General features: G+C 45.5%; 16 protein-coding genes across 16 annotated transcripts; 6 read left to right on the plus strand and 10 right to left on the minus strand.

Annotated features, from left to right (window-relative positions):
• Nucleotides 1–3138: 3138 nt before the first annotated feature.
• On the plus strand, nucleotides 3139–3546 carry F5891DRAFT_1195798 (uncharacterized protein; the record flags this gene model as incomplete). The annotated part of the gene is made up of 2 exons (XM_041368188.1): nucleotides 3139–3150; nucleotides 3196–3546. The coding sequence occupies 2 exons, from the start codon at nucleotides 3139–3141 to the stop codon at nucleotides 3544–3546; spliced, it is 363 nt and encodes a 120-aa protein (XP_041219459.1).
• An 898-nt stretch (nucleotides 3547–4444) lies between these two features.
• Nucleotides 4445–7644, minus strand: F5891DRAFT_1256816 (uncharacterized protein; the record flags this gene model as incomplete). Its single annotated transcript, XM_041370034.1, has 12 exons — nucleotides 4445–4544; nucleotides 4619–5349; nucleotides 5408–5427; nucleotides 5467–5766; nucleotides 5834–6030; nucleotides 6086–6249; nucleotides 6470–6955; nucleotides 7085–7089; nucleotides 7150–7181; nucleotides 7208–7254; nucleotides 7308–7520; nucleotides 7546–7644. The coding sequence occupies 12 exons, from the start codon at nucleotides 7642–7644 to the stop codon at nucleotides 4445–4447; spliced, it is 2394 nt and encodes a 797-aa protein (XP_041219460.1).
• A 6921-nt stretch (nucleotides 7645–14565) lies between these two features.
• On the minus strand, nucleotides 14566–16051 carry F5891DRAFT_1195800 (uncharacterized protein; the record flags this gene model as incomplete). The annotated part of the gene is made up of 5 exons (XM_041368189.1): nucleotides 14566–14909; nucleotides 14973–15170; nucleotides 15226–15640; nucleotides 15695–15769; nucleotides 15839–16051. 5 exons carry the CDS (start codon nucleotides 16049–16051, stop codon nucleotides 14566–14568), a joined length of 1245 nt encoding a protein of 414 aa, XP_041219461.1.
• Nucleotides 16052–16304: 253 nt separating this feature from the next.
• F5891DRAFT_1195801 (uncharacterized protein) lies at nucleotides 16305–17390 on the minus strand (the record flags this gene model as incomplete). The annotated part of the gene is made up of 3 exons (XM_041368190.1): nucleotides 16305–16985; nucleotides 17051–17273; nucleotides 17350–17390. The coding sequence occupies 3 exons, from the start codon at nucleotides 17388–17390 to the stop codon at nucleotides 16305–16307; spliced, it is 945 nt and encodes a 314-aa protein (XP_041219462.1).
• A 386-nt stretch (nucleotides 17391–17776) lies between these two features.
• On the minus strand, nucleotides 17777–17971 carry F5891DRAFT_919398 (uncharacterized protein; the record flags this gene model as incomplete). Its single annotated transcript, XM_041373757.1, has 1 exon — nucleotides 17777–17971. A coding segment is annotated over one exon (195 nt), but the record flags the coding sequence as incomplete, so codon positions are not given.
• A 672-nt stretch (nucleotides 17972–18643) lies between these two features.
• Nucleotides 18644–19630, plus strand: F5891DRAFT_1195803 (uncharacterized protein; the record flags this gene model as incomplete). The annotated part of the gene is made up of 3 exons (XM_041368191.1): nucleotides 18644–18718; nucleotides 18773–18951; nucleotides 19009–19630. 3 exons carry the CDS (start codon nucleotides 18644–18646, stop codon nucleotides 19628–19630), a joined length of 876 nt encoding a protein of 291 aa, XP_041219464.1.
• A 458-nt stretch (nucleotides 19631–20088) lies between these two features.
• On the plus strand, nucleotides 20089–21847 carry F5891DRAFT_1195804 (uncharacterized protein; the record flags this gene model as incomplete). Its single annotated transcript, XM_041368192.1, has 9 exons — nucleotides 20089–20128; nucleotides 20181–20290; nucleotides 20346–20477; nucleotides 20530–20770; nucleotides 20819–20928; nucleotides 20978–21242; nucleotides 21300–21393; nucleotides 21448–21616; nucleotides 21677–21847. The coding sequence occupies 9 exons, from the start codon at nucleotides 20089–20091 to the stop codon at nucleotides 21845–21847; spliced, it is 1332 nt and encodes a 443-aa protein (XP_041219465.1).
• Nucleotides 21848–22284: 437 nt separating this feature from the next.
• F5891DRAFT_962301 (uncharacterized protein) lies at nucleotides 22285–22593 on the plus strand (the record flags this gene model as incomplete). The annotated part of the gene is made up of 1 exon (XM_041375891.1): nucleotides 22285–22593. A coding segment is annotated over one exon (309 nt), but the record flags the coding sequence as incomplete, so codon positions are not given.
• A 217-nt stretch (nucleotides 22594–22810) lies between these two features.
• F5891DRAFT_1256818 (uncharacterized protein) lies at nucleotides 22811–28737 on the minus strand (the record flags this gene model as incomplete). Its single annotated transcript, XM_041370035.1, has 19 exons — nucleotides 22811–22870; nucleotides 22924–22987; nucleotides 23044–23219; nucleotides 23279–23319; nucleotides 23758–23941; nucleotides 23993–24136; nucleotides 24188–24376; nucleotides 24425–24462; nucleotides 24512–24598; nucleotides 24733–25181; nucleotides 25224–25330; nucleotides 25380–25448; nucleotides 25495–25643; nucleotides 25740–25971; nucleotides 26024–26310; nucleotides 26591–26794; nucleotides 26879–27437; nucleotides 27534–27682; nucleotides 27735–28737. 19 exons carry the CDS (start codon nucleotides 28735–28737, stop codon nucleotides 22811–22813), a joined length of 4191 nt encoding a protein of 1396 aa, XP_041219467.1.
• Nucleotides 28738–29487: 750 nt separating this feature from the next.
• F5891DRAFT_1131119 (uncharacterized protein) lies at nucleotides 29488–33372 on the minus strand (the record flags this gene model as incomplete). The annotated part of the gene is made up of 8 exons (XM_041364627.1): nucleotides 29488–29804; nucleotides 30744–31333; nucleotides 31367–32091; nucleotides 32269–32426; nucleotides 32460–32580; nucleotides 32635–32787; nucleotides 32971–33137; nucleotides 33162–33372. The coding sequence occupies 8 exons, from the start codon at nucleotides 33370–33372 to the stop codon at nucleotides 29488–29490; spliced, it is 2442 nt and encodes an 813-aa protein (XP_041219468.1).
• A 12219-nt stretch (nucleotides 33373–45591) lies between these two features.
• On the plus strand, nucleotides 45592–46278 carry F5891DRAFT_1195809 (uncharacterized protein; the record flags this gene model as incomplete). Its single annotated transcript, XM_041368193.1, has 3 exons — nucleotides 45592–45611; nucleotides 45671–45887; nucleotides 45937–46278. 3 exons carry the CDS (start codon nucleotides 45592–45594, stop codon nucleotides 46276–46278), a joined length of 579 nt encoding a protein of 192 aa, XP_041219469.1.
• A 2720-nt stretch (nucleotides 46279–48998) lies between these two features.
• Nucleotides 48999–49375, minus strand: F5891DRAFT_906279 (uncharacterized protein; the record flags this gene model as incomplete). The annotated part of the gene is made up of 2 exons (XM_041373550.1): nucleotides 48999–49156; nucleotides 49219–49375. Coding segments are annotated over 2 exons (315 nt in total), but the record flags the coding sequence as incomplete, so codon positions are not given.
• Nucleotides 49376–57672: 8297 nt separating this feature from the next.
• On the minus strand, nucleotides 57673–59042 carry F5891DRAFT_1195813 (uncharacterized protein; the record flags this gene model as incomplete). Its single annotated transcript, XM_041368194.1, has 9 exons — nucleotides 57673–57720; nucleotides 57773–57790; nucleotides 57857–57956; nucleotides 58006–58308; nucleotides 58361–58374; nucleotides 58443–58471; nucleotides 58505–58550; nucleotides 58600–58632; nucleotides 58683–59042. The coding sequence occupies 9 exons, from the start codon at nucleotides 59040–59042 to the stop codon at nucleotides 57673–57675; spliced, it is 951 nt and encodes a 316-aa protein (XP_041219471.1).
• Nucleotides 59043–60935: 1893 nt separating this feature from the next.
• F5891DRAFT_741133 (uncharacterized protein) lies at nucleotides 60936–61822 on the minus strand. The gene is made up of 5 exons (XM_041373049.1): nucleotides 61678–61822; nucleotides 61564–61623; nucleotides 61489–61516; nucleotides 61379–61436; nucleotides 60936–61325 (listed from the first exon to the last, which is right to left on the minus strand). The coding sequence occupies exons 1-5, from the start codon at nucleotides 61770–61772 to the stop codon at nucleotides 61027–61029; spliced, it is 540 nt and encodes a 179-aa protein (XP_041219472.1). The 5' UTR covers nucleotides 61773–61822; the 3' UTR covers nucleotides 60936–61026.
• A 1015-nt stretch (nucleotides 61823–62837) lies between these two features.
• On the minus strand, nucleotides 62838–63280 carry F5891DRAFT_1195816 (uncharacterized protein; the record flags this gene model as incomplete). Its single annotated transcript, XM_041368195.1, has 2 exons — nucleotides 62838–63082; nucleotides 63136–63280. 2 exons carry the CDS (start codon nucleotides 63278–63280, stop codon nucleotides 62838–62840), a joined length of 390 nt encoding a protein of 129 aa, XP_041219473.1.
• A 3041-nt stretch (nucleotides 63281–66321) lies between these two features.
• On the plus strand, nucleotides 66322–67500 carry F5891DRAFT_985441 (uncharacterized protein; the record flags this gene model as incomplete). The annotated part of the gene is made up of 6 exons (XM_041377590.1): nucleotides 66322–66487; nucleotides 66511–66662; nucleotides 66777–66848; nucleotides 67100–67208; nucleotides 67314–67390; nucleotides 67444–67500. The coding sequence occupies 6 exons, from the start codon at nucleotides 66322–66324 to the stop codon at nucleotides 67498–67500; spliced, it is 633 nt and encodes a 210-aa protein (XP_041219474.1).
• Nucleotides 67501–68676: the final 1176 nt, after the last annotated feature.

The following is a 68676-nucleotide window of genomic DNA, read 5'->3' on the forward strand; positions in this document are numbered from 1 at the left end:
CTCAAATATCACGTGCTGAGGTCCGGGTGTTGGGACTAAGTACCCCGGCACTCAGGACTCCCATATGTCAAGTCCCGAGTTCCAATTATTGAATACCGAGGCTTGCATCCAAATTATTTAGTCCCACATATCACTTGGGAAATGCTCAAAATTGAGTATTGAGGTCCGGATCACAATTGGTACATGGTATTCATTTGTTGGAATGTATATAGGTCACAATGCTTGCTCTTTGTTTGATCTTTCACACGCTGTATGGACCATCCACACTAGCCCATCCACATGATGGAACATCAGCATAAATATGAACAGCATCCCTCATATACCATGCCCAAGCAATCCGATCCCCTTCCACATCATACACTCCATGTCTCACAATCTTTCCAGAAAACACAATCATACAGCCGAAATTGTACTTGAACTCCAGCTGAAGGTTTGGCATTGTCATCCGAGCATTAGAATAGTCCCCCACGGTGGTGAGAATGTCGAAGCATTCAGCAATGGACATGTGGTCTCGATGATGGGGGGTTTCCCGATTGGAAATGATGGAGAGGGTGTTAAACACGGATGCCCAGTACTGCAGGGCCTCCGGCATCTGTGGCAGATCCTTGCTTACTGCTATATTTCCAAGGTTTGACAAGGTTCTCAACCCTGCCCAGTACTGCTCAGGATGCATGACTCTGAGTGCCGTGGACGTGATGGCTGCTGGCCTTGCAATGGCTTTGAGGATATTCTCGCAGGAAGGTCCCTTCAATGATGCAGATACCTCCGGATCGGACACATTCTTTGGGATTGGTAAGTATGACTGCCGGAATCACCATCTCATCAGATCCTACCTCGTGTCCCTGTTGAAACCATGCCGGAGATAGATTGATGCATCCGGGAGTTGCTCCAACATCTTCCGAGCCCCGGTTGAACAACCTTTGATTAGTTCGCCAATTGCCATCAGCCCTTACACTTTTTTCGAGGCTTGGAGAGAGCAAATAGGTGGCCTCCCTGATTTCCTTCTGTAGGTTCCATTAATATTCGATATCCATCGAGTAACAATGTATATTACACACCTGGGTGGTGTCTGTCAGGGCGTCTAGGAGATACCATGCAATGATGGCACCGGATGCATCAAGAATTATTGCAGGTTCATCGACCAACCTTTTGCCTTCATGGCCAGGAGGACACCTCTCAAGCAACCTCGCCTCTTTATGTTCATTATGCCCGGTGTCCTTCGGGGAGATCAATTTGCTATATCTTGCAATATCCATCTGCATCTGAACTGTCATGCAGGAATTTGAATGATAAATAGAATTTTCTGAATCTGCAGGAAGACCCACTGGGATTTTTAGATGCCTTTATGAGTACATCAGCCAAGTGATCGCATGCCATCACCAGATCAGTGTCTAGGTTGGGGGAAGGTATGACTGGGCCTCCTCCAGTCTTCTCTGCCTTGAATTTCTGTTCAGTATATTCCCCTGCTTCATAAGTCACAGTCAGGGCCCAAGTGCGCCAGATGTTTATGCTATCAGGAGGGGAAGGGGAAGAACTGTTCATGCTGGATGTCCGGACTTTGGTGTTATAGGGGGTGGAGATAGAGAGGATCAGATAAGGGAGCCATGGATAATTTTGGCTGCTGTCAAAGATGTATTATTATCCATTGCTCAATGAAATACTACCTTATTGGAAGTGTGCTGGTCATCAGATATTCATTTGTCGACTCCCGGGTCCCGGTACTCGGAAGTCGGTACGGTTGACCCATATTTGGGTGGTCGGAATTTGGCGTCTCATAGGGCAACACAAGCTTCGTACTGCCATATCAGGAGATCACCTGCTGCTCCGGGAACTCGGTAACTGTGATTTATTACCTCCTCTGAGTAAGGTTGACTCGCTGGTCATCGGATATTCATTTGTCGACTCCCGGGTCCCGGAACTCGGAGGTCGGTACGGTTGACCCATATTTGGGTGGTCGGAATTTGGAGTCTCGTAGGGCAACACAAGCTTCGCACAGCCATGTCAGGAGATCACCTGCTGCTCCGGGAACTCGGTAACTTTGATTTATTACCTCCTCTGAGTACGGTTGACTCACATTTTGGTGGTCAGAACTTGGCTTCTCGTAGGGCAACACAAGCTTCGCACCGCGGATTCCACATTCTGCAAGACAACCTAAGCACCATCAGAGGCCATGTCAAGAGAGCACCTGCTGCTCTCTTCAGAAACATCTCAACTTCGGTTGGCCATTTAACATGGAAAGTATTAACTAAATTATGTGTTGAGTTCCGGGTCCCGGAACTCGGTACAGTTGACTCCAATTCTGGTGGTCGGAACTTGGCTTCTCATAGGGCAACACAAGCTTCGCACCCCGGATTCCACATTCTGCAAGACAACCTGTGCACCATCAAAAAGTATTAACCAACTTATGTGGTGAGTTCCGGGTCCCGGAACTCGGAACTCGGTACAGTTGACTCAAATTCTGGTGGCCGGAACTTGGTGTCTTGTTGGGCAACACAAGCTTCGCACTGCCATGTCAGGAGATCACCTGATGCTCCGGGAACTTGGTAACTTTGATTTATTACCTCCTCTGATTTGGTTGATGTACAACTACCTCAGCTCCATCATGTCTACAATTATGATACACATGGGCCCACCCATCTATATTGTATACCACCCTTGGCCCACCCATCTAATACAACATCCCATACAACACCCTCGGCCCACCGGTCTAATTAATATGCGTCTGGGCCCACCCGTATAGTACAATATTTTATAATACCCTCGGCCCACCCGTCTAATTTAATATGTGTCTGGGCCCACCCGTGAATGTGATAACAAGTACCTACCCATCTATCTCATACACATCTACCTTAATACACCCATCTGCATAATATCCAGCTACCTTGGCCCACCCATCTACCTAATATTCATTTACATCGGCCCACTCATCTACTCTATATATTCCCTGCATGGGCCCACCCGCCTCCATCGGGAATAATTTGCCTCCCGGCCCATACGTCATAGTCGAGAATATTTTTATCATGGGCCCATGGTCCGCTGGCCCGTATCATACGGGATATTATGCACGTCTGTTCCCTCGTATTATACGGAGATAGGTCACTGTAGTATGTGGATGTATGGCCCGCTCGCAAACCTGATATGGCAAGACTGGTATGTATCTTTCTTGTCATGAGCTCGCATCTCATTCTTTTTTAGTTATACGATGATCTATCAACTTGGTGGTCAGACCTCAAGAAGATAGTTGTTGCCATCACTTCTTCTGTATACACTCTCATCCCGCGTACTGATCTTTCCACTCAGGAGCACGTGAATTGGGTCGAAGCAGCTGCTGCAGACTTGCTGGATAAGTCTAAATATTTGCGTGACGGGAAGGATGAATTGGGGAAGACTAAAAATTTTGCTCACCCTGGACTTCGCAAAGCTGCCATTCTTTTCTTCTACGTAGGGTCTTATCACATCACTCATAGGCGACCAGACATCTTTTGCAAGCAGATACCACTCAATTGTTTAGCTCTCGTCGCTACAGTGGTATCATCTCAATATTAACACTACTGGGAATGTGCTGACACTTTTTTAGTTCAACTGTGTCTTTGATGGTCTCAAAAAAAAAATGGGAATGGGAAGACTTACCCCAATTTTTCATTGAAGGATTACCTGTGCATATACAACAGAATGTTGAGACTACTCGAAGACATTATGAACGACCCTTATCATGGCCCAAAATTGGTGCAGTGGCTTCGTGAGTGGGCGGAAGCAGGATGGTATGGATATGAGGCTTTGCATAGTATTCGACACTAACTAGTTTATCTAGGGCCAAGTTTTGCAAACTCAATGGCACTGACACATCCAAGCACATCCACCTGCAGATAGAGCTTGATTAGAAGGAGCTCCTTGTCTATCGGTCACTAATATTAGCTATCATCGGTTTTCTTTTTCATCATTTTATGTCTCTGACTGTCATGTGATTCATTTGGTTCAATATATGATCATTGTGCGCTATTATACAAGCTCCGCGTTATCTGTGAATGTCTGTACAGCAATATATGGTTATCATTGTGGGCTATTGTACAAAGCTCCGCATTTTTAAAGTTGTCTGTGAAAGTCTGTACAGTAACAATTGGAACTTTTTAAGGGTTTCTGGGAATTGCTAGAAGTATCTGTGAGTATGTGTACAGTGATTCACAAAGTAAGATGTTGCTGTAGCGAGCTGGCAAATAGGGACCAAGCTGTAGAACTGGGACGCTGTACAGAGCCTAGTGATTTACTGATGTAGAGAAGTAGGTGTGGTAATGTACAGTATCAACAGTCCTGGCATGTGGCCTTTGCAATATGAAGTGATTCGTGGTTATAGTACTTACAAGTTACGAGCGTTTGAGTGGGCGGCAGCAGTGGTATGGTTCCGAAGTGAGAGTCTCTGTCATTTGTTGTGACAGACACGCTCTCCTCATGCAGCCCATGCCTTGTTGATGGCTGCAAGCAGTGGGGTGTGTCCCTGCTCGGCTTCTGGGTAGGCTGCAAGGAAGAGGGCTTCATCTGACTGGTAACTGAAGGTGACGAGGAAGAAAGAACAAAAGAATGTGTGAGTGCTGACATGTGGATCGCAGCCGGAAGCACTCACTGGTTGATGAACTTGCACGCAACAATGGCCCTGTTCTGGTACTGCATTGCAAGCTTCCAGTTTGGGCCTTGGTACCACTCCTGCGGCCAGTCCTTGAGTGGTGTCTTCAACCCTCTGTTGGGGTCGCCAATGAGCCAGTGCGTGATGATGTCCCTCCAGGACTCGGCCTTCGGAGTCTTCAACCCGTTCGAATGGACAAGTGGCAGCCGTGGAATGACGAGACCGTTGCTTGGGAGTTGTTGAGTTGAGGCTGTGTGCGCAGCAGCAGATGGCAGTGGTCGAGTAGTTGGAGTGATGTGTGCATGGCCATGGCTCCTGCGGACAGATGACAGAGGACGGGAGTGTGTTGCTGGTGGACAGACATGCTGAGGAGTTGAAATCTGAGGAGACTCTGCACTGGATGCGGAGAGAAGGGTGAAGCGGGGATCTTCTTCAAGCTGTGTTGGAGGTAGGTGTCCAGCAGCCTTCAGGCAACTTGAAGTGGCCTGGACCATGCTGATGAGTGACCAAAGCGAGTCATTGACTGTACTGACATCAACTTGCAAACAATTGACATCTGCGGCCACAGATGCATGAACCATGCGCAGCTCCTCAGTGGATGCTGGCCTCATGAGTGCCTGCTCGCCTGCAAGGGAGGATTCAGCTTTGTGGGAGAAAGGAGTGAGGGCATCACTGTAGTCGGTCTCATAGGTGTGTAGTTCGTCGAGAAGGTAACAAATGAGCGTGTTTCGCTGGGAATAGAATGAACGAGTGAGAGTGAGAAAAAAGTAGATCATTGAAGGCACATACCTGTTCACCATCAGCCCATCCTCCCCACCATCAAACCATGGCAAGTGACCACCGCTGACCAACTGGTGCGAACATAAACCAATACTGGGCACCTCCATGGTGGAAGCAGTGAGTTGAAAAACAGCCTAGGATGCCAGCACCTGTCATTGCCTCGTCAATCCACTTTTTCACAGTGTCATGGGAGAGAGGCTGTCCAGGCTGCATGATGCCATTGGCACCCATCGAAGGGAAGATAAAGTTGTTTGGCCCGAGTGTGCGCCCGTAATGAAAAAACTCAAGCCATTTGATCCAGAGCAACATCCAGATGAAGCTGTTGCAGGAAGGCATGTCTGGGCGGGGAAATATCTTGTAGTGGTTGGCTGGTGTGAGGCACATAAACCACTACATCAGCAGGGTGTCACTTCATGCTAATCTGAATCAACTCACACCTAAGGTCTGCCTCACAGATGCCCTTATCGACCCTTTTCTGCCATCCTTTTTGGTTCAAGAGGAATATTTCGAAATAGGTGTTGCTGTCGCTGAGTGTCAGTGGCTCGTGTGCCAGATACTTTTTCATGACAGTGTCCAGCAGGATTGTGTCGAGCGAGATGTCTTTGTGCTGCAGTTTCACGAGTTCGAAGCACCTACCAAAATGGTAAGTCAGCGAGCGCACATCAATTTCAGCAGGCAGGACAATACCTGCTCCATAAGGTCCATATGCCAGCATCGAAAGTGACCTGTTCAAGATGGCGAGTGAGCTGGGTCCTTGTGTCGAGAGTCAGTTGGACCTGTGAAGGCAGTGTGCCGCTCATCACTAGCTGGATGGCCTGCAGTGCGATCTCCAGCAGGAATGCGGCCTCATGCTATTGGAGCATGTGATCCATGAAGTCTTTGGTCATTGCCATCGAGTGAGTTCGATCTCCGCCCTCTGCACTGGCCTTGTGCTTGACAGATGCCATCACATTGTAAACTTCCGCTGAGTTGGCTGGATTTCCCTCCCAGCGCTGTCTCACCTCATTGAAACTCCACTTTCCACGAAATGTGCCGCCATCCCTGGTACAAGTCAGTACTCCCAGTCTGTACCAGTCCTGCAGGGTGTTGCTCATGCTTGCTCCCAGAGCTTTTGAATGCTGTGCGGATACTTTCAACCATGTTCTTGCTGAGGTTTTTGTGGAACCCCTTCAGGGACATGAAGAGGGCTAGCACCTTGTCAGAGCATCGGTTTGGCATGCACCCGAACACATCTTTGAAGGCAGGATCTGCATACACATCGCTGTCTGGATTGTCTCTAACAAAAGAGGGCACTGACAGTGCCACCGGCTGTACCAAAGGATCTTTGGGCACTGAGCAGTCCCACTTGTCAGCGGAGCAGCTTGGTGCATCAAAATGGCTCGCGAGCCACTCGCATCCCCGGCGTACATGGTCAGCATAGCTGCTCCTGGTCTTGTTTGCTTGGAGGTGCATTTCAATTCCAAGTTCCTTGCATTTCTGGATGTCAGCCAAAGCTGACTTCAGGATAGCTGATTCTTTCCTCCGCCTTGGCTTCTTTTGAATGACATCCGATGCCACCTTTTTTGATCGTGCCATGTGGGAGGTAAAACACAAGACAGAGGTAATTGGTGTGACAGTTCCGAAATTTCAGAGGGTATGATGTCACTCCGTATTTTAAAATTCACTTGGCTCTCAATTTTGATTGACCTGCACTGTTGTAACACATAGTAGACTACACTAGTAAAGCATCACACTGAATTTCAACTACATACTGAGCACAAGAGTGAGTACTGTAGGATACCATCTGCAAAACCAAACACTAGCACATACAGAACCATGATGCTGCTGCCGCAACCCCAAGCTTTCTTGAAGTAGTCCTGCACTCGCACTGAGAGAAGCTGTTATGGATCTGATTCGTATGAAAACCTACCTTGACCATCGTGTTCTCAAACTCAAAGTTTCCAGCATTGGCAACCAATCCTTGGATATTTTCGAGACCTGGCCGGTGGACAAGCATGACAGAAATGCCCTGCCTGAACTGTGGCGAATCTGGGCGGAGGTCCAGTGCATGAACATTGTTCTGCTTGAGAGTGGTGGTCTGAAACCAGTGGACGAGCATGACAGAAATGCCCTTGAAGGAGTTCTGGGCGGAGGTCCAGTGCACAAACATTGTTCTGCTTGAGAACAGCAAGAGTGGCGGTCTGAAACTGGTGGACGAGCGTGACAGAAATGCCCTTGAAGGAGTTCTGGGCAGAGGTCCAGTGCATGAATGTTGTTCTGCTTGAGAACAGCAAGAGCGGCGGTCTGAAACTGGTGGACGAGTGTGACAGAAACACCCTTGAAGGAGTTCTTCAACTGGTAGAACTGTGGCGAATCTGGGTGGAAGTCCAGTGCATGAATGTCGTTCTGCTTGAGAACAGCAAGAGCGGCGGTCTGAAACTGGTGGACGAGTGTGACAGAAGCACCCTTGAAGAAGTTCTTTATTGCTGGACATCCCTCCAAGAATGGGACACTGGGTCCAGCCAATGGATTCCTGCTGAAGCGGTTGAAATGAATATTAGCATTAAAAAAATAGCCCCAAGTCAGATTCAAAAAGCAAGGGACTCAGAGTATGAGTACGTCACACACTGGACATCCGGATAACCTACAAAAGGCTTGTCCGGACATGCGCAACCTACTGAGTTGGTCACATATCACAGTGACCTATCTCCGTATAATACGGGGGAACGGACGTGCATAATATCCTGTATGATATGGGCCAGCGGACCATGGGCCCATGATAAAAATATCCTCGACTATGATGGATGGGCCAGGAGGCAAATTATTCCCGATGGAGGTGGGCCCATGCAGGGAATATATAGAGTAGATGAGTGGGCCAATGTACATGAATATTAGGTAGACGGGTGGGCCGAGGTAGTTGGATATTATGCAGATGGGTGTATTAAGGTAGATGTGTATGAGATAGATGGGTAGGTACTTGTTATCACATTCATGGGTGGGCCCAGACACATATTAAATTAGACGGGTGGGCCGAGGGTATTATAAAATATTGTATCAGATGGGTGGGCCCAGACACATATTAATTAGACGGGTGGGCTGAGGATGTTGTATTAGACAGGTGGGCCAAGAGTGGTATAAAATATAGATGGGTGGGCCCATGTGTATCATAATTGTAGACATGATGGAGCTGAGGTAGTTGTACATCAACCAAATCAGAGGAGGTAATAAATCAAAGTTACCAAGTTCCCGGAGCAGCAGGTGATCTCCTGACATGGCCTTTGATGGTGCTCAGATTGTCTTGCAAATTTTGGAATCTAGGGTGCGAAGCTTGTGTTGCCCTATGAGAAGCCAAGTTCCGATTACCAACCTTTGGTTCAACCATACTCAGAGGAGGTAATAAATTAAAGTTACTGAGTTCCCGGAGCAGCAGGTGATCTCCTGACATGGCCTTTGATGGTGCACAGGTTGTCTTGCAGAATTTGGAATCTGGGGTGTGAAGCTTGTGTTGCCCTATGAGACGCCAAGTTCCAACCACCCAAATTTGGGTCAACCATACTGACTTCCGAGTTCCGGGACCCAGGAGTCAACAAATGAATATCTGATAACCAGTACACTTCCAATCAGGTAGTATGTCATTGAGCAATGGATCATCCAAGGGGTCCCTTATCAGACTCGGTAGTCAATATAGGCAAATGATAATGAAAACATGAAAGTTGTTATTGTGCTATTTTTCAAACCCAAGACCCGAAAATATGTATGCAACATGTCCATTTTTCACTTGTTGCACAAATCACTGAGTTTTGAGTGCTGAAACCTGAAACTCAAAACCTGGCATGCAACATGTTGATTTTTCATTTATATTACACAGATCATCAAGTTCTGAGTGCCGAGGGCCAAAACACAAACCTTGAGACCCGAAAAAATGTATGCAACATTTCCATTTTTCACTTGTTGCACAAATCACTGAGTTTTGAGTGCCGAAACCCAAAACTCAAAACCCGGTGTGCAACATGTTGATTTTTCATTTACATTACACAAATCATCGAGTTCCGAGTGCCGAGGGCCAAACCCCGAACCCCAAAAATATGTGCACAACATGTCCATTTTTTACTTGTTGCACAAATCACCGAGTTTTGAGTGCCGAAACCCGAAACTCAAAACCAGGTGTGCAGCATGTCCATTGTTCAATTATATTACACAAGTCATCGAGTTCCGAGGGCTGAGGGCTGAAACCCAAACCCTGAAAATATGTGCACAACATGTCCATTTTTCACTCACTGCACAAATCACTGAGTTTTGAGTGCTGAAACCCAAAACTTGAAACCCAGCATGCAACATGTTTATTTTTCATTTACATTACACAAATCATTGAGTTCCGAGTGCTTTAGGTCATGTCCATTTTTCACTCATTGCACAAATCACCAAGTGTCAAGTGTCGAAACCTGAAACCCGGTACTTCAAATGGACATGAATTGTATTTGTATGTATTATCCATTGGTGTAGGGCTCAAATAACTTGGGAATTGTATTTGTCAGTACTCAGTACTCAGTGCTTGGTACTTGGTACTTGGTACTCTGTGATTGGTACTCTGTGATTGGTGATTGGTGGTCAGTGGTCGGTACTCGAGACTCAGGTAGTCAATATAGGCAAATGATAATGAAAAATGACAGTTGTAGTCCATGTCAAGGTGAGTGTCTTGGTAGTCTTTCCTTGTCATCCGGCAAAACATCAGCAATAATGAAAAAATGAAAGTTGTTATTATGCTTAACTTCTTTACCAAAGGTTGTAGTCCGAGTCTAGGGGAGTGTATTGGTAGTCTTTTCTTGTCCATCAGTTATCATTTGACTGAGATATAAGCTAAAGAAATCTGAAACATTGGCGATAATGAAAAATGAAAGTTATTTGTAATGATATTTTCGACCTGAATCATATATAAATGTGACTTTGTATAAAAGATGTCTATTGTCACTCTCCACACATACATATGTCATTTTGCCTATCATTACATCAATCCTTCATGAATCTTTCTAAGCTTTTAAGCTATTATAATGGATGTATATGGGTGTTATTCCAGGTCTCTGATCACATCACAGGCTTGTTATGTTGTATATCTCGACATAATGTGCAAGTCTCACTATTAATATTCATTCTTTTATCTTTAGACTCACTTACTGCACACATGTATTTCATTTGTCATTATTGATGTTTTGGATTTCTTTAGCTTATATCTTGGTCACATGGTAACCAATGGACGAGAAAAGACTACAAAGAAACTCACCTAGACTCGGACTACAACCTTCATTAAGCTGACTACTGATTCCTGGATACCGAGTATCACAACCAAATACTGAGTACCAATTACCATGTGCCGAGTACTGCATAATGAGTAACAAGATAACCAATTGACAAGAAAAGACTACCACTACACTCACCTGGACTTGGACTACAACCTTCGGTAAGGAAGTTAAGTGTAATAACAACTTTCATTTTTCATTATCATTTGCCTATATTGACTACCAACCACCAACCACCAACCACCAACCACCAACCACCAACCACCAACTACTGAGTACCAAGTACCGAGCACTGACAAATACAATTCCCAAGTTATTTGAACCCTACACCAATGGATAATACATACAAATATAGAATTCATGTCCATTTGAAGTACCGGGTTTCGGCACTCGGCACTTGGTAATTTGTGCAATGAGTAGATGGGCATGTGGCATACATGTTTTTGGGCTTCGGGTTTCAGGATTTGGCCCTCAGCACTCAATGATCTGTGTAATGTAAATGAACAATGAACATGTTGCACACCTGGTTTTGAGTTTCAGGTTTCGGCACTTGAAACTCGGTGATCAGTGCAACAAGTGAAAAATGGAAATGTTGCATACATATTTTCAGGTCTTGGGCTTTCCGGTGAAATTGTGGTCCCGGATGAACCAGGCAACCTCCTGCCAGAATATGATTCTTCTGATGAGGAGATGGAGGTTGAGGTGAAGGTTGATCGTCCTGGTGAGAAGGTTGAAATGGCTACATAATTGCTCAGTGATAGATGTACATAAATCTTCTTCAATGCATGTTACCTATGCCACAATTGAATGATTCAATCATTGAGTTCCAATATCCAGAACTAGAAACTGTAGATTGAGGTAGATATTACCCAAAACCCGAACACCCTAACACCCGAATGTCAAATTTTCACAGTGCCGAACCCCGAGTGCCAGGTGCTGGGTGCCGAGTCCCAAAACCCAGAACTCAGGACTTGACATTTGAAATGAAACACATTTTTCAGACATGTTTGAATCTGCCTACATATATCCATAAACATTTTACTAACCCCTGAACCCTGACAAATATCTTTGTCCAGTCCCACATATCGAGTCCTGAGTTCCGGGACCCCCGAACCCCAAAACCCAAAACCCAGCAGTCCACAATTTCAGGGTTTGGGGGTTGGTAAAATGTGTATGGATATATGGAAGGTTGATTTAAACATTTTTGAAAGATGTTGCATATGAAATGTCAAGTCCCGAGTTTCGATTTCTGGGTTTCGGGAGTGCTGAGTCCCGAAACACGGAGTGCCAAAGCCTGGAGTCCCGAAACCCGGAATTCAAAACTCAGCACTTGACATTTGATGAGACATCTTTCAAAAATGTTTAAATCAACCTTTCATATATCCATACACATTTTACCAACTCCTGAACCCCTAAATTGTGGACTGCCGGGTTTTGGGGTTTGGGGGTCCGGAACTCGGAACTCGGTATGTAGAACAAAATATATTTCAAACATGGGTAAGTCAATGTGTTTGTCAAGAAACTCAATTGTAAATCAAATTTTATTGATCTCCCCAAATTTCCACAAGTTCAGAGTTCCGGACCCTGAAACCTGAGACCCGGCAGTCTGGGGGTCCAGAACTCAGAACTCGGTATGTAGAACAAAATATATTTCAAACATGGGTAAGTCAATGTGTTTGTCAATAAACTCGATTGTAAATCAAATTTTATTGATCTCCCCAAATTTCCACAAGTTCCGAGTTCCGGGACCCCCGAACCCCGAGACCTGGCAGTCTCGGGATTTGGGATTTGGGGGTTGGTACATCTCAGTTTGGGGTTTGGCACTGAAAATTTGACATATATATTTTTGTGAGTGTTGTGCTTCTGGTGTCCATGCTTATAAATAGGATATGTTGCACACCAGGGTTCAGGTGTGGGGTTTTTCCACTTCAGTCCTCGATTATTGGTCAATGCCACACATGGTCAATTCATGTTTTTGTGCTTAGGGGTTTAGATTTGGTGGTCGATGGTAGGTATATGCACTCATAGTGTACATGTATCCTACGTGTTTGATTCGCTGGTGGCTACATCAGCTGTATGTCTTGATGGAACATATCTAGGCTCACCCATATATGTACCCATCTATGTACAATTCCCCCACATCAGCCCACCCATCTATGCATTATCCCCCACCTCGGCCCACCCGTCTATGTAATACATCCTATGTTGGCCCACCCGTCTATATAATACATCCTATGTCAGCCCACCTGTCTATATAATTATACCCCACCTCGGCCCACCTGTCTATGTAATAAATATTTTATCGCACCCTCGGCCCACCCGTCTATTTGATATCCCTTTCGTTGGCCCACCCATATATGTAATACTTTTCACATCAGCCCACCCGTCTATGTAATATTCCCCTACCTCGGCCCACCCATATATGTAATACACCCCCGTCGGCCCGCCCATCTATATAACAATATTTGCCTTACATCTCTCTTCAGCCCAGCTGTCTATAATATCCTACTCTACATATTACCCAGATGGGCCCACCCATCTCCATGAATGATCATATTCCCCCGGCCCATCCATCAACATCAAGGATATATATATCATTGGCATACATGGGCCCACCCATCTCCATCGGAAATAATATGTGTCCTGGCCCATCCGTCATCATCAAGAATATACACAACATGGGCCCATGATCCGCTGGCCCGTCTCATACAGGATATTATGGAGGTCGGGTGGCCCGTATAATATGGAATTTGTCACTGAAGGGGCTCAGTTGGTTCACCTACAGAAGGCTGGCCAGCTTGGGAAGAGATGATGGAATGTTCCAAGTAGAACTTGAAGGAGGAACAAGTAAACAAAGACTTACATGAAAGACGACTCTGGCAATGATCCAAGGCAGCATCATCATATGATGAATAGTAGTAGTGTTTCTAGATGAGAATGTCAGTCAAAGGTATGCTGAAAAGTTTGATTGTACCTTCTAATCACACAAAACCGCAGTGTTACAGTAGCACACCATGCGGGGGGGGGGCAACATTAACGACCGTCGAGATTTGGACCATTGTAGAAACAACAATACTGTGAGGAGCAAATGATGCTCCTGACTGTATCTAAAAATGTTGTAAGGTCATGCGTTGCCTAGTCTGCATTACTTGAGGAGACAAATGCATTTGACCCTAAAGGGGAAGCGAGTGCAGCGAAGATCTAGAGGTATGCACTGTAATGCGGAGCTGAAGCACTACCAAGTAGGTATGTAGAGATATATATAAGTAAGGGTCCATGATAAAAATAAGGTGGAATAATATACAATGAGAGAAACGGAAATATACGCACTAGAGAACTTGGAGGACAGTGGATGGATAAATCTGGATGGCTGGCACTATAGGGCGCTCAAGCGCGGGAAAGCGCGCGCATATACATTGCGAAGTGCGGGAAGTGTGCGCGGGAAAGCTGCGCCTCATATAGAGATAGCTGCGGGTAGTGCACAGAGTGACACTACAAGTTTGTGCTATGTACTCCCTAGTGAAAACTATGCTGCTGAATCTGCACAAATATTATTGTGCCCCCCCAAAATAAAAAGTGTGCCCCCCCAAAATTGAATTTGTGTGACACCCCGAAAAAGGAAATTGTGTCGCCCCGAAAACTATTGTGTGTCGCCCCGAAATTAAAATTGTGATACCAATATTTGACAGAGTGTATTTTATCATCGTCATGCTCATTTCCACCCAGGCTTACACGAAACAAGTCAATTAAAAGCATTGTAGTAAGAGATAGTTACTATGTACAAGTACCAGAATATAAACAGATATAATAAAGTCAGTGTAAAAGGATTATAATCAGTGCTGTCAATCGGTGATGGGTATATTTCAAGTTGAACGATATAGGTGCCAAAAAAATCTAGAAATTGAAAAGACGATTCCCTTCCCATGGGTTGTCAATGCTGGTATCGAGAACAAAAGACCCAGAGGCCTGCAAGGTTGGGGGGTTATCAAGACTGGGATCAATAACAAAAGATACAGAGGCCTGCAGTGGAGATGATGAGACAGGCTCCAAAGGGGTGAGGTCAGCCTCCACAGGTGCCTCTGGCTCAGCAACAACATCATGATTATCTAAACTGAAAGAACCAAAAAAGTCACCAGTGTATTCGTCATCACTTGCAGTCAAGTCAACTATAGTGGCCGACTCGGATATGGTTTCAGAGTCCGATGCAGGCATAATCTCGTCATCAGTTTCTGTTGATACTGATCACAAAAGTTTAATATGAGCCTCACTCGCAATCAACAGAAAAAAACAATAAACCATACCTCGATGAGATTTGGTCTTGCGAGGGGGCTGTGATAAGCTCGACTCAGATGAGGTGGAGCTGTCTTCTGAGTCACTGGATATACTCTCAGACTCGGTACGACCATGGTATGCTGAGCTAGATGAAAGAGTGGCCTTCTCCTTCCCTTTTGATTTCGCCCACCCTTGCAACACTGACAGTGGGATGCTTTGACGAGTGACTAAGAAGGCAGGAATTGGCATAGTCTGTTTGAAGCGAACAAACTGAGGACTGACCTAGAATAACCACATTTTCACGAAATCCACCTCTCGAATTCATCCTTGCATTTCGTGCCACCGATGACCCATCAGGGAATTGGATACCAGGAGGAATTACGATCCTACGCTTCTCTTTGACACAAAGATAGTATTGGGGCAGATACTGAAAGATCTCGTCTTGGTCCTCCTCATAATCTAGATTCGTCAACTTTGGCAAGGCATCAAGATAAAGGAAGAGCCGAGGGAAAAATTTGCGAAGCTCTAGGTCAAAGAGCTCAAAAGACCAGTTCTTGCTGATGATGATACCATCGACATAATCTGTGATCGCTAGTCTCATGACCTCAAGAGTCTGGACCTCCACCAAAGTTGGTGCTTGGGGATTGCGAAGAACAGGTGTCAGAAGTGGGATGTACGAATGTGAGGTCTTCTTAGACTAAAAAGCAGTCAGCAATCCCAGCCAATCACAGTTATGATATCGACAGCTCACCTGTTTTGTTCCACAGGGAATGAAAATTATTTCGCCAGCTTTAAAGTGGAAGTTAGGAAGGCGAGCTGGCTTTGACTAATAAACAAACATTCCAACAGTCACTTGCCTGAGCAACAACTTGTTTTAAAACATGCTGACACTTACTTTAGAGACCATCTGAGCCTTTGGCCTGCTGTGAGATTGAGAAGCAGACTTTAAGCCTTGATTAGCCTCGCTATTGGCCTTTTGATAGGCAGTTGATGATCCAGCTGAATTACCGAGCAATTCCTGCAAGATGGAATTAACTGCTAGTGTCGAGGTTGACTTTCTAGCATCGTCCATTTGGCTGCTGGCCTGTCGTTTGCGCTTGGGAGCCATATGAAAAATTAAGAAGGTAGCAGAAAGATAAAGGAGTGATTGGTGACAGAAGAGACAGTAGTAATTTTTAAGTGGGCTGTAGATTGTTGTAGTATGACACTGCTCAGTCGTAGTTGAATTCAACCACATTATTCATCACATGATCTGTGGCTGTACATGCTGTATAATTGCATGGACACTTCAAACTTAATATTGTCGACTTTAAGCCAGTCTGCTTGCTTGTATATTGAGAGTCTAGGCACTATAATCGTAGTTAGCTATCAGAGCCATTGTGATGCCCAACACTATCGGTATTACTATCTGTGTCACTACTAGATCCAACATCGGTATTGGCAAGCTCCAAAAGCCTGAACATGACATCGAGTGCTTGACACCATTTTATTGCCCTAGGTCGCCAAATAAAATCAGGCAAGGGGATTCGTAATTCCTTGGTCCCCTGCCATCCTGATCGGATTATTTCATGTGAGGGATACTCATCACCATCCCATTCATGTGGAAGAACACCAAATCCTTCTGGGATGTGTCCTGCCTCTCGTACTTGAGTAAAAGCTTGATGAAAGGTGTTGTGAAGAGTAGCAGAGTTGAATGGACTGGCATGCTTTGGAACACAAACAGGCTTATGGTGGAAATGAGCATCATGATCAGCAGCAATGAGCTGGGGAAGCTCTTGTAGATCTTCTGTTTTGCCACCTGGGTCCTTGAAATCATCGATGTCTTCCCACTCCTCCTCTGATTCTTCATCATCTGATTCTCCATCAGTAGATCCAGAAGCCGAGTATACCTCATCTGAGGGGTGACCTGCTCCAGTCTGATGGGGTGCACGATGCATAGGCTTGCCTGCAGTTCCATAGTACTGTCTGATGATGTCAGGATGGATTCCTTCACAATCATTGGCATATAGCCCATGTTCGAGCTGGCCCATAAGCCTCATATCCTAATGACCACAAAAGAAAAACTTTTCTATTAAGCTGATCATGTTTAAGATATTGGACGACATACATTTGGGCTCTGATCATGTCCCTCTCCTGAGATAGGGTGTGCATTCCATTCAGCTTGAAATGAGCGACAGTCAGACTCAATCTCCCCGAGGAAAAGCTCGTGTAATAGCCAAAGATGCTGAGCATTGGACACATCTAGGTCATGAAGCCTCTCAAGTCGATAGAAAAATGCACGCCACATGCGAGCAAATTGGGTGCCGACTTCAACCCAGGACCGTTCAATCCTGCTGTTGTGAGTCGATCTAATGAGGGGCAGATTTTAACTCAACCAATGTAAGCAATGAAATTGTGTTTACTTACGATCCCCACATAAAGCTCGCATGGTTGGGCCCTCTAGTCATGATCATATAAACCGAGACCTTTTTGTTTTCCCCACCTCTATCTCCTCATATTCTTGAAGGTGTGCCATAGATAGCGACAGCATTCAAAAACACCCTAAGCACTGTGGATGCACTATTGCTTGTGCTGGGATGAATGGCAACTATCTGAAAGTCAATGAAGATCAGATGTAGGCAGCTAGTGGAGAATAATAGCCTACTGTGCGGCAATATCCATCAATGATACCATGAATTACGATGCCCCAACGAATTAGCTTATGGTGCCCATCCATGTGCCACAGAGCATTTGGTCGTGAAACCTTGTACTGCCGCCGTTGAATCATAGTGCGTTGGCGGAGGACAGTTCCCAGGGGATCGACACGGTGGATAGAGGAAATAACCCGTTGTTGCTGTATCCACAAGCCCAACTGTCGCAAATGGCCAGTAAGATAGCGAACCCCAGAATTTGGCTTCATCTGACGAAATTCTCGAACAGCTTGATCCAGGTCTGCATCTGAGATCAGGCTATACTTATAGCTAACATTGTTCTGCTTCAAGTAGGAGCGCAAGGTATTACGATGGATGCCCATGACCTGTGCTAGCTTGGTTTGTTGTAGATGACGACCAGGAGAGGCAAATTCATGCAACAACTGGACATTTGGCACCTTATGAGGTCTCCCTGGTTTGCCAGTGTGTGCGACAGTGATTGGCTGTGGGACTGAAATATTTGATGTTTCACTAGCAATAGTCTAGATATTAGAACTACTGTGGTGAATCTGATAGGCTCACCCTCCTCGTGCTGTTGTTTCAGCCTGCTGTAGCTGCCTCAGTAGCATCCCAAATTTTGCTGTAACCTGAAGGACCCAAGACATAGGGACACCCACTACTGCAGAAGAGTTCTCCAGTGCTCGTAATAGTGGTATGGCATTGTTGCTGATGGCCTCAGCATGAAAACATATGTGATGCAGTTCACTGCAAGTCTGGAGTGCCTGAGATGCATGACGGTAGATATGGAATAGAGTATCATGGGCTTGATGCAGATGATCTGGCCAGACACCTGAGCCATCAGTAGGCTGTGGTAATGGTGGCAGATCCATTGTAGCTCGAGTTAGTAGATCAACAGTGCTTTGACTGATATTTGTTATGTAAACACACAGGTGTTTATCATTGTTGATTCAATATGCGAGCCACAGCGAGTGTCAGGTATGAACACAACTTGAACTTCATTTGAGCTCTATACAAGGCCATCATATACTACTATCCAAAGCTTTCACACTATGAATGCGAATCACAGGTTGGCTCTCCAAAGGCATAGTGAGTTTTGGTTTGAAGATGGAAATATTGTCTTTCGTGTAAGTTCTACTATGAATGTCTGCCGAGCCTTGCTTGAATTTCCTCTACTATAGGCTGGCAATACCTCATTTTGTGTACATCGTGGTGTACTTGTTCGCCACTCTCCAGCTTTGGAAGGAATTTTGGCTATCCCATCAGGTTATGATACCGATGGTACAGAGCAACTTCCGATTGTCCTGCAGCAGATCTCTGAGCAGGAATTCACACATTTTCTCAACTGGGTGTACCACATGTATGTGTATCTACTAGTACAATATCACATAGGCGATGATTAAACTATATCTTCTAGCAGTTCAGTCCCTCCTCCACCTGAGGAGCAATTCCTAGTCGCTATCCTCAAGATTTCGCACCTATGGATGATAAGCAACAGCATCAAGTTTGCTATTGATGGACTCGAAAACCTCACTCTGCACCCTACCCGACGACTAGAGCTTGCACGATTATATTCCATACCCCAGTGGATCGCCCCAGCAATTCGAGAGATCATGACATCATCACTCACGAATACTACAGATAATGAGGCTACACAGATGGGGTTTAAAGTGTATACAATTATCGCCCGGGCAAAAGAGGTGATGGAGCGCGAACGCAGGGCATTAGCTGCTTATCCACCCTCACTTCTTGTTTCAGCATCCTTCAGCTGCTCAGCTCGCTCACATAGCCAGTGTAAGGAGGCATGGTCAGGATTCTGGTGGAAGAAAGTGGCCCGTGCAATTCTCCATCCAAAAAACCCACTTCCACTGACACAGACTCTCCAACTCATCCTTGAGGCTCCACTGCCTAATGGCATGAATGCTGCATGCAGGCAAGCTATGGTTGATGCGATGATAGAGTTAGATGGACTTGAGGTTGAGGAGAGGATTATTGAGGGGGTTATACGAGCAGTCACTTTGTATTTCAGCTCTCTCTAATATATCTGCTATGGGTGTAATGAGAGGCTAAGTGTGAAATGTTATGTCAAAAAAGTCAGCAGAAAATGCCCCTCCAAAAAAAAAAAAACCAACAAGAAATCTGGCAACATGAGGGAGTTGAACAGGCAGAGCTGAATATTATCACAACAACATAATGAAATTTCAACACTGGCAGGAGTTGAACTGCAGAGCAGCTTCCTAGCCAACAGTGACCAAGTTACCACTATAACCAACAACAGAATTGAAATCATAACATTGGCAAGAATTAAACAGCAGAGCAACTTCCTAGCCAAAATCCCACACAGTATCGCAACAGGGACCAGGTTACCACTACACTATCCAGCTGATAATAATGAAGGTGGTAACAGGTATATGCTATCCCAAAAGCACCAAAACTCCGAAAATGCTATAATCAAAATTTTCACCACTGCTGCCCACTGCACTTTCCAACCACCACCATGGCCCTACAACCCACAGATCAGACTCATCTGAGGCAATGTAAGTAATATATTACCGCCACTGTCTAGACTAATATATTGGTGGTGCATAGACTTCGAGCATCTTGCTGGAAATTCAACTGTTATGCATGCACTTCAGATAGGAGCAGATGTTGGGGAGGATCTTCTTGCTTTTGGAGATAAACCAGGCCTTGCAAATTCTGTGAGCATGTTTCTAATGCAGTATCTATGTTAGATCTAACTATTTATGTGTGCAGGTCAGCCATCTGAAGTCCCTAACCACCAAGAATGCTGGATTGGTGCCAGGATCTCTCTACCAAGCTTTAGAGGTATATTTCCTCCAGTGCTGCAGGAGGAAGAATGCAGCTCACTCTGAGAAAAGGACTATTGTGAGTTTTCTTCCTGCTTATCACTGGCTTAGTCTAAAACTGTACTTCATAGGCAAGGGTCCTGGGCCTTCATGCCATCCCACTATTGGCCAAGTCCCTTGCAGACACTGGTACAGTTAGGATGGTCACTCATGACCGTTCTGCTAAAACCAGCTATAAACGGGGTACACTTTTAGTGGACCGTGGCAATGAGGATCTGGTTGGTAGTGGGGATACTGCCCTTTCTGTTCCTGTGGATGATTCGTGGTATGTGATTGAACCAGATGAAAGCATCATTTTTGTCGATTCCAAGGGTATGAATAGTCTTTCTGTCTCCTACATGTGGTTAATTGGGTGTATAGGATCTGTTACACTCACTGTACTCTGCGGCAAGTGTGGCCAGCATCCTGACCTGTTGACTTATGTCAATAGTATCATCGACGAGGCTGTCAATGACCGCAAGGGGACCAGGGTGAGTTTTTCCTCCTTTCAGTTTGATATATTTCTGATGGGCTGGATAGCCTACCCATGGGGGGGAGCTGGTTCAGTTCGGCTGGAATGCTGGTCCTCGTCATGCACATGTCTTTGGTCTGGTGAACAACCTTACCAATAAGAAGAAGCTGTCCATGACTACGAGGCAGCAGAAGGACTCCCGTGCTTTAGGAATTCTGGCTTTGAGCTGGAACTTGCTCGTAGCTAGTCTCCCTGCTGAGGTCAGTACATCATGTATTGAGGCAATTGGTGAGGCAGGCCTGCCTGCCATGACAGTGAAAGGCAATGACTTGGGTGAGTGTCTCACATATGTATAATCTTCATTACTGGTAACTTACATATGATACCTAGACTTTGGGTATACCCTAGACTTACCTGGTGGTCCTCTCTGCTTTTTGACAGCTGAGTGGGCTCCATCTGAGGCATATATGTCACAGAATTATGAGTCATAAGTGGATTGCATCTAATTAGTAATGCCACTTTTTGATGTCGCATCTAGCCCCATTCACACAGACCAACTCTATGCCCCTTATGCGATGAACTGGGTTACTCTTCATGCTATCATGGATCCAGAGCAATGCCAGCTTCATGGTGGTCGTAGTTCTGGTGGAAATTATGTGGATGTCTCCCTCAAGGTAGTGGTGAAATGTGCCACTGACACAGTCATGGTATTTTTGTCTCTCGTTTGCAGCTCCACACTTTAATTCTGCTGACAACTGGTGCCACAGAGTATGCAACCCTGTTTCCAGCATGATACAACCCTTGCTCGAGATGGTGTCTGCAGACAAGGAACTGCCATCAATTTTTCGAGGCACATCAAGCAAGCCTTTGATGAGGCAATTGCAATTGAAGGTGATGTCAAGGCAATGGTTACTCGACTTGTAGAGGAAGAAGAGTGAAATTATGGATCGTATTCAGGTAGTCATCCAGTAGTATACATACTAGTCTACAATTGTCACTCAAGTTTGCCTTCAATAAAGTACTTTTCTGAATTTTTCATACTTTTTGTTTCGGCATGAGTCTTTTGTTTTCGGGGCGACACATGTTGCAGTTTTTGGGGCGACACACAATAGTTTTTGGGGCGACACAATTTCCTTTTTCGGGGTGTCACACAAATTCGATTTTGGGGAGGCACACTTTTATTTTGGGGGGGCACAATAATATTTGTGAAGATTCAGCAGCATAGAAAACTGCCATATCAGGCCATGAGAGGCATGAGTCTCTACACTGTGGTGTTGTACCCATTCTGCCTGTGACAAATAGTTTTAGATATCCTACAGGTGAAAAAATAGTCAATATTTGATGTACGCAACTTCCAATTGTGCCAGGATGGGCATTCACAGATTTCAAAGTGCAAGGAAGCTCTTTAGACCGAGTCATTGTGGATTTGACATGGGCGCATTCCCTTCAGAGTATCTATGTAATGTTATCGCGCGCACCTAAATTGAGCCACATAGCAATTCTGAGATGGTTTTCATCTAGGACACTGAATTCTGACTTACAAGGTGATGCACGAGCAGAACTGAAGCGATTGAATATTGTGGCGAGAGACACCCGGCAGAGATATCTTACATGGGGGAATCCAAAGGACAAAAGAGACAATGCCAGTGATTCTATCTCTTCGGCCAAAGTCAATTGTATGTGAGGAGGTTAGCTAGCACAGAGCACAATCCTCAGTAGGTAGAGAGTGTAGCTGGAATGACGGGACTATGGTGAGTCCTCATAACCAAACGATTTCAAAAGCATGACTCACATTTCATGGGCTCTTGTGATGTCGATCGTAGGTTTTGGTAGTCTTCGATGTCTTGTCAAGACAACACAGCAAAATGTAAGCTGAGGATGAGGGTGGAGCGAAGGAAAGTCTAATCTTGGGGTGTATTTTGAGATTGGGATGCTGATGCGGATAGTTTCTGCTCAATTTTCTATTTGATGTATTAGAATACTTCAGGGTGTTACCAAAAATACAGCATCATACTTCGATAGTGTTTTTGAACCACTGCAAATGCTCCTGCATCTCTTGCGTGACACAGGTGAAGAATCTAGCCAGCAACATGTCAACACTTCAAGTTACTTCACATCGATGATCTATACATACTCCAGAGGGAATGAAGCATGATTCTTGAGATATGCTGCGCTCTGATGCAGGTTTTTAAAGCCCTCAATGATGTTGGTTGCGACAATTGTGTCTTGAACTGCTTGTTCAGTCTTCACTTTCAGGTCCTTGGCGAAGAGAGAGTCCGACTGAATAACGGAGGATACACCAAGCAGCTCCTGAATTGATAAAGTTGGTAACCAAACATACTGGATATATGCAATAAAATGAGGCGCACCTTGTGCAATTCGCGAATATCACCTCTTCCCCCATTTTTCGCTGTTTAAGCTTGTTGCTTATTTGTATATGTCCCTGAATGTGCGAGCTATGTGAAGTAAGTCCTAGGACATGTTAGCACTTATGATTACATCAGCAAATCACTGAACCCTTGTACAAGTGACACAATTTCACAACAAAGTCCCTCCTATACAAGCTTGTCACAAAGCCTTACAGCCTGTACAAACAGTCACAATCTTGACACATTGGACATACTATACAGACTAGACACATTGCACAGTTTAGACATAGTACACACATTTAGATCCAATTCAGTAGTACTACACAGACAATACATGACAGACACAATGTGCAGGCCTAGTAAGGCGCTGCAGCCATTCTATTCAAAAAATGTGACACTGATGATCACAAAAAACTACTATAAAATGATGTTGATATCGTCGCTGCCTGCCGCACTGTCAGAATCGTCCCGAAGCTCACCCATCATCCCCACATCAGCCCATTCCTCTAGCATACTTTCCAGTTCCTGACGATGCTCAGGATTCGTCATCAGTGTGTCAACCGACTTTTGTAGGCCATCAAAGTCAGACCTGCATTTGTCAGCGGACAGGTCGGGGACTTTGTCGGTGCCAGTGTCATGGAACCCAGTTAGAATACCCTTCGCCTGTCAAACACATCAGCAATAGCATTAAGAATAATTTTTAAAAAAACACACGATCGCGCTGACGAGAATGAGCGCATTGACAGGGATCATTTTGCGGAATTCTTCGGTCAATTTGAGGGCCTTTTTGCCGTTACCGTAGTAGAAGTTGATACATGCGTCCTTGAGTACTTGCGAAACGAAATTCTTGTACTTGCCCTAAACAAATCAATGCTTCAGTAAGATGCACCGCCCCACAATGTTACTAACCGATGACGAGTCAGGCAATCGAAGATAGTCGCCAGATTTGATCAACTTCGATGCCACTTTGGTAACATGCTGTTGTATGGCGTCCTTCTGCCTCACATTGGCTTTGGGGAAGATATCGTAGAGTTGTTTCGCAATAGATATGATGATTTTCTTGAGCTCGGTGCGAAATGTGAATAAGTCGTTGCAAAGCTGGCAATGGATCAGTAAGCGTGTTCATGGTCAGTACTCAGGACTCACAAGGCATGACATCTGTGTACTGTACTGTGGGAAATAGCCTTGACAAGGGACATCAGATGACAGCAACACTTATGAATTAAAACATACCATTTTCCATTTTGATCTTCTTTGAATGGTAACTCCATAAAACTGCATCTAAGACTTCTCGCACGAGCAGTAGCGCCTGCTGATGCTCTGGGATAGGATGAGTCAAAACAGCCTGCAAGCACATTTCTAATTTGGCGGCCTGGAGAAATCCTTGCCAACTTGGCAGATAAAACCCGAGTTTTGAGGGATTAGTCTGCTTGTTCATTGGTTTGTCTTTGTACCTTGATTCAGGTGTGGGACTGCAAGTACGGGAGTGAGAATGGCTTGGAACAGGGGTATCAGAACGCAAGTGATTGGATTGAGGGGCTCGCCTGTGTGGTAGCCGCAACAAGGAATGTCCAGGAGATGATCCACTGGATGCACTCCGATGTGAAGATCTTGAGCGAGTGAAAATGGTTGTTGACTGAGTCGGGGAGAATCGCCAAGGAGACGGTCTGTGGGAAGTGTGATCACGACCCCTGCTTGAATGCAGAGACCTTGAGCGAGTAAAGACAGTCGTTGACTGAGTTGGGGAGCGTCGACGAGATGGTCCATGGGAGGTGGGATCACGACCCCTGCTTGAATGCGGAGACATTGAATGAGCAAAAACAGTTGTTGACTGAGTCGGGGAGCGTCGATGAGGAGATGGTCCGCGGGAGGTGAGATGACGACCTCTGCTTGAACGCAGAGACTTTGAGCGAGCAGAGGGAGTAAATGTCGATGTCGAACTCACCCATGGGCAGAACCAGCCTTTGCAGATGGCCCTTTTCGAGGTGCACGCTGGGGAGGCTTGAGGCGAGTGGAAGAAGTATGTGTCTCAGGGGACCGACGACGAGGCATCTGTAGCGTAGCAAATCAGAAACAAGCAAATTGAAAAGTAAGAGCTTACATGTTTGTGTGAATATTGGTGAGGAGACTTCGAACGGGCGTTACATGTCAGAGTGTGGCCGCGAGAGTTCTAGAGAAAGTTAGCAAATATGTGATTAGTTTAAGCAATGGCGCACACTTGATAAACAGGTTGGGGAAGGAGCCTTGCGACGTCCGTTCTTTGCTTGATGATGTTTAAGGACATCAGAAGGGATCGTATCTGTACGCTCATCCTTGTGTCCAGGCTGGGTTTCATCAAATTCCATCAGGTCATCACCATCACCACCTGGGAGTGAATCAGTCAAAGCTGGACCATCGTTGTACTCCCTGAAATCATCATCAGCTGCTCATCTTTCATGTTGCGTCTCGTGTTCATTGGCACTCTTCCCCCACTTGTCAAAATCATCCAAGTCTCCCAAGCCACTATGATCTTCCAAATCCTCCTCTGTGACTTCGCTACCAGCTACCTCGTGATTATGACCGATGGGATGGGTTGCCTGGGACTGGGACGGCTTGAAACCAAACCTATCTGAAGGGCGGGCTATGTGGAGATGAGCGCGTTCACTCTCTGGCCGTGAAGAATCGGGCTCAACAGAACTCTTTGGAGTGCTGGCCTAACAAATGGTTGTTAGTTGGGTACTTTTCACTGAATTTTTGAAGAACTACTGCGACTTTTTGCTTGCGTCCCTTGAGTTGCGAAAGAGCCATTGGATTTTCTTCGGAGTCGCTGATATTGAGATCGTCTGATGCCTTCTTGCGCCTTGTTGGGGCTGTTAGAGTTTTGCCAGTTTTTTGAAGTTGGGCAGCATGACCACTGATACCTCGCGTGGACCGCGAGCTTCGTCGAGTAGGATCGACATTTGCCCGTGCCACCTTGGCCCCCTTCCTCGACTTGTCGCCCGGGGAGCCTTGTCTGGCCCTTTTCCTGGGAGGCATTGAGTGAAGAAACGAAGCTGTAAGGTAGTCAGTTGAGGTAATACTTAAAATGTATTACATAAGCTAATAAGCGCTTGGACCTGTTTTTACAAAGAATGATATCGAGGTCTTAGCTCATGCAGTGATGATGGCATAAAGTATTCTTGTGTTTTGTCTAGGATAAGATAGCTAATAATGAGCCAAAGAAGCATGCCTGCCCTTCTTGCCTTCCAAATAATTGACTGCACAGTTAAACATAATGAATGTGCCGTTAATTCTGCTTCCGATTCTTCCGTTTACTAGAACGACGAGGCTTACTAGGAAGTTCCTCAGTCATGGAGCCAGCACCTGAGCCAGGAAGTTCGTTTGGGCCAACAGATGGCAATGATGGGAGTGGAGGAAGAATCATTTTGTTCTTCTGCCCGGAGTGACGAGGTTGAAGACGAGTCATAGGGCCAGAAGTGGGGGGAGGAGAAGAGGAATGAAATGATGATATCATGGAGCCAGAAGCTGAAGGAGCAACTGTACCCCGGGTAACAGATCACGTTGATGGGAGTTCAGGAGGCAGCATTTGCATTTGCCGCCCCGAACGATGGGGCCAAACACCAGCATCCTGTGTCATAGCTTCAATAGGAGGGGGTGGGAGAGAAGCAGGAGGGAGAGAAGTGGGGTGATGAGGACGCACAGGGAGAGGAAGAGAAGTAGGAGAAGGAGTGGCGACAGATGTCACTGGCAAAAATGCAATGCTTTGCAATGTTGCGGTACCTAGTGAACTTAGAATTCTCTCCAGACCCTGTTGCATAATCTTGAGGATTTCATTGTGAGACAAGTCATGTTCATTGCGTAGCACATCCTCAATTGCCTTGCGCCATTCCTCAAGGATGGGGCGACATGCTCGAAAGTATGGTGTCAGTTCGTAGGGCGGATGTTTCTCTGTGAGAAACTCTTTCTTCAATGATCCGCTAGTCCCGAGACCATCTCCATCCATCATCAGGTAAGCCTTGCGCCACCTAGGGGCATTGACAGGGTGCACTCCTTCGACCGATGCTTTACCACTGGGTCCTTCGTACGTAGTTGTGAATTCGAGGAGGATATAAAAGAGCGACTCTAGGTCGTCAGAGGCTCTGTGGTCGATCATGGATGGACGCGGAATGTCTCCCATGAGCTTGAGAAGACGGCAGGATATGTAGGGTACAGTTCCCTTCAAGGTTGACCCATATGAGATATGTATACACGAAGAATGTATTGAAATATAAATTACAGTACCACGCGAATTGACTGCTGCATTGTTTTTGAGGAATTTGGCGTGATTGAAGTCGATGAAGTAGCCCTTTCCATCATGGATGATTATATTGTTGGGACTGAGGTCGCCGTGTAGAACATTTTGCTGGGTGACTATTGCTTCGTGAGCTGGTGGCGGCTGTCATTACAAAGACCTTTAACAAACACGAAAGAAACTCACCAATGATAAGATCTCGAAAAACATTGACTAGCTCAGGTAAGGACTTGAAGGTCGTCAGCAGAAGCCCACAAGGGGTCAATAGCATGCGACGATGAACCTTATTAGAGTATATCGGTGATTCTGGAAGGTTTTCACTAATGTGTTCGCGAATCCTCTCTGTGCAGTCTGTTTGTCCAGCATACTGGACGTCCCAATATTTTTTGAGACTGACCACATTTGGAATGCCATCGACTGCGTGGAGGAGTGTCACTTCATGATCCAGGTTTTCTGCATCGACCCAACAATCTTTCAATGTGAACTCTGTTCCATGCCAATCTTGAACCCAATAACAAACGGTCCCGTGCGAAAATGGACCACGACTCTTCCATAGAAGGGCCATGATCCAGTACACCTCACTGTCGTTGTCCATTACCCAGCCTTTTGTTCCTTCTGGCATGTGATCTATACCCTCAGGAAGATCATTGTGAGGGTCAGTGGAGCAGAGGTCGGTGCAAACATGAATGGTAGGATCGAACCCAAGGGAAGGTAGGTCTGATAGTGTTATTGCATTTAAGACATCGACGAAATGCACGGCATTGGAATTAATTGGGAGGGGTTGGGAGATAATCATTCCAGAGCAGTCCATATAATGAGCATGGAGCTGGAGGTTTGCAATGCTGAACAAAACGACGAAACAGCGCCACGGCTGTTCTCGCATTATAAGATACCCCTTGGTGGTGACCCCTAGGAATATGGGAATATCTTTTCCTTGAACTAATTCTGACTTGGTGATCTCAATGTTAGTGAGAACATCCGCCCAGGTCTTTTCGCCTGATTCATTTTTTTTCAGCCTGAAGTCCATGAGGACTAAATCAGGCTTGCACGAGTCGGTGGCGTCTGGAATGGGTGTGGTGGCGAATTCGGAGGACCAGTACCGTGGTTCTGGGACGACATTGAAGGGAAGGGGGTTCAGTAAGCCTGATTGGGAGGACTCCTCATTGGCCTTGTGGATGATATTGTGCATAGCATAGTATATGCTCCGCAAGAGGTGCTCCCAACTTTTTTCTTCTGATGTCTTGACAGGATGGTTTGATCTCTTTTGTCCAGCATCGAACAATTGTTGCGATCAGCTGGCATCTGTGTCAAGTATTGAATCTTCATCCATCTCCTCCAGGTCTGTGTCAATCTCATCATTCCCCAGCTCCTGCTGCCGCCTTAACTTCTTCACAGGACCTGAAAAGGCACCATCGAGCCTCCACTGTAGACCAGTCCGCAGTTTCTGTAATAAAGATGCTCCCTGTAAGAGCGCTTGACCTTTTCTTTTGATGTATCTGATGCCTAAGATATCTTCGGTTGTGAGGCCTGATCCCGGAATAAGGATATCCAGGATGGATGATTTCCTGCCTTTTATCCCCTCCTCCCATAAGACTCGTCTGCCTCCTGCAAGTGCGCCATCCCTACCCATAGGTAAGAGTTTGTTTTTCATCAGTAAATCCATATCTTCCTTCAAACGAGGTAAAAAATTGCCACCAGCAGGGATGGAGCTCGTAACTGTCGCCAGCAGATAATGATTGGTGAAAGACAGTGTCGTTGACATGTTGTACACAGCAATGTTGTGCTCGGACCTTGCACAATGCACAATGCCAACACAATGCACAATGATCCACGCTCATTCGTGCGATAGGCTTCTAAATTTATCCCTTAATGGAGCCAAAATATTCTCGAACCAACTGAATGATTGTTCAACGAGCAAATATTGTGAGTACTAATGCTATTATCGTGAAGCATAGTAAATGGCATTGTAGATCTCTTTATCGAAGTATTTATTCAGAAAAAACGAGTGGGAGTAATGTGAAGATGTTGCTTTCGTTAATCGCGCATCCGCCACATCACCAAGTCGAGGGATAATGCTGATGAATGCATGAAGTTGATTCAATGGAATGAAATTACCAACAGAAGAGCCATCAGCATGCTTCGCGCATTTCAGTGTATGCATCTCGGTGGCTGGATCAATTGGCCCAATACTCAAACACTGTACATAGCAGAGATATTGATCTCGCCATTTAATGCGATGTAGATGAGGAATCTTGACTATATGTGAAAACACTTAAAACAAAAGGGGTGCTCAACAGCAAGACCGGGATACGAGACAACGACTCGACCCAAAGGACAACCACTGAGAGAAGTTCCTCGAAATAAAGTGGAGGGAAACTCTGTGAGCTAGGTGGGCGCTAATAGGCGCGAGAAGATAACGCGCGCGAAGGCGCGCGTGCACGAGGCGAAGGCGCGCGAGATGCGCGCGTGAGCGGGAGGTCCGAGAATGCGCGCGCGCGAAGCGAAGGCGCACCTAAAGCGTTAGAGGCAAGATCTTACTGAGGAGTGAGTGCAAAGGTGGAGGATTGACAGGAGGATATGATCAGATAACAAGTGGGGAGGTGATCTATTCACTTTCCAGTACACAAAGATAAGGGAAAAGTAAGTACCAGAACCAAAGGAAACCCTTCTGTATTTAAGAATGGAGAAGGCGCGCTTCCGAGTGCGCTCCCGAACCGAGTAACCATATCAACTCTAATTATAACTAAGTTTAAATAAACTTTCCATAAGTAGCGCGGATGTCGGACCGAAGATTTTATTAGTTCAATGGATAAGATAGAAATAACGCACCAGCGAATCAGTAAGGACATGGGACAGATGGACGGACGATAGCGCGAAGACCTATGAGGAGGCGTGCGAACGCGCGCGCGAAGCGCGCATAGCGCGTGCGTAGGTAAGGCGCGCCTAAGTGCGCGCGAGTTCAGATAAGGCGCGCGCGAGTTCGCGCGAGACTGGTCCTTAGGAGTAGAGCTTTAACATATAGGAATGTATGGTTAAAGGCCGGATATTTGTCATTGAGACGCGCGAGTCTCTACAGCGAGAACCCCGCTGAGCGATTGGACATACGATAACACATAACTCACAGATTGCGTGACCTTCGAAGGGTGCATCAATTTTGTATAGGTGAATAAATATATGCAATGAGAATGTGCTTACCTGTTAGGCCTGATTTTGGCCATTCAGCGGCTCCGTCTATATTAACCAGGACAAAATCCCATCGGCCTTTGGGCCATCCAGGGCCCGAAGGAGAGGCATGTACAGTCTGTGCTGGTAATACGATGCTAGAATCGTGAAAGGATGTTTGCTGTAGACGAACCGAATGCCAGACTTGAACGCGATCGAATGGAATGATTGGAGGATGATCAATCAACAGTCTCCTTCTTGAAGTGACCTCATGAACTATTCCTCTCCCCCTCGCGTCACGCTGCAAGAAATCTGAAAGCGCGAAGTGCAGATCCAGTATATTGTAGTCAACAGAAATGTCCCCAACTTTGACTCCGTTACAGGATGGATCATAGTTGAGATGGATAGCAGTGGTACCACCTATAAATGTTCGAGGGGGGTAAGTGAGTTGTCTGTGGCTGAGGGTATCAAATTGTGTGGCTTTGCTAAAATAATTTGTAGTAATGCGTGTTTGATTCATCTCCTCGAGGAGGGCAGTCTGTGGATCAGATAGCTCCCATTCATCATGATCAATATTGTCTTCTTCCCCTTCATTCTCCTCAGCAACGTCTACAGGATTGTAGCTTTTGAGAGTTGTAGCGATCGTGAAACGTCACAGTTTCTCCTGACGATCCAGATAGCAACATATCTGTGGGTCATAATTGTTATTGTTTGTGTGTCGCACAGGGTCCTTAATTTCAGACACATGGGCATGTTCAGTTGCGTCTGCAGACCACTGGATGAGGGCGCCAACTTTGCGTGTACTGGACGTGATGCTCTGCAGGAGCTCCAACTTAGGGATGAACCAATTGTTGATCGGCTTCTTTGCTCCCATCCGTGCACCTAATGTCATGATAACATTCTTGTTTTCATGAAACGTCAAAAGGGATTGGTCGATAGACGACAGTAAGTTGTTGTCAGGTGCAGGGCACTGTGCCAAGTACCGGACATCCATGAGGGCGCGTATTGCAATCATGAAGCGACAAGGAGCTACACCAGATATCAGGCCAACAATGTAGTGCTGAATGTTGCGATGAACTCTGCCTGTGACCTGCTTGAGTTTTGAAATTCCACCCACAAAGTGGCGATATCCTGTGATGGGCTGTAATATAGAGAACCTGAAATCTAGCTCCTGGGCGCCAACAACCTTGAGACACCACTGAAGGTCGTGGTCATAAAATTCCTTGTGCCAGTGATGTAGTGGTTCTGGCATCAGGAAGATGGAGGGATCAGCGTGGGGGTAGCCCTTCCAGAAAGGTGCATGAACACCATTTAGCTGGTGTTCAGCGCATGCCTCAAAATATGCCTCGAGATCGTTGGGATCAACTGTGATACTGGCAAGCTGAGCGAGAGTTATCGCATGCGTATGAGCGGGGTGCCGGAAATGATCCCCAAACTGTAGATACAAAGCCATGGTGAAAGGAGATGTCTTCCCTCGCATGCACGCAAGCATGGCTGCCTCTGGGGTATCGATGATGTATGCTGCAAGAGGCGTAAAACAGTGTCAAACATTTCCCACCGGATCGGACATCATGATGCCAACTTCTGCTGCTATCATCAAGGGCTTTAGGACAATCGAAAGGCACTTGTGCACCAGGCGGTCTTCAAGCATGCCACGCATCCATTGGTTGGGGTGTAGGTACTTCGGAATGGGGAGGAGAGCCGTGAGCATGAATGCTTTGGATGAGAGTTTCATACAAGTACACATACATATGTTGGCGAGGCCGAGAAGAAGTGGATGGGTGATCCTGGCACCAGTCATGGTAGTGATATTTGTTTTATCAGAAGATAAAACAGCACCGAGGATCGTAGCACCTATAGGATATTGGCTCTGCAGGAATGATAATAAGACAGCGCAAAATGAGTAGACTGAACCCACACATACCTGCGTGTCCCAAGCAGAATTACCTGTCAACCATTCAGAATATACCCTCAGAAGCTGTGCTGCCGTTTTATACATGCGACAAGGGACGAAATTGAGCTTATCATGAAACAGAGGATTGCTGAAAAGGCTTTCCAGGCATTCAACGGGATCTCTCTAGAATAAGCGGATAGGAAGTTTTGTAGAATAAATTGAGGGAATGGTCTGGCATTTCCAGCTTGGTCCGCTGGGGAGCATCTCGGCACGACTACGCAATTCTCTAGCATTGCTGAATGATAGCTGTAAATTTTGGATCTGAAAGATAAGTTATAGTCACTGTGTCAGAGTACAAATACATACCATGCGAAGCTTCAAAAATTCATCAATTGCTGCCATACTCAGGGACGAGCGAAGGAGATAGTCAGCAACTTCCCATTCCTCCTTGGATGCAAAAGGGTAGAAGAGATTGTCCTTCCTGTACTCCGCAAATTCATCAGCATCGAATACATCCAAAAAGGTCAAGCCATCTTCCAAATAACAAGCCCCGGCACCCTCATACTTCTCCTCCAAAGACTCCCTGGCCACTCCAAAATCATCGTCAAGTGAACCAAAGTCATCGCCGATGTTCGAAAAGTCGTTAAATTGTTGTTGATCCTCGATGCGAGTATCTGGGTCAGGTTCTGGAGCTGAAGGTGAAGGTGAGACATCGCGCTGTGGTAGTTGCACCTGCGTAAACTGAGAGATATCGACTATGTCACGCATGTAGCTGTGGCATGACGTTCGGGGCTGACTGAGATGTCGAGTAACACTGCTTTCCTTGGTAAATGTTTTCCCGCACTTTGGACATGTTGACATCAGATTCAGACTCAAGAATTCGCATGTGCAAAGTTGCAATGTATTCGGTTTTACTCTGTCATAATATTTGTCACTCAGTATCCATATCGCTTACATATCATTCATGAACTCTCACAGTTTCCACTTGGAAAGCTCTCCTCAATCTTCGTTCTCTGATCACAGTCAGTGTCAGACTGTTCTTCTCAACACATCTCCCAATCACCTCAGATCCATTCAAAAACCTCGCCAGCCAATGACCAATTTTTCGCCGCACACCTCATTAAGCTCAATCGGAGGGGAGGCTCGTTTTCTTATGAATACTCACCTTGTAAGGCTCAATTATTCTTTGCAGTACATTATCCTTACTCGTCTTTGGCAGGATGTAAACTACTCTTGATTCGAGTCCAAAGGTGACTCTGACCTCGCCCTGGAGGCAGCTAAAGCGAAACGGAAAGTATGTGAGGTGGAGAAACATCTGGCCGATTGCATTCTGGAACATCAATCTATACTCCTCGACCTGTGGTGCCGTTGTACGGAGGTGGCAAACTGCCATTTATTGAATGCGGATCTCAACGTTGGATGCATGCACATGGAGCGCAAGAAGAGTGGTATTGCAGCATTACGCTCGCTCAGACTCAGGTTTAATGGTAAGTGCTCATTTGTTGGTTTCATTATAACTTATCACCATTGAGATGGTTGCAGACAACCTCTTGACATTCATCTTTGTCACACACAATCCTGGCCGCATCAAAATTTTTATTTTTTTCGCACTTCTATTATGATATTATCTCGAGCCTACTAGTATATACTTTGTTATGTTTTTTGTCTGTTTGTGCTGCTTGTCGGCTTGTGCTGTTTGTGACGCTTGTGTAGATATTTTTAATGCCAAACACTTGTCGGCTTGTGTGTTTGTGACACTTGTGTAGATCTGTATCCGTTTGTTATTGTTGTGACACTTTGTCATGAAATCAGTAGTTTGCTGATGCCTAGCGTACTCGATAGTTTCAAATGTCCTCTTGATATCATCCAGAAGATCATTAAACTTCGTAGATTTTGAACATCTTTGTCATTCTCGAACCCTCATTTGAAATCTTTGATTTCACACTTGCATTCATTCTGAATTTCTGACCGTGACTTTGTGCTATTAAATGATATGGTACGTGGAATCATGTATAACAGTCTCCTACTACTCTACTGATACAATCCATCTATCCATCTGTCTTCTAAGCCCAACCGTCTGTTGTCACAGCTGCATCTACCTGTTGTGGGGGCCGCACGTAGTATCTTCAGGTTGCTCGGCATTGTGTGACCATGACATACCCTTGTTGGGTAGCAGAGGAATCTTGGGAGGAATCTGCTTTACAGCGTTTACATTAAGTAATCGTAATTTTTTGCAGATAAACAGACTTATATCCAGTTCATATGTACATCTGCATGCCGGACAACAGATCATCACATGTTCTATGGACCGCTCACTGCGACTATGGGACCCAGAGAGTTACAGACAGATAGGAGAGGACTGGCGAGATGAAGAGGATGAGTCAGGAGTATGGTCCATGACATTGTCTCCAAACGGCAAGACAATTGCAAGTGGATGTAATGATGGGAAAGTCAGGTTATGGGATGTCGAGACGAGGAAGGTTATCGCCAAATGGTCAGGACACAGCAGATTTGTGGGTGCATTGTGCTGGAGTGTGGATGGTAAACGAGTGCTGAGCGGATCCTGGGATGGGACAACAAGAGTCTGGGATGTCAAGAGCGGTAAAACTGTCCTGACAATCGAAACCAGGCACTGTTGGGTGAACGTGTTAATCTACTCGCCCGATGGAGCGAAAATTGCAACCGGTGGAGATGATGAGAATGCAGTCAAAATCTGGGATGCCAACATGGGCGAGCTATTTGATATGCTCAAACACAACGATCCTGTTTGGAGCTTGGCCTGGATATCGGACAGAAAGAAACTTATCTCTGGTTCATATGAACGAATTAGGATATATCTGGGAGGTGTCACATTCTTGGTCAAAGCCATCACCTTGTTTCAGAATGACCACCTTCTATGTGCATCAGATAGTAAAACAGTGCACCTGTGGAATCTCAAAAACAACCTCCCAGTCGGTCCTCCTCTCCACCACGAAGATTATGTGCAATGTGCAGCCATTTCCGCGGATGGAAAGCTGCTAGTCACTGGCTGCCGAAATGAAAATGTGTACATGTGGGACATTCAAGCCATCCTCAAGGGAGCTGGCCTTGAAGGCCTCCTTCGACCTTCATCTGGTGTAAAGCTTATGGTTCTTTAGTCAAAACTGTGCTAATATCACATTAATATTTGCAGGTTACAGTTCAAGGGTCATTGATGGATGTACATGATTTGTTTCTCAACCTTCCCAACCATTGTAACCTAGATATTCTATTTAGGCGGATGCTACGCAGGCCGTTGTAGAAGAGGAATCTTGGCTATAGGTGAAGACACTTAAAAATAATGGGTGCTCTACAGCAAGACTAGGATACGAGACAACGACTCGACCCAAAGGACAACCACTGAGAGAAGTTCCTCGGAATAAAAATGGAGGGAAACTCTATGAGCTAGGTGGGTGCTAACAGGCACGAGAAGGTAATGCACGCGAAGGCACGCGCAATGCGCGCATGAGCAGGAGGTTCGAGAATGTGTGCGCGCGAAGCGATGGTGCGCTAAGAGCGTTAAGGGAAAAGATCCTTAATGAGGAATGGATGCTCAGATGATAGTTGATAGAAGGATATGATCTGATTTCAAGCAGGGAGGTGATCTATACACTTTCCAGTACCCAGAGATAAGGAGAAAGTAAGTACCAGAACCAAAAAGAATCCCTCTGTATTTAAGAAGGGAGATTTCACTATGCGGCGCGCTTCCGAACTGAGTAACCATATCAACTCTAATTATAACTAAGTTTAAATAGACTTTCTATATGTAGCGCGGACATCGGACTGAAGATTTCGTTAGTTCAATGAATGAGATAGAAATAATGCACCAGCAAATCAGTAAGGACATGGGACGAATGGACGGACGGTAGCGCGAAGACCCAGGAGGAGGCGCACGAACACGCACACGCATTGCGCGTAGTGCGAGCACAGGTAAGGCGCGCCTGAGTGCGCGCGAGTGTACCTAAGGCGTGCGAGTGCGCGCGAGACTGGCCCTTTGGATTGGAGCTGGATCATATAGGAATGTAGAGCCCCTTCAGTGACAAATTCCGTATTATATGGGCCACCCGACCTCCATAATATCCCGTATGAGACAGGCCAGCTGATCATGGGCCCATGTTGTGTATATTCTCGATGATGACGGATGGGCCGGGACACATATTATTTCTGATGGAGACGGGTGGGCCCATGTATGCCAATGATATATATCCTTAATGTTGACAGATGGGCCGGGGGAATATGATCATTCATGGAGATGGGTGGGCCCATCTGGGTAATATGTAGAGTAGGATATTATAGACAGCTGGGCTGAAGAGAGATGTAAGGCAAATATTGTTATATAGACGGGCGGGCCGACGTGGGTGTATTACATATATGGGTGGGCCGAGGTAGGGAAATATTACATAGACGGGTGGGCTGACGTAGGGTGTATTACATATACAGGTGGGCCGACGTGGAATGTATTACATATACGGGTGGGCCGACGAAAGGGATATCAAATAGACCGGTGGGCCGAGGGTGCGATAAAATATTTATTACATAGACAGGTGGGCCGAGGTGGGGTATAATTATATAGACGGGTGGGCCGATGCAGGATGTATTATATAGACGGGTGGGCCAACATAGGATGTATTACATAGATGGGTTGGCTGATGTGGGGGATAATACATAGATGGGCGGGCCGACGGGGGTGTATTACATATATGGGTGAGCCTAGATATGTTCCATCAAGACATACAGCTGATGTAGCCACCAGCGAATCAAACACATAGGATACATGTACACTATCAGTGCATATACCTACCATCAACCACCAAATCTAAACCCCTAAGCACAAAAACATGAATCTATCATGTGTGGCATTGACCAATAATCCAGGACTGAAGTGGAAAAACCCCACACCTGAACCCTGGTGTGCAACAAATCCTATTTCTAAGCATGGACACCAGAAGCACAACACTCACAAAAATATATATGTCAAATTTTCAGTGCCAAACCCCAAACCGAGATGTACCAACCCCCGAAACCCGAAACCCGAGACTGCCGGGTCTCAGGTATCGGGTGTCCGGAACTCGGAACTTGGGAGAATTTGGGGAGATCAATACAATTTAATTTACAATCGAGTTGATTGACAACACATTGACTTACCCATGTTTGCAATATATTTTTGTTTAGACATACCGAGTTCCGAGTTCTGGACACCCGAACCCTGAAACCCGAGACTGCCGTGTTTCGGGTGTCGGGTGTCCGGAACTCGGAACTTGGGAAAGTTTGGGGAGATCAATACAATTTGATTCACAATCAAGTTGATTGACAAACACATTGACTTAACTATGTTTGCAATATATTTTTGTTTAGACATACCAAGTTCCGAGTTCCGGACCCCCGGACCCCGAGACTGCCGGGTCTCGGGTATCAGGTGTCCGGAACTCGGTATGTCTAAACAAAAATATATTGCAAACATAGTTAAGTCAATGTGTTTGTCAATCAACTTGATTGTGAATCAAATTGTATTGATCTCCCCAAACTTTCCCAAGTTCCGAGTTCCGGACACCCAACACCCGAAACCCGGCAGTCTCGGGTCTCGGGTATCGGGTGTCCGGAACTCGGAACTCGGTATGTCTAAACAAAAATATATTGCAAACATGATTAAGTCAATGTGTTGTCAATTAACTCGATTGTAAATTAAATTGTATTGATCTCCCCAAATTTCCCCCGAGTTCCGAGTTCCGGACACCCGATACCCGAGACTGTCGGGTGTCGGGTGTCGGGTGTCCGGAACTTGGAACTTGGGAAAATTTGGGGAGATCAATACAATTTGAGTCTCGGGTATCGGGTGTCCGGAACTCGGAACTCGGGGGAAATTTGGGGAGATCAATACAATTTGATTCACAATTGAGTTGATTGACAAACACATTGACTTACCCATGTTTGAAATATATTTTTGTTTACACATATTGAGTTCTGAGTTCTGGACCTCCCAACCCCAAAACCCGAGACCCAGCAGTCCACAATTCTGGGGTTCAGGGGTTGGCAAAATGTGTATGAATATATGAAAGGTTGAATGAAACATTTTTGAAAGATGTCTCATATCAAATGTTAAGTCCCGAGTTTCGAATTTCGGGTTTCAAGACTCCAGGTTTCGGGACTCGGCACTCCCGAAATCCAGAAGTTGAAACTCGGGATTTGACATTTGATATGAGACATCTTTCAAAAATGTTTCATTCAACCTTTCATATATTCATACACATTTTACCAACCCCCGAACCCCAGAATTGTGGACTGCCGTGTCTCGGGTTTCAGGGTTCGGAGGTCCGGAACCCAGAACTCGGAACTCAGTATGTGTAAACAAAAATATATTTCAAACATGGGTAAGTCAATGTGTTTGCCAATCAACTCAATTGTAAATCAAATTTTATTGATCTCCCCAAATCTCCCCAAGTTCCGAGTGCCGGGACCCCCGAACCCCGAACCCCAAGACTGCCAGGTCTCGGGGTTCGGGGGTCCGGAACTCGGAACTCAGTATGTAGAACAAAAATATATTTTAAACATGGGTAAATCAAATTTTATTGATCTCCCCAAATTTCCCGAGTTCCGAGTTCCGAGTTCCGGGACCCCCAAACCCTGAGACCTGGCAGTCCACAATTTCGGGGTTCAGGGGTTGGTAAAATGTGCATGGATATATGAAAGGTTGATTGAAACATTTCTGAAAGATGTCTCATATCAAATGTCAAGTCCCGAGTTTTGATTTCCGGGTTTCAGGACTCCGGGTTTCGGGACTCCGGGCTTCGGGACTCAGCACTCTTGAAACCCGGAAATCGAAACTTGGGACTTGACATTTGATATGAGACATCTTTTAAAATGTTTAAACCAACCCTTCATATATCCATACACATTTTACCAACCCCTGAACTCCGAAATTGTGGACTGCCGGGTTTCGGGGGTCCGGGGTCCCGGAACTCGGAACTCGGAATTTGGTATGTAAGACAACAAAAATATCTTTCAGGGTTCAGGGGTTAGTGAAATGTTTATAGATATACATAGATTAATTCAAACATGTCTGAAAAATTTCGTTCATCTCAAATGTCAAATCCTGAGTTCCGTATTTCGGGACTCAGCACCCGGCAGTCAGGGTTGGGGGTTCGGCACTGAAAATTTGACATTCGGGTGTTCAGGTTTTGGGTGATATCTAAATCAACAACTTTGAGTTCTGCCAAAGCGTGAAACTTGAAACCCAGTGTGCAACATGTTGATTTTTCATTTATATCACACAAATCATCGAGTTCCGAGTGCCGAGGGCTGAGACCCAAAGCCTGAGACCTGAAAATATGTACACAACATGTCCATTTTTCACTCACTGCACAAATCACCGAGTTTTGAGTGCCAAAGCATGAAACTTGAAACCCAGTGTGCAACATGTCCATTTTTCATGTACATTACACAATTCATTGAGTTCCGAGTGCCGAGGGCCAAAACCCGAACCCCGAGACCTGAAAATATGTATGCAACATTTCCATTTTCACTTGTTGCACAAATCACCGAGTTTCAAGTGCTGAAACCCAAAACTCGAAACCCGGTGTGCAACATGTTCATTGTTCATTTACATTACACAGATCATTGAGTGCCAAGGGCAGAATCCTAAAACCCGAAGCCCAAAAACATGTATGCCACATGCCCATCTACTCATTGCACAAATCACCAAGTGTCGAGTGCCGAAACCCGAAACCCGGTACTTCAAATCAGTAGTCGGGTACTTGGTACTTGGTTCTAATTCTTGGTACCTGGGAATCAATAGTTGGGTACTCCAGCCAATAGTCCCGAGTCCCGAGTACTGATATTTGGTATTCGGTAGTCAGGTTTGGAACTTGGGTCTTGGTTTGGTTATCATTTGACTGAGATATTGGTAGGCAATATTGGCACTCGGAGCTCAAATACTGACTATCAACTATCAAGTGTCGGGACTTGGTAATTGGTAGTTGAGACTTGGTGCTTAAATGGATATTGCATATATACATAAAAATACAAAATATGTTCCTATGTGTTCATTTCTAGGTGAACAGACTTTGGAATTATATCTCAATCATCTATTCAACAATAGAAACAATGTATCAGGAGCTCAGGACCATAGGGTAATCCTTTATTGTATAGTGTACCTCCCCCTCTTCTGGTGGTTCACCCGCTGGGGGTTTTTCCCTGTAAAGCTGGACCTCAAGGACTGTAGGGAGTCTATTCCTGAGCATATTCGGAGTAGATATATCATATAACCAGCCCAGGACACACAGGATCCTTCTCCAGGAACAAAGCATAGACAATTGCACTTGTGACATTTTTTCACAATTTTCAGTATCTTGCCCTTGCATCCATGATCCAACCTTTTAATATATAATGAGCATAGCTTATATTCTTGCTTCTTATGACCAAGATCAGCTTACAATAGGCTGGAGTTTGTGAGCTAGTGTGCATACTTGCCATTTTGCCTGATAAGGGGCCCATGCCTTCAAAACATTGAATCTTTATAATCAGAAACCTGGGGTACATTTCAAATATCTTAAGTATCATAGACATAAATTTACAGACAAATCAACCAAGAATTGAGTACTGAGGAAGTGAAATGGGTAAGAAATTGAGTGTGGGAAACTTCAAAGACCCAAAGCATCGAAAATGGTTAGTTGAGCAGTGGTAGGACTTTAATGCTGGGTCAACTCATATTTTCACTATATCCCTTCTACACACCCCCTACCCTCAGGGCAGTAGGCAGTATGGGTTCCTTGGGTAGTTTACAATCTATGCTACATATTTGTAATGATATTTTTGGCCTGAATCATATATAAATGTGACTTTGTATAAAAGATGTCTACTGTCACTCTCCACACATCATTTTGCCTATCATTACATCAATCCTTCATGAATATTTCTAAGCTTTTAAGCTATTATAATGGATGTATATGGGTGTTATTCCAGGTCTCTGATCACATCACAGGCTTGTCATGTTGGATATCTCGACATAATGTGCAAGTCTCACTATTAATATTCATTCTTTATCTTTAGACTCACTTACTGCACACATGTATTTCATTTGTCATTATTGATGTTTTGGATTTCTTTAGCTTATATCTTGGTCACATGGTAACCAATGGACAAGAAAAGACTACAAATAAACTCACCTAGACTCGGACTACAACCTTGATTAAGCTGACTACTGATTCCCAGATACTGAGTATCAAAACCAAATACTGAGTACCAATTACCATGTACCAAGTACTGCGTAATGAGTAACAAGATAACCAATTGACAAGAAAAGACTACCACTACACTCACCTGGACTTGGACTACAACCTTTGGTAAGGAGTTAAGCATAATAACAACTTTCATTTTTTCATTATTGCTGATGTTTTGCTGAATGACAAGGAAAGACTACCAAGTCACTCACCTTGACATGGACTACAACTGTCATTTTTCATTATCATTTGCCTATATTGACTACCGAGTCTCGAGTACCAACCACTGACCACCAATCACCGAGTGCCGAGTACCGAGTACCGATAGGGAATAGTGTGGGTGAACCCCGGGGTATGAGTAGCACTACCCCCACCCATACCCCATGATATACCCACACCCACCTTGTGGGTGTGGGTTTTTTGGTGGGTATCAGGGAGAAACTACCGAGTCTTGAGTACCAACCACTGACCACCAATCACCGAGTGCCGAGGACCGAGTACCAAGTACCGAGTCCCGAGTCCCAAGTCTCGAGTCCCGAGTCCTGAGTCTCGAGTCCCAAGCCCTGAGTCTCGAGTCCCAAGTCCCGAGTCTCGAGTCCCGAGTCCCGAGTCTCGAGTCCCGAATCCGGAGTCCCGAGTCTCGAGTCCCGAATCCGGAGTCCCGAGTCCCGAGTCCCGAGTCCCGAGTCTCGAGTCCCAAATCCCGAGTCCCGAGTCCCAAATCCTGAGTCCCGAGTCCCAAATCTCAAGTCTCGAGTCCCGAGTCTCGAGTCCCAAGTCCCGAGTACCGAGTCCCGAGAACCGAGTACCGAGTACCGAGTCCCAAGTACCAACCACTGACCACCGATCACTGAGTGCCAAGTACCAAGTACCAAGTACCAAGTCCCAAGTCCCAAGTCCCAAGTCCCAAGTCCCAAGTCCCAAGTCCCAAGTCCCAAGTACCGAGTACTGACAAATACAATTTGTGTCCATTTGAAGTACCAGGTTTCAGGTTTTGACACTCGACACTTGGTGATTTGTGAAATGAGTGAAAAATGGACATGTTGTGTACATGATGTTGGGTTTTGGGCTTTGGGTCTCGGCCCTCGGCACTCGGAACTCGATGATTTGAGTAATGTAAATGAAAAATCAACATGTTGCATGCCGGGTTTTGAGTTTCGGGTTTCAGCACTCAAAACTCAGTGATTTGTACAGTGAGTGAAAAATGGACATGTTGTGCACATATTTTCGGGTCTCGGGGTTCGGGTTTCGGCCCTCGGAACTCGGAACTTAATGACTTGTGTAATATAATTGAACAGTGGACACGTTGCACACCCGGTTTTGAGTTTCAGGTTTCAGCACTTGAAACTCGGTGATTTGTGCAACAAGTGAAAAATGGAAATGTTGCATACATATTTTCGGGTCTTGGGCTTCGGGTCTCGGCCCTTGGCACTTGGAACTCGATGATTTGTGTAATGTAAATGAAAAATCAACATGTTGCATGCCAGGTTTCAAGTTTCGGGTTTCAGCACTCAAAACTCGGTGATTTGTGCAATGAGTGAAAAATGGACATGTTGTGTACATATTTTCGGGGTTCGTGGTTCGGGTTTCGGCCCTCGGAGCTCGGAACTCAATGACTTGTGTAATATAATTGAACAATGGACATGTTGCACACCCGGTTTTGAGTTTTGGGTTTCGGCACTTGAAACTCAGTGATTTGTGCAACAAGTAAAAAATGGACATGTTGTGCACATATTTTCGGGGTTCGGGGTTCGGGTCTCGGACCTCGGACCTCGGAACTCAATGATTTGTGTGACGTAAATGAAAAATCAACATGTTGCATGCCGGGTTTCGAGTTTCGGGTTTCAGCACTTTAAAACTCAGTGATTTGTGCAATGAGTGAAAAATGGACATGTTGTGTACATATTTTCAGGTCTCAGGGTTCGGGTTTCGGCCCTCGGAGCTCGGAACTCAATGACTTGTGTAATATAATTGAACAATGGACATGTTGCACACCCGGTTTTGAGTTTTGGGTTTCGGCACTTGAAACTCAGTGATTTGTGCAACAAGTGAAAAATTGAAATGTTGCATACATATTTTCGGGTCTCGGGCTTTGGGTTTCGGCACTTGGCACTTGGCACTTGGTTATTTGTGTGATATAAATGAAAAATCAACATGTCACACACTGGCTTTCCAGTTTCACGCTTTGGCACTTGAAACTCAGTGATTTGTGCAGTGAGTAAAAAATGGACATGTTGTGTACATATTTTCGGGTCTCGGGGTTCGGCCCTCGGCCCTCGGCACTCGTAACTCTATGATTTGGGTTATATAAATGAAAAATCAACATGTTGCACACTGGGTTTCAAGTTTCACGCTTTGGCACTCAAAACTCGGTGATTTGTGCAACAAGTGAAAAATGGAAATGTTGCATACATATTTTCGGGTCTCGGGGTTCTGGGTTCAGCACTTGGCACTCGGAACTCAATGAATTGTGTAATGTACATGAAAAATGGACATGTTGCACACTGGGTTTCAAGTTTCATGCTTTGGCACTCGAAACTCGGTGATTTGTGCAGTGTGAAAAATGGACATGTTGAACAATGGGTTTCACGGTCTCAGGTTTGAAAAATAGCATAATAACAACTTTCATGTTTTCATTATCATTTGCCTATATTGACTACCGAGTCTGATAAGAGACCCCTTGGATGATTCATTGCTCAATGAAATACTACCTGATTGGAAGTGTGCTGGTTATCAGATATTCATTTGTTGACTCCCGGGTCCCGGAACTTGGAAGTCGGTATGGTTGACCCAAATTTGGGTGGTCGGAACTTGGCATCTCATAGGGCAACACAAGCTTCACACCCTGGATTCCAAATTCTGCAAGACAACCTGTGCACCATCAAAGGCCATGTCAGGAGATCACCTGCTGCTCCGGGAACTCAGGAACTTTGATTTATTACCTCCTCTGAGTACGGTTGACCCAAAGGTTGGTAATCGGAACTTGGCTTCTCATAGGGTAACACAAGCTTCGCACCCCGGATTCCAAATTTTGCAAGACAACCTGTGCACCATCAAAGGCCATGTCAGGAGATCACCTGCTGCTCCAGGAACTTGGTAACTTTGATTTTATTACCTCCTCTGATTTGGTTGATGTACAACTACCTCAGCTCCATCGTGTTTACAATTATGATACACATGGGCCCACCCATCTATATTTTATACCACCCTCGGCCCACCCGTCTAATACAACATCCCATACAACACCCTCGGCCCACCGGTCTAATTAATATGCGTCTGGGCCCACCCGTATAATACAATATTGTATAATACCCTCGGCCCACCCGTCTAATTTAATATGTGTCTGGGCCCACCCATGAATGTGATAACAAGTACCTACCCATCTATCTCATACACATCTACCTTAATACACCCATCTGCATAATATCCAACTACCTCGGCCCACCCGTCTACCTAATATTCATGTACATCGGCCCACTCATCTACTCTATATATCCCCTGCATGGGCCCACCCACCTCCATCGGGAATAATTTGCCTCCCGGCCCATCCGTCATAGTCGAGGATATTTTTATCATGGGCCCATGGTCCGCTGGCCCGTATCATACGGGATATTATGCACGTCCGTTCCCTCGTATTATACGGAAATAGGTCACTGTAATATGTGGAATGTATGGGTAAGGGCCGCATACTTAGCATTGAGATGCGCGAGTCTCTACACCGTGGATGATGAATCTTGGCTAGGTTTTTTCAACGATGCCACAGGTGGTGCTAATGTGTGTCATCAGTGTTTTTATTCAGTTCCAGTGCTGACCTCTTGATCTCAGTCTTCCAGAACGTACTGTAACTATCACCATTCCTCTTCCCGCCGTCCTCGCCCTCTTGCCCTTTCTTCTGGGAGCGTTAATACACTCCTCAGTCACCTTTCGTTACCTTTCTGCCGCTCTCACTCCAAGGCTAATAAATCAACTGAACTCCAGCAACGCCCAAGGCAGGCCTCATTGTCTCGTGGTCCTCATATTGTTGAAGTTTTTGCAGTGAAGGACAGAGAGGTATGTATCTTTTGTGTGCATTCCCTATCATTTAATGATTTCTGTCGAGGTCATATATACTGCCCCGCCACCACCAGAAAAGACACAGCAGCAAAACCAATTGCACGCCCAGGGGTTATCCACGGCACAGCCTGCCCCAGGTGCTAATTCTACTATACCACATTCAAGACATGTGCATTCACTACCCATCTGGTTGTTGGCTCATTTTGTGCTTTTTCTCTGCTGCGCATCTCCTCAGCACGCCGATGCTAATGCACAATCAATGCAGCAGCAGCAAGGTCAAGTCCAGCCCCAGGCATCATCATTGCAGACTCAATCTACGGCCGCCTTGACATCTACGATACCTACTCCCGCAACTAGTCCTACTGCGCTAAGTGCAGCAAGCGCGTAGCCATGGCCCCTTCTATGGCGAACTCATTTCTGCTGTGCAACTCCCCACATGCTGTTGGACATCGATACAGGTGCTCAACTATTTCACATTTACTTATAATTCTTCTGTAGTCTTATCTTTTTCCTCATATCATTTCGCAACCAATGTACATCAATCTTGTTTCCGCATGAGGCCCATGCAATGTATTGAACTCAATGATGTCAACCATTTGAAGAGGAACATTTTTAAAAAGAATTCTGTTTTATTGTCTTCTAAACTTTAGGGTCTGTGGCCCCGTTGAAGGTACAACAATTCAGATGGTGAGTCTGAACAATGTGTTGGGTCTTGCAGAAACTAGCTGCTATTCGACCCTAAAGGGTTTCTGGACCAGGCTCAAGGCTCAGAGTAGAGGAAATATCATAAAAACTTGCTGATCTCTCAGACTCATACTGGTAACTGGTGAAAAGATTGATTGATTATGTAAGCTACAAAAGTGCCAACATAAGGTGAGGTAAAAACAGTCTCTACAAGCCCAGCCAGAAATGAATCCCTACACCGTGTCGAACATAACCCTATTCAAGTGCGGGGTGCTCACTCTTGGCTTTCTATCGTAAGGCAAAAGGAACATTCAAGTTCAATTAAAATGATGACTAGCACAGATGATGGTTTGTTGTCCTGCACAACCCATTATCTGTCTAGATCTTCGTTTCGCAACTCAATTTCGTCACCTAACTAGGAGAATAGTCAACACAGCGACGATTCGGCAAGAGAATCTCACCAAATGCAGCATGCTTTTGCTACTCATCGTCTTCAATGGATGTTGTATATGGTAGCCTGCATCAGGAAATCGGCCATGAGACGATTTCAATTGATATTTCTGGCAAAATCAAACCAAATATCGACATATTATATCCAAATACATAGTTTTATATAAGCACCACCACAATGGCACTGGATGACAAGTGATTGTAAGAAAACTCCAATATAGATGTGTCTCGCAAATATGATACTTTGTAGATAAATTATTGAAAGAAGTTCAGCATCACTCCATAAAATGGTCACCTGCTGCATTAAATTCACTTTGTGATGGTTGTTTGCAATGTTACCTAGTTGGCAATCAAAAGATGCAAAAGTCTCACAATATTGACACAAAATGGTCATTAGTGGAAGTTGTGATGTGTCTAGGTCGCCATCCAGGTAATGCCTTGTCAACTGCTGGGAGTTTTTGACTAAATGATCATCCATTACTCATAGTGCCACGATTGTTATAACTCAAGTGTATATTGGCAGCAAAAGTCTCTGTATAGACATCCCAGACTTCAAGGCAAGTCCCCACCTCTGACTTTACTGCGAGTTTCTCCGAGTCTGGTGAAAATAAAATTGCGCCTGGCCAATCAAGGATCGCGAATGGACCAGCCACAAGTTTACCAGTGTCCAAGCTCCATATTCGTGCTGTAGTCTTATGATCTGTTCGCCAGTAGTGTGCTGTCTGCGGAGATATCAACACAGGAAACTCTTTCTGAGTGTTACAATCATGCTTTACTTTCGCTTCTCTGTTCTCTTTGTCCGATAGTACGCTTTCCATTTATGATCACTTACCTTTCTTGGACTATGTACTTATATCTCACAAATACCTTGGTCTGTGCGCACATATTGACTTATTTAAGCATGTGTATTAGCCTTGTAGAACTTCACTTGAATCTTACTAGGTTTTACCAGAACTTCCTTCGCTTAAGACCTCCAATCTTAAGTCGTCTGAACTAGCATTCTTAGTCGAAGCACTCCTTTGACTAAGTCTTTACAGAACCCCTTCTTTTCTGAAGGACTTCACGAAACTCAACAGCTCGAAACTCTGTTGAGTCGCTGTTGTTAGAACTACCCTAGTTCGTAACACTGAGTGTACCAGTCTACTTTGTGAGTCGTCGGCAAGTTACCAATGATGTTGCATGCATCTCATCTCGTCAATGTCCTGGACTTCTGAACCATAGTGGAGATAAGAAATGCAAACATACAACGGTCTACGTTCATAAATAATGAAAAAAATACGACCATAATATGCGCGAAGGGTATCAATGAAACCATCCACAAACAGAAACACAACCGATCGCCCCCATGCTCTCTGGTGTTGGATTGTACTGCAGTAGCCGATTCTTGTGAATCAGGATGTGGTGAAGGAGGGTCGAGATATTCACCAGGTACTATATTATTGTCTTTTTTGGGAGCACCCACTGCGGTGTTGCACTGCAATCAATCCATGAGACTTCCAGTTTGATGAAAAAAACCAACTGAGCACACCTCTTTAGCCTGAGCATGAGGAACATTAATGACAGATGGCGGAGACCGGGCAGCACTCCATCCAGGCAACATGTGTAGGGTAGGTGAGAGTAGCTCAGAGGTCCTGTGAAACTACAGTCTATCTGTGTGCCATACTTGGTTGTCCATGGCTCCTGCTGCTTGGTTTCGAAGGCATGTTGCTGTGCATAAACAACAGGAAGTAGCGTGAGAGGAAGGTATCTCATTGTCAGTAGCACCTGTGATGTTCCTTCAATGTCAGTGCCAACTTATGAGGGCAATCACGAGAGATCTCTGGGGATGAGACAGGAAGTGCGTATGGTGTGGGAGGCGGTCGAGACATGAACATCGATAGAAAATCATGGACAAGATCGGCCGCTGCCATGCCTGTGATTTCGGCTGTAAAATAATGTCTCAGTCCTGGTCATAAACCGCCAACTGCTGTCAAACATGCCACAGCATCCTTTTTCGATTGACCCTTGGCAGAAAAGCATGGAGTGTTCTGGCTCTACAGCCACCCAATCCAAAGCAGTTGGTAAATGGGGACCGGTGGCTCCATGGTAGAGAAGAGTGCCCATGGGGATGATTCCTGGGACTATTGTATGACCTGCAGGACATATATGATAAGTCATGACTCATCTGCACGGTGCTCAGTATCTCCAGACATACCAATACAATGACATGTATTTGGCCAGTTTTGAAGCAAAGAATTGACCATTTTGAACACTAGATGTCCTGTCGCGTTCACTGCAGGTCCTTCATCAAGGTCCCACTGTGTGAGATCATTTTCGAGCCCCGGGTCAAAGGATAGAGGTGGATGGCTCGACAGAGGTATCTGTGCAGTCAAAACCTATTCAAAGGCAAGAAATGGCCAAACAGCTTTCCTTGTACACCATTCCGACAAAGGGCCAAGGACCATTGTAACCTTAGTTATATACTGGGCACTGCATCTTCCATAAAGGCATCATCCGGGTTTGATTTCCTTCAACTTGAAACTGATCGGTAAATTTGGTAGCGGTTGAGGTGGTGCACAGTTTTCAAAGTTCATTCTTCTATAATTCAAGATTGTCTTCCAGCAGGCATCAGATTTTCAATGATAGGAATAATGATGGAAAATGAATGCAATGTTACTTCCTGAATTTCGCTGTGCACAGCAGGTACTTAGCTACCGCTGTCAGACTCAGCCTTGAAGGAAGTAATGACCGGTCACCGGGTTCAGAGTTGCAAAATTATTATGCGGTCATCAAATGCTGATGCCCAGTGAAAATCAACAAGAATGAGGTAGATATACATAGATAGATATCTAAAAAAATAAAGGCCCATGAAATCTATCGATGTATTTAGACAAATGAGACTTTTTGAGATGGAAAAAGAAAGACATTGAAATTTTTTTTAGATGTTTAGATACAATTCTCAATCTGTTTAGACCTACCGATACACATTTACATATGAAATATCACTTGATTTGATCCAAAAACAAATCTAACGAGAGCAAATGACATTATCTATAGGTATTGCTATCATTAGGTGAGTAGGGTATCACTGCTCACTGCGCCTCGTCCACCATCCCGCCCGCCATCCTGCTGTAGGGATTCATTTCTGGCTGGGCTGGTAGAGACTGTTTTTACCTTACCTTATGTTGGCACTTTGTAGCTTACACAATCAAGTTATCTTTTCACCAGTTACCAGTATGAGTCTGAGAGATCAGCAAGTTTTCATGATATTTCCTCTCCTCTGAGCCTTGAGCCTGGTCCAGAAACCCTTTAGGGTCGAATAGCAGCTAGGTTTGGCAAGACCCAACATTGTTCAGACTCACCATCTGAATTGTTGTACCTTCACTGCCATCCCGCTGGAGCGGTGTATCCGCGACTAAACACCTGCGTATCAAACGCAAGGGAAGAAGTGGTGAGGCTCTACACTACTACAAAGCCCGAAGAGCACTGAGTGGCTGACTAATCTACGGAGCTATCCGGCTGCTGCTATGCTGCTGCCCCTGGGGTCCCCTACTCCATGTGCCCCCCTTGAAAGAACCGGCAGTGTCCTCGTCGCCTACTACTCTGTGCCTCCAAACATATTCTCGTGCCTCTCTTCGTTTTCTGTTTCTACACCTCCATGTTCTACATCTTCGTCTTCTATTGTGGGATTGTCTTCTTCGTCACTTTGCTCTTCTGGTATGTCGTTTTCCTTTTCTCTCTCCTTTTGTTCTTCCGCTAATTTTGTGCCATTCCTTGGTATGAATGTTCTCAGCCTTCGTGCGTGGAATTCTCCCGCCAGGAGTTCTCCTTCTAACGTTTCTAAGCGATACGAGTTGCGTATTCGCTCTTTGATACGATGCAGCATTGACCATTTCGGTAGGAGCTTGCGTTTCGCTTTGAGGGTGCTATGCGCATTACTGTGGAAAAATTGAACCAACTGTCCACTGTTGAAAATGACTTCCCTTGGAGATTGAGCTAGTACCCGTTTGTCGAACATCACCTTTCGTTTGATAGCATGTCGCACAATGGCATCATATCCATCTAGCTGCTGCTGTCCTACGTAGGCTATGTGTGCGTTTGCGTCTGATAGCCTTAATGCCGATGTGCTTTCCGTGATGTCCGTTCGTGGTGTGTTGATTATCTGCCCTAAAAGAAGTTCTTTCGGTGAGAATTTTAACGCGGGTAAGATTCGATAGTTCAACGCTGTCACCGCTTCATCTAGATACTTTGGCCAACACTTTGGTAGATCTTCCCATGCTATCCTTTCGTATTCGTCTTCCCCCAGATTGGGAGCACATAACTGTTTGAGAACGTGTAGGAGCAGCTTGTTTGTTCCTTCAACGAGCCCGTTGACCCATGGCGAGTAAGCCGCTACCACATGTGTCTTACATAGCCATTTTGCGCAAAACTCTCTGACCTCTGAGTTGTGGAAATGTCGTCCTCCATCACTCATGAATGTTTCTGACGCTGTGAAACCCCGAAAGATATGTCCGAGACTGTCAATCGTGGTTTTCGCTGTCCCAGCATGTTTGTACTTGAAGACCCATACATGTTAGGAGAACATGTCGAGATACACTCCCAGTGTGTGGTACCCGTTTGCCTTTGGCAACGTTAAGTAATCGCCTACTAGTAGTTCGAAAGGATGTCTACGAGTAATTGGTTCTAGAAGTGAGTGCAAATGCTGATTTCCGAAATTCTTGCACTTAGCGCATTCAGAAATTGCCTTCATAATTGACGCGTCGAGACCGGGGCTGTGTATCTTGTCTGTGAGCGCTATCTTGATGGCGTCCCTCCCCCAATGTCCCTTTCCTTCGTGTTGCTTGATGGCCATTTGCATAGCTTCCTCCCTGCTAACACATTCTACCCTGCTTCGAGCTCGGATTGTTGTACCTCCGTGTAGGCGCCAAAGTTTACCGTCCTCGATGAGGTATTGCGATGCTTGATGTTTTGCTCTTTTGTGATTGCGAAGTGGCTTGTCTGCATCTAGTTGTCCAATGGACTCTATGACCTGAAGGAATACGGGTTCCTTGGCAAATCTTTGCTGTAGGCTAGAAAAGGTGTCTGAATCAGTGTTCTTGTCTATGAGGAGCATATCATTAATCAAGCCGCTGTTCTTTTCCCAGTCCTCGCTAACGGTCCAAGTGCTTCCATCTTCCGCATCTACATTGCGTGGCTGACCCTCCCATTGTCGGCTGAGGCCATCTGCGATTACGTTCAGTTTTCCCGGTACGTGTCTTACATCCACTATGTTGTGCGCTAAAATCCCGTCCCTCCAACGTGCGTGTGCCGCGTTGAGGTTATCACTTAGTAGGACGTCTCGCAATGCTTGACAGTCAGTTTCTATCTCCACAGGAAATCCCCATACTGTATCAGAAAACTTATCCAGTCCGAATTTGAGGGTCGCAAACTCTAGTAAAAACGGTTTGTACTTTTGTTCCGTTTTCAACGTTCGTTTTGACGCAAATGCTATCGGTAATAAGTGTTCTGTCCACTTGCCCGACAGCTTTTGCTTGCTGACTCATTGACTTAGTACTGCCGCGAAGCCTTCTTGACACCCATCAGACGTGACTATGAAGTTTGATCCGTCGTAGCGTGGTGCTTGCAGTATTGGTCTTGAAACTAAAGCTGATTTTAGATCTAAAAACGCTGTTATGTGGTCAGTAGTCCATTTTTCTGCAAGCTTAAAGTCTCTTAGCGTGCGTCGATACATTGCTTTTGAATACGGAGTTTTGAGAGGTGCTGCTTTCACGAGGTTGCGTAATGGCCCTTCTCTCTTGGCATAGTTCTGTATTAAATCCCTGAAATGACTCGTTAATCCTAAAAATGATTCTAAATTGAGAGCGTCAGTGGGTGGTTTCCAGTTAACGATTGCGGTAAGCTTCTCTAGATCAGGTTGGACGCCTTGAGGTCCAACTGTTGCGCCTGCGAATGTTGTCTCCATCATGAACAATCGGCACTTCGTTGGTGATAGAGATATTTTCCGTTCCCGACATCATTCAAAGATTTGTTCTAGCTTCATTAGCATCTCACGAAATGTATCTGCTGCAGTCCCACCGTCGTCTACGAACAGCTCCATTATTGCCTTTGCTGTGAGGTCGTGTAGATGTGTTGCTGTCATATCTGCAAACATTGATGGTGCTCCTGTGAGTCCCATTGGCATCCGTTTGTACCAGAAGTAGCCGCGCCCTTCTATGTAAAACACCGTGTATGGTCTTGACTCTTCTGGGATTTCAACGGCATAGAACCCGGATGCGAAATCAAATACTGATACGTACTTGTGTCCACTCAGATGTTGCTGTTTTGCTCGAATATCACCTTGCGGCATTGGCGCTATGAGGGTGTGCTTGTTGACTTCGTTAAAGTTCTGGCAAATACGCCATTTCTGCGGTGCTACTGGTCTTTGTTCAACTGGTTCATTCGGCACTTCCCTTTCGGGGAGTGTGAACGCTGGTGGTTGTCCTTCTTGTGCATATTGTTCATTGACCCTGTATCTTAACTCTTCAAGCGTTAAACCTTTCTGTTCGTGCACTTTTTGGGCTAACACTGTGGTTGCACAGCACTTTACCGCATCTGGCGGTGCTCGTTTGATGATACCCGCTTCCAACATTTTGTCAATGCGTCCATGTAAAAACTGAGTCTGTGGAGGGGTGAGCACGCGTTGGTGGACCCTTAGCTTGAATGTTGCATCCTTTGGTATGTTGAGGTTATGTTTCGCTCCCAGTACCTGGATAACTTCTGATAGTGAGCATGTGAAAATGTCTGCATACCTTGTTACTAGCGTTTCCGCTTGCTTGCGTTCATCCTCTGTAAGTGTGTCTCCGTACTGTACCGCTTTAACGATATAAGCGACTCTTTTGGGGTTGTTTGGGTCCGTTACCCTCGTAAAGATTGCTTTGTCGTTCTGTAGGAAATTTGCTGGGATTGCGTCTGATACTCCTTCTAACGATTCTTGTAGCAGCGTGTCTTCGTCTAAGCTCATACTGGTTGAAGTCGTGTTTCCTGTTTCTGGCATTTGATCAGTGCGTTTTCCAGTCTTCTCATGATTGGGACTTGATACTTCCTTTGTTATGACGCCTTCTCTCCCTTCCTCTTGTTCCTGCGTTACCATCGTGATGTCTTTTCCTTCTTCCTCTACATCTTCGACCGATGCTGTTTTCGCTCGACTTTGGTTATAGAGCGTTCTTGTCCCGCCTTTCCCCATTACCTGCACTTGGTCTTGGTCTGTGCTGTAGTCGTGTATAGCTTGGAATGCTCCCAGCATTGGTTTCCCTAGAAGAAAATTCCATCCTCCCCCTCCATCGAATACCTCAAACTCTCCTTCTGTTTGAACTCCTCTGATCGTAATCTTCCCTTTCCACGTTGCCTGCGATGGCGTAATCGTTCCGTTGGCCATGCGCAATCGTCGTGTTGATGGTGTCCAGTTCCCCAACTGATGCTTGACTCGATTGAACATGGATGAGCACATTGCGCTGACCATGGCACCTTCGTCAAATAACGCCTTTGCTCGTACTATCTCTCCTTTTGGTCCTTCAAAGGAGATGTTTTGTATAAATGGTTGACATGTCCGCTGCCTTGCTTCTTCATCCATCGAATACAAGTTAATGATATCGTATTGTTCGTTCTTAACTTCAATGACATTGACTGATTGGGATGTATACTCGGCAGGATTGGCATGTTGGTCCTCGCGTGCCTCCTCTTTGCATGCGAGGACTGGCAGTCCGTAGCTATGAGGTATGTCCTTTGGGTGGGTCGTCGTGTGGTCCTCTACACCGAAGACCCACTCTCTTTTCCCTGCTCTCCCATATACCCATTGTCGAACACAATGTTAATTTGCAGAGCTGTTGCTCGGTTGAATGTTCCCAGCGTGCACGTGCTTAATCCTCTCCAGATTGATTCATTCTTCGGCAGTTGGTCGTCCACCGGTACTTGACATTCTGGGCCAATGTGCCCGTGTGCGCCGCATCTGAAACATTCTCCTGAGAAAATTTGCGCCGTTCCCGGCATCAGTGGGTAGGGAGACTGCTCTGTGCATCTAACTCCTTTCCCCCATTGCGTTTCCCATCTCCGTATCTGTTCCTCGTATGCTATCTGTCCATCTGCCGTATCTGGATGGTGTGGGAGTTCATTGATGCATATTCTCATGAGATCCCGCTCTTCTTGTGTTGGCGGCTGACCTCTTGGACATTGTAGCATATTCTGATTCGCTGTCACGTATTGTACTTGCCGGCGAGCTGAGTTGGACATGGTGTTACATGTTGCGTTCGTGCTGTTATGGGGTCTGGTTTGCGTGCTGGTGGTTGGGAGTGAAGGTGCGTCTACTGGTTTGATTGTTGCTCTCTGCATCTGTAAACGTAAGACCTCGACCGGATCAGTTTGCTTGTTCTCGAGCCTTGCTATCCTTAGGTTCTGCGCTTTTTCTGCCTCTCTCCTTTCCTTCTCCCGTCGTGCCTTGTCCTGGATGGTATCTATGTTCGTGTTCTTGATTTCATCAAAGAACGTCGTCCAGTCCAGTGGTGTGGGAGATGTGAGTTCTCTTATGACGCGTTGTAGAAACAACTATCCAGATGGTGGTATTCTGAACTATGTGTTGGGTCTGCTTGCCTAAGCTGCTATGCTTGTGGTGACAAGTGCGTTCGACCCTAAAGGGGAAGTAAGTACAGCAGAGATCTACGGGTTGGTGCAAAGGGTGCCGTTCGTCAGCCGACGTAGAGCGCGGGAAAGCGCGTGAGGCGCGAGCGCGAGAACGAAGCGCTTAGGGCAGCCGATGCGCGGGAAGGTAGCGCTTGAGTGGTGCGAAGCGCGGGAAAAGCGCAAGGTGAGTTTACAAGCAGAGGTTCGTAATAGACGTTAAGGATGTTCTTATTGCCAATAGATACTGACTATGGCATGTGACGGATGAGCTTTACACTGATAGTGAGGTGCAGGGAGCTTCTATATGATTCGATCATGTAAAATATGAACTACAGGCGCTTATATATGTATGTCTAAAAATACGCCCCTGAAGCGGAGCCGAAGCGAGTAGGTAAGGTATGTAATAAGGGTCCATGACATGAGAATTGAGCAATCATTAAATAGAATATGGTCTGATATGGAGAAAATGATAGGAACACATACCAGTGAGGTTAGTTTGGACAATGGATGGACGTGCGACGTAGGGCGCTTCGAGCGCAGGAAAGCGTGCCTAATGCGCGCGCAAGAATGCTGCGCTTGGGGCGGCCGATGTGTGGGAAGGTAGCGCGCGCTTGGCGTGGGAGAGTTTCGCTTCGCATAGGGAATGATTGGAAAGGTATTGGCACAAGTTGTGCATCAAACTGTACTCTGAGACAGGTCGCATATATAGCCTCTGCAAGGCCACAGAGATATCAGTCTCTACAGCGTGGCAATGCCTCGCGAACCTGGTGTATGAATACTGGTGCATTTGCTACACCCGCATCGTGAACCAGCTTCTGCAGTCGTCCATGGTAGTGGAGGTGTGACCAAGTGGAGACTCCCGCTACAGTGATGCGCTCACCCACATCGTCCTCTTTGAGTCTCAGTGAGAGTAGCTCTTTCTGATACTCTAGTGTGGACTTTGCGGCCACGACTATGGCTGGCCATTGTGCCTGGAATGCTGTTTTAACGTTGGCCCACGTTGTAGTCTGCGCTACTGTTAAGCTGTTCCACCAGATGTCGGCTTGAGAACCTGCCAAAATGAAGGTACTGAAGATGATGACCTTGGTTGCTTCATCGGTGATTCTGTTAAGGTGAATGTATCTTTCTACCTCTCGCAAGAAGTTTTGCGGGTTCTCATTATCATTCCCGCTGAATAGCGCTGGTGCTGTGGTAGTTGCCATTGGCACGAATTGAGCTTGTGTTGGAACGATTGGTGGTACGACGCTTGTCTTTGATGGTGACCTTAGTTTACTTTTGCTTGGAACGGTGAGCTGGTCTGTGCGTTGGGTTGTTGGGAATGGGATTGGGGAAATGGCTTCTGGGGTTGGTATAACAATATTTGGGCTGGGCGCTCCCAGAAGTGATTCTTCGTCGTCTTCGCGTTCTCCTAACTGCTTGCTGACCTCGTGCTCCGATGCTGATGTATCGTTGTCTGTAAGGGTTCTCTCGATGATCTCTGGGGTATCCAATGGTGATGAAGCCTCTGATGTGAATTCTGAGGAAGTGGCTCCGTCCGCCTTGATGAATCGACCTGTACTGTCTCTGGGCAGAAGAGATTTCTTCTTTGTCTGTTTAGCTGAGGAAAGAGCAGTCATGAGCGTTCCGTTTTTTGTACTCAGAATTTAAAAGGCTATGCTCTGTGCGTGTCTTCCTCGTGGTTCTGACGCAATGGTTCTCGAACGTGTTCTCGTGTGTTCCACGAGGCTTCTAATCAGCTCTGGACTCGGCTCTGGACTTGGCTCTAAACTCTAGGATTCTGGACTCTAAGGGGAAATAACCAAAACGAAGCTTGGTTGAGGCGAACTCACTCTGTTCACCAGTTGGAGCGGTGTATCCACGACTAAACACCTATGTATCAAACGCAAGGGAAGAAGTGGTGAGGCTCTACACTACTACAAAGCCCGAAGAGCACTGAGTGGCTGACTAATCTACGGAGCTATCCGGCTGCTGCTATGCTGCTGCCCCTGGGGTCTCCTACTCCACCGCCATATGCCCTCTAGTCATCGTGGTTGTTGTCCACTTGAACCAGTCCTGAGGAAGCCACCTATAAGACACTTGGTCAGTACATGTGATAGAATGCAGGCAACAGAACTCACGTGAACAGATACTTTGCGCTTGTATAACTCGAACAATTGTAGACAGAATTAAATAGATGTTAATATAAGAAAAAAATGATGCACCTCTTTGTCGGCAGTAGACAACCCATTCCAGTAAGTCGCAAAGACACTCGCTGGTTCCTTTTGATTGCTGTTTGATTGCCACTCGAGGGCACAAAGATTCCTAGAATGATAGAGTTAATCTTGCTATGAAAATAATATATAGAACTCACCGCACCATGATCTTGGGGCTCATGCGCATCGGCTTGGTGCTCAGCTGTCGCTTCTTGATGGCATCAAGCTTCGAGTTGATCGTGGGTTTTGTTTGTTTGGCGTGGGTCACTCCAATGAGTTCCATTTTTACAGCAAGGGAAGCTGAATCGGAACTCGATGAGATCTCTGGCCTGGAGATTGGCATGATGTTGGTGGAGGGCAGCACTACAGCAGGGTTGGATCCTGAACTTGAGGAAACAATAGAAGGTGAAGGGGGTTTCTGTGAAATGGGTCTGGGCCGAGGTTTGAGGACAAGATTAGAGCTAAATGAATTGATCGCATCAGTGTAGCGCATCAATAGAATTGATGACTTACAGAGGGTTTTTGACCTGTAAGATCAGACACGTGAAATTAGTGCCAGGTACAACATGTACTACAATGAGAGACTCCGAGTCACCTCGACAGCAACAACTTCCCTCTCTTTGCCTTTGTCCATTCATGGTGGAGGGGTTGGCTCACGGTCGGGTGTAGTGCCATCGTGTGATGGCGAAGGGGGTGACACTAACTGTACACCAACTATGTCAGTAGTACAAAACAATAATATTAAAACTTACTTCTTCGGTTGATATTGAAGGGGGTGATGCTAGCTATAGACCGATCATGTCAGTAGTGACAAGCAAAGAAGATGAAAACTTACTATATCCTCTGATGACAAATCTATGTGTGGGCGCTTTGCGGTGTGGTTCTCATCAGAGTCAGACAATCTTCTTTTTTTAATGATTGGGATCATTTCGGAGGCAGTCTCTTCCTCTAGGCCCATGTCTTCAGACTCAGCCTTCACACACTTTCCACCCTTTTTCTTGATGTGGTAGTTGTACCATTGGGAATAGTTATCGATCATGAGCCTCGTGGTTTTCCAGTTGTTGGCGCACAAATGAAGCTCCAGGTATTCCTTCCACAACGTGTGAACCAGCCACTTGATTATGTCGAGTGAAGCTTGCCTGATCGATTCCGGTGCAAGTCCTTGGGTATGTAGCTGCCGGAAGCATGACAACATTGTTGTCTGAATTACCTTTGTGCGCTGAGCTGACACAGGTGGTTAGCCTAGGCCGGCTGAGTGTATTTAGATAAATTTTTGATGGCATTTCAAGTGTGTTCGGATGAGACCACTACATAGATAGCGAGTCCAACTTGGTCAGGGCCTCAAGTTCAACATTGTAGTTCTGTGACCATTAAATCTCGTCTTCCTGGCACTACTGTAGTACTGGTCCTTTGTTGTATTGATGGGCTGATTCAAGTCATCTACAACCTGAGACATATACAGTGGCTCAAAAAAGTGTCCCAATGTTTGTAGGTTTTCATGTAATTGTGTTATTGCGAGCCAGGGTGTGAGAATCTGACTAAGTCAAAGGGAGGTCCCAAAAAGCTCCGCTTCTCGGCTACAATTATGTCCCCTATAGCGTGAGAATCCATTGACGCCGTGCGTGCGAAGATATGGCTATTTTAATTAGGTGACTCATTGGGACACTTTTTTGAGTTTCTATTAAAATATGAAAATCAGATCATTTAGACATGACACCATTTACAAATATATATATAAATGGTCCCATATTGACAATATGGTCTCATTTTAATATCCTGTACATATATAAACCCTTCCAATAACATCATGTCCTTTATAATCAGCATGAAGTCTATTTCCTCTTCTCAAAGAGATAATATCCTTTTTCTCTCCACCTCTGGTCTATCTATCAGGCAGATTGCCTCCAAAACTGGTCTGGGGAAGTCAACTATTGCCAGGGTTATCAACCAGAATATTCCCAACAAAGAAAATGTCAAAATGGGTCGTCCTTCTAAACTTACTCTGCATGACAAAAGAGCTCTTGTTCATCATATTATATCTGGAAAGGCCTCTACTGCTGTTCAAGCCACAAAATACATCAATTCCATCATCACTACCACTGTCTCCACTCAAACAGTCAGGAACACCCTCAAGGAAGCCAATCTTAAAGCTGTAGTCAAGAAGAAGAAACCCCTACTGTCACCAGCCCATAGGAAAAGGAGACTAGCATTTGCTTTAAAGCACCAGCACTGGACTATAGAGGACTGGAAGAGAGTTATTTGGTCAGATGAAACTAAAATCAATAGGATGGGGTCAGATGGTCAAGAGTATGTTTGGAAAAAGGCAGGAGATCCACTTGGAGAAAAAGAAGTGAAAGGTACTCTTAAGTTTGGAGGAGGAAATATGATGGTGTGGGGCTGCATGGGGTGGCATGGGGTGGGAATTCTATGTGAGGTGGAGGGGAGAATGAATGCAGAGCAGTATGTCTCCATTCTGGAGGAGTGTCTGCTCAAAAGCATGCAAGAATCAGATATTGATGAAGAAGACATTATCTTCCAACAAGATAATGACTCCAAGCATACCTCAAAGTTGGCCACCAAATGGTTTGAGGACCATGATATTACTGTCCTATCATGGCCAGCACAGTCTCCAGACCTCAATCCCATTGAACATATTTGGGAATTACTCAAGAGAATGCTTGCTGCCTATCAAGACCCACCTAATGGACTATTTCAGTTATGGGAGAGAGTTGTAGTAGAGTGGGGAAAGATTGCTAAGGAGGAGTGTCAGAAATTGATAGAAAGTATGCCTAGGAGGGTAGCAGCAGTCATTAAAGCTAAGGGAGGAAACACTAAGTACTAGAATTATAGAGATTATGTATAATTGATTCAAACTCAAAAAAGTGTCCCAATGAGTCACCTAATTAAAATAGCCATATCTTCGCATGGCGTCAATGGATTCTCACGCTATAGGGGACATAATTGTAGCCGAGAAGCGGAGCTTTTTGGGACCTCCCTTTGACTTAGTCAGATTCTCACACCCTGGCTCGCAATAACACAATTACATGAAAACCTACAAACATTGGGACACTTTTTTGAGCCACTGTAGTAGCTGCTCACGCTGATTTGGCTCGACGTGTTCTCGCAACAGCAATACATAGTATAGGTAACAATAAGTGGTTCATGATCCATCTATCCTATCATACCAATTCAAGATATGATATCTTTCTACTATCATCGCAAGTAGACGCTGTGGCTTCTGTTTCATCGACACTAACACAACTACCAGCTTGGATAGGTCGAGCGGGGTGCACTGTTACTTCATTATCTGCATGATCAAAATGTTCTCCTTCGAGTCTCTCGTCTTGTGACGAGGGAAGGTACCGCTCCGAGAGGTAGACGCTGTGTCTGACATTGGATTTGGAAGAAATGGTACTATCTCTGTTGGCCTGCAGGTAGTATCGCGAGTTCGGGAGTGCGATGAACGAGTTGACATATACTTGACACCATATCATGGATCAGCATGATTCTCGGATAATGTTTTGATCTTACATTTAGCCATTAAACATTCAAGACTGAGAAATACATAGTTCTTCGGCATCACTGCGCACTGTAGGTGACTCTCAGAGCTGTGAGGGACATCACAGTAACTGGGACCTCACTGTAATGATGGCTGTCATCAAACATACACTGCACAAAATGAGTTAAGATATGGAACAGGATGTAAGGAGAATCACCTCGTAAGACAGCCAGTTTCAATTATTAAACCCGTGAGTTTTTGTATAGAAGAATTGGTGCTAAGACGCTGTGTTGGCTTATCAGATTCCGACAGCGAACGGCCCAACTCTTACATAGAGAACCCTGTACGTGAGGTAGCGAGAAGATAGCATAGTAATGATACATTGAGAACATCACCACAACTAATCACGGTCAAAACCATGTACATATGTCGCCCATTCGACTCTAATCAAGTCAGAGAACAGGTGACACTGAAATCTACTCACAATCAACACTTCGTGGGGATCTGTTTGATATGTAACATAAGTGGGTAAATCCAACATGGATATCACTTACCGATAATGTTAATGTCAAGACTATTGCCCTGTCAGTAACATTCTAAGCAGTATGTAAAGCAGACATACCTCAAGTAGACAGGTGTGTGAAGGAGATTTGGGCGTGCTGTGAAGATAGTGGAGGCGGCAAAAGAGGATTGGGTGGTGAGCAATGCTGGTGTAACTTGAGACTAAAACAGTGTGAGTTGAAGAATGATTGCATGAGCAGAGGCTCACATTCTCATGAGAATCTACACTTGAATGCCACAAGTTTGAGGGTAGAGGCAACATAACAGGGAACTGCAGCGCGACTGAGTGAACCGTAAAAGTTAAACAGGATAATGAAATGTACGTCTAGAGGATCAAGAGGCTGACCATTTTGAATGGGAAGACCCAAGCGAAGGAGTTTGCGGATGTGAAGGAGAATGGGTTGCCGTAGGTCTACTGCAGGTAAAGCACACATACAAGATCATTTTTTCCTAAGGGTCTGATCAGCACTCCTCTATGTCCATTCGATACTGCCAAAAATCATTGGAGGAAACAACATTCTTTGCATCGCAGTGAGAACTGGCATCCAATCAGTAGAAGGGCAGATCACATACCATTGAAGGTGAGCTGAGACACATTTTAAGAAAGCAGACCAGGATGTGAAGCAGGAGTGATCAAGGAAGTGACCGCTGGCAGGCCAGGTATCTGAAATGGTGGTCAAGAAGTGCAATCTACACAGAATGAAAACTACTCACAAGAGTTTTTCAATACGGCTGATGCACGCGATCTTTCATAGCCTCAAAAATCAATTCTGGGTCTGGTGGCGTCTGACTGAGAGCTGTGGTGAGGATGGCTAATCATTGCACATTAAAAACCTATGGGGGTTTTATTCAAGACATTGTACTTTATATGTATATGAGAGCACGTACCAGATCCTTCCTTCAAGTTGAGTAACTCTCTGGCAGAATGGCTCACGCTTTTGCAGTACTGAGTTCAAATTGGAGTATGATGGCAACAGCTTTGATCCTACTGTTCCATTTAAATCGGACATAGTGACCAATATCCAATGGCGGAACAGGTGGGGAAAGACCCCAGTTGTCTCCAGCATCGGGAGGGTATTCCAGGAGGACTTCAGAGAGGGGTACTTGTGCTGCCTCGGTAGCTTGTGGGTCTAGCTCTCTAAGGTATGATCCAACAAATCCTCCAATAAGCGCGGCTGTCACATTGTCGAGGTGGCGCTCGACCATGAGCACATAGTCTAACATTCACTTTCGGGAGAGCTTGAGTTTCCAGAGACTGTCTCCGAGAAGAACGCCTGCAATGACCGCTGCGCCGGATGAGCCAAGTCCGCGTCCAAAAGGTATTTGGTTGTGGCAGTGAATACTAGGGGCAGGAGGGAATGTCCTATGGCCATTGAAACATGACGTACATTGTGAGCGTAGATGGCCAAATTGAAAAATTGAAAATTCCGACGCAGTCCTACTGCCCATTATGGATGTGTGACACTTACTGACTCGCGCATCTATCAATCAGTACCATTGTCATATCCCGTATTCCGGACCTACATCCGATAATATTCCCACGCCTCATCCGGACCTTCGGATGTCCTATCCATGTCTCCAGTACCCATCCGGATCCCTGCACCTCTGCACATCCACATCCGCATGTCCACACCCAGATCCCTTATCCTTCGCAGCTAGCCTGCATCATTCATCCTTGTCCCATTGCCCTAATGCCACATCCTATATATCCACGCATCTCATCTGGACCATATCCGATCCGGTCCGATTTGATGTATAGATCTGTTTCCTATCTGATATACGATAAGCTTCGTAATTCATTTCCTGTGCATATAATGTTAACACAGCCTATCCGGTATTCCTTGTTACCGGTACCTCGGTTATATCTATTACCGGTATGCTTACTGATCCATTAACCTATGTTCATTTCTGACTCCCGTTTGTCAACCTTTGCATATGCTTCATACATAGCCTCGGACTCTGCTTATTGATCCTTCCGTTATTTCTCTTAGTATATAAACTTGTGTATATGTCTTGTAGTACCTCAGTCTGAATATCATATTAGTCCTCGCACTAGATCTCACTCTAAGTCCTCATATCAGTTCTAGTCTTCCAACTTAGTTGTTATCCATCTCAGGCCTAGGGAGTTTCTCCCTAGGCCGGAGCTCTGCTTATCCGATACTCCGCTCATCCGCTCATCCGATCCTCCGTAGTTTCCGGAAGTTCATCCGGATCTTTCCCGCGGTCCTCCGGACCTATTCTGCTTCGGACTTTGTCCTTGCAGCCTTTCCTCTGTTTACTTCTACTCAGGACAAGTCCTGAGTAGCCATTATCCATATCCGTATCAGGACGAAACCTCATCATAATTTCCGGAACTTTCCCGCACTCATCCGGAAGTTACTTGCACCCGTCCGGAAAGTCCTTCCGAAGTTTCCCGCGCCTTCGGATGTCTTCGGACTTTCCTCGGACACCAATCTGAAATTAAGGGCACATACTCGGGTAAGGGGCACAGCACACGAGCTGAAGCCAAGCCCCTCAGAATCAGTCCTACCCTTTGTGCATGGTCTTAACAACCATCTACTTTGCTACTATATCATGGAATCTGCCAATGCTCAGATCAACAATGCTCTGATCAATGACGACTCACTCGTAAGTTTTATATTGTCGAGTTGTACATCTTACTTAGCTATTATCATAATCAGGTGCCCGTGTTCCAACCAGATGTCCCAGGCCCGCTGATTGTCAGCGGTTCAGCGGTAGTATGTTATAAGTACATTACATTAATGAAAAAAATTAAACGGTTGCAGAGAGCGTGGAACAACGCAGTCGAAACAGCCCAATACTGAATCCAAAGTCATACTACTGCGCCGCCTACTCCTTTTCAGATAACTGTGGAGGATAAGTGCTGGGTAATGCTGATGGCGTTGAGGGAAGAAGAGTTGCAGGAGACAATGAGATACCTGGAGAATGCGTGGCAGGAGCTCACTGAAGTGAAGAGGCTGTTGGTGATTGGAAGTTAGGATCGGTCGGAGAGAGGCCATCAATATTGTAATAACACCTTGTACTATATCACGAATGACACAGGCCAGAGACATAGGATCACGATGAAGATGCCGAGGCCAATAATGAACACGGAGCAATCGGGTTCTGCTCGCTCCTCCTAGTCGTTCAATTTCTGACCCAGTTGCTCCTGATACCACAGGGCAAACTGTTTGGGCAAATCATGTTCCCGACATCCTTCGCTGTGTCATGAGCATATGATTGAGTACCTGCATCAGACTGTGCAGTTTCTGAAGAGGCTGGTAGTGCAACAAACAGATCAAGGCGATGTAGAAACAACGATACTGAGAGGAACAAAAGATGCTCCTAACTGTATCTAAAAATGTTGAAGGTCATGCGTTGCCTAGTCTGCTATGCTTGAGATGACAAGCGCATTCGACCCTAAAGGGGAAGCAAGTGGAGCGAAGATCTAGTGGTATGCGCTGAAGCGAAGCGCGAGAAAGTGCAGGTGCGCGCAAGGTACGAAGGCGCGGGAAAGCGCGCGCGCGCGTGCGGAAATGGTAGAGAGACTAAGCTTAAGTGATAATATAATGCAATATAAGAGAAGAGAGATGCAAAGTGTAGACAAATAGATTTCTACTATGTTCTTCTAGGTAGATAGTGGGTGGAAAGTATAGTAAGGTAAAGGGAAAGTTAGTTGAAAAGTAAGTTAAGGTGAAAAGTAAGTTAGTAATAGTATGTACTGCTGGCGCTTATATAGCGCGGCTAAGCGCGGTCATGCGGAGCCGAAGCGCTACCGAGTAGGTATGTAAGGATATATATGGGTGAGAGTCCATGATAAAAATAAAGGTGGAACACTATGCTAATAAAGGAAATGGAAATATACGCACTAGGGAGCTTGGTGGACAGTGGATGGATGCATCTGGATGGCTGGCGCTATAGGGCGCGCAAGCGCGGGAACGCGCGCGCGCGTATACATCGTGAAGCGCGGGAATGGTGCGCGCATTGCACGGGAAAGCTGCGCCTCATATAGGAATTGCTGTGGACAGTACACAGAGTGGTGCTGCGAGTTGGTGCTGTATACTCCCTTAGTGGAAACTGCCATATCACGCCATGAGAGGCATGAGTCTCTACAGCGAGATGGCACATTTGAAGCAGGGTTTGGGTTCGATGCTTCGACATTGCTTGGGATTTCAGGTTCTTGTTGTCCGTGGAAATACCTGCAGGAGGATCAGCTTGTCCAGGCATTGAATTTGTCGGAGGATCACATGAAGACATACAAATTGGGCACAAGAATGGCTGCAGCTGTTTTCATTTGCTTAACCCTTCAGCCCAACTGCAAGCACAAAGATTGGGGGAACAGAGGGTTCAAACCAAAAGAGATCCTTTGACAGTTCATCCCAAATGACACACACGTAATAGACTAACAACCTCCATGGTCATATCTTCTGTGGCAGAGTTGATGGACAGTCCACTTGTCGACACTCTAGACACGGTCTATGAGAATTTTTCCTGGCCGGCGAAGAAGTTATTGAGAGGGAGAGTTCTGGAGGGTATGAAATTTGCTTACGAGGAGAAGGAGATGGACAGTATCACATGGGGTGTGTATCCTTGCACAATGCAGGCTTACCACTGCCATCCCCATCCTCATCAATGATGAATGAGATCCACGACACTGCCTTTTCTCCCATCCTTGTTGAGCACGCGCAGATGGGATTGATAGAGGCCACAAAGGCTCAGGAGCGGGGGACATGGGGGAGAGGTTGCCTTCCAGTTGTAGATCTGGGCCGATAACGGTCTAATTGGAAATTCTGCCGATCCACGCCGAGGAATGCCACATGCAGTTTTCCTTGGTGATCCTCCTCACTCAGATTCGAGACGATATTGTAGTCACCACCTAAAGACATGCCCAGTCCACCACCTGGGGAACAGGAAATTTCGGGAGATGTCTGGGTTTCTCAGGTCCGTGTTTCCATTGGCATAAAATAGGGCATTGCACTCGATTTTGACGAGTCCACTCTTCATCTGAGAGATTAGAACATTCGCCAATACTCTCCTTCAAGTTTGTCAAACTAGTGCGTGAATAGCACACAAATTGTAACATACCTCAGATGTGCAAGAGCATACATTTCATCTGTGCCAAAAGAAAGCCAGAGATAGAAAAGGTTTCGTCTTATTGAATATGTATATTCTCAGATTTCTTGAATGAATAGCATCAAGAGAAGCATGAAATGAAGTTCTCGAACCAGACGCACCGTACTCAATGTACCCTGACATTATGGATATTTGTCCATCTAGAAGCGGAGTACGCGACAGGCCAACGTAAGGCACAATATTTGAATGACAAGCTTCTCTGAGGCGATGCTCAATGCCAGTCTGTGGCTAGTAGCAATACTTACTTCATCAGCCTCCACTTAGCATGAATAGAAGATCCATCACTGTCCAAGAAGAAGGAGACAATGGACAGGACAACGATTCGTCAACGTTGGTTTGGTGCCTTGCGGGTGAGTCCTGTGAAGTCAACTTGACGAGTGTGCTGTCAAGGCTTGTGACTCAGAGGGAAGAAGCAGCCGCTGCTGCAAACACTGCGATTAAGAAGTTAGCATTGTTTTAGGCAATACACACAAATCAGGTAGATCAGAAAAATAAAAGGTCCAATAAAACTGAATAAAACTGAATAAAATTGGATAAAAAATAAAATAAAATAATCCTTACTTTTTGTCTCTCCCATGCTGATCCATGACTGCATAGATAACGTTCAGATTGTACCTGTGCGCTAGACTGAAAATTCTAAAAGCCGCTGTTGTTATCGATGAGAAGATTGCCAGCTTTCATGTGTAGGATGTTATTCTGTGAATGGTTTCAAGATAAAATCGAGAGTGAGGAAAAAATAATTTGCACTTGGAAGAACAAGTAGGATGTATACACACCCAAGATCTCAATTATGCATGACTGGTTCATGGCCTTGATAACTTTGATCTTGCGCAAGGCAGTCACAGGCATGCCCTCTTCTCAATAAAGATCATTTGGGCTACCAGTTGCTCGGTGAGATGGTGGACTGCTTGATGGACCTTTCTGAGTAAAATGATGATGAGCTGATGTAAATAGTTAACTTTGAAGAGGAAGGAGAGTGTGATGGTACTTGCCAGCTCTGCAATGGCATCCACCTCATTATCTCCACCTTGCATGAAGAGCTCCTCCAGGTCTGCTACAAACTTGAGTAACTTGAAAAACATGATGCTCCCGCTGTTCCCTTGAACGTGAGAGTAAACACACTGGACACAACTCCACAGGAGGACAAAGTACTCAGCCATGAAGTTTTCTTCTGAAAAACTGTAGAATTGCCACCCTGTTCCAAAGGGCATGGGGGAATGCTCAAGCTCCTTCAGATGAGGACCCTTGTTAGTCAGTTATTTTGGTGAGCATTTAAGACTCTACCTGGAAGTTACATCGATTGTGTGTTATGTGGAAGGCTGAGACCTTGCGCATCAGTAGAACTATAACATAATACCAAACTGAACTTGAATCAGTAAGCACCAGATTATGACAGAATGCAAAAGACTGCTTACAAAGTATGTAGTGCTGCTGAAGACACAGCTAATGAGCAAGAAGATAGTAAATTTGTTCCTTGGGTTTTATCAAAATGAACCAAAAGAAGACGGTTTTGCTCCAACTTGAGCTTGACTGACTCATTCGAACAATTCCGGATTCTTCCGATCGATGGGTATTCCGGTAACCTTCGGTACCCCTAATTGGTGATCACATCGTTCCTGCTTCCCGAACCTCCATT

The sequence above is a fragment of the Suillus fuscotomentosus genome (genome assembly GCF_016647785.1).
Source record: "Suillus fuscotomentosus strain FC203 chromosome Unknown F5891scaffold_88, whole genome shotgun sequence".
Taxonomy (NCBI): Eukaryota; Fungi; Basidiomycota; class Agaricomycetes; order Boletales; family Suillaceae; genus Suillus; species Suillus fuscotomentosus.

What these genes read in the sequence shown, in the direction of transcription:
- F5891DRAFT_741133 (XM_041373049.1), bottom strand. Translation starts at nt 61,772, where the DNA reads ATGTACATGGTTTTGACCGTGATTAGTTGTGGTGATGTTCTCAATGTA. An exon ending in TCACGTACAGGGTTCTCTAT is followed by an intron (nt 61,624 to 61,677) that starts GTAAGAGTTGGG and finishes ACAGCGTCTTAG; the next exon opens with CACCAATTCTTCTATACAAA. An exon ending in GAAACTGGCTGTCTTACGAG is followed by an intron (nt 61,517 to 61,563) that starts GTGATTCTCCTT and finishes CATTTTGTGCAG; the next exon opens with TGTATGTTTGATGACAGCCA.